General features: G+C 37.9%; 3 protein-coding genes and 1 pseudogene across 3 annotated transcripts; 2 read left to right on the top strand and 2 right to left on the bottom strand.

The window, feature by feature from the left end:
• Nucleotides 1-10360: 10360 nt before the first annotated feature.
• LOC113186460 (olfactory receptor 1468) lies at nt 10361-11305 on the bottom strand. The gene has a single exon (XM_026393924.2). It carries the CDS (start codon nt 11303-11305, stop codon nt 10361-10363), a length of 945 nt encoding a protein of 314 aa, XP_026249709.2.
• A 23847-nt stretch (nt 11306-35152) lies between these two features.
• Nucleotides 35153-36097, top strand: LOC144255839 (olfactory receptor 1-like). Its single transcript, XM_077800817.1, has one exon. The coding sequence runs from the start codon at nt 35153-35155 to the stop codon at nt 36095-36097; it is 945 nt and encodes a 314-aa protein (XP_077656943.1).
• Nucleotides 36098-53002: 16905 nt separating this feature from the next.
• LOC113178678 (olfactory receptor 1-like) lies at nt 53003-53947 on the top strand. The gene has a single exon (XM_026382890.2). The coding sequence runs from the start codon at nt 53003-53005 to the stop codon at nt 53945-53947; it is 945 nt and encodes a 314-aa protein (XP_026238675.2).
• Nucleotides 53948-59274: 5327 nt separating this feature from the next.
• Nucleotides 59275-63256, bottom strand: LOC113186480 (olfactory receptor 1468-like; annotated as a pseudogene).
• Between the last annotated feature and the right edge of the window lie 8833 nt (nt 63257-72089).

Raw genomic sequence — 72089 nt, 5'->3', positions numbered from 1 at the left:
GCTGTTGGGGGTGTTAGTGGGGGGAATCATGACTCCATGTGTGTTCTACAAAGCCACAGGACAATCATAGCACCGTAGGGTTCTTTTGGAGGGGGACACCAAAAATAAACATCAAGAAAGATGGCATTCCTTCACAGAGAGCACCCTGGTCCAGGAGCCCCAGAGAAGGGACCTTCCAGCCCCATCCTGGTCAGACCCTTCCCTTGAGCAGGTATCACCCTGGATACTGAGGAGCAAGCTCTTGGCCCAGAAGGGCCCCCAGGATTACCCTCCTGTAACCTTGACCAGGGGCCGCCCTCTGTCTCAGGCTTTGAAGCTTCGAGTAGTGGAATAAGAGTGGGGGAGGGTGTGGAGAGTGGCCTCGCATCTGTCCAGGGCCTTTGTCAGAGCCACTGACCAGCAGCGAGCATGCCCTGGCTTCCTACTCTATCCATCTCTACTATGTGTGAGCACTCGAGGCTGCAGCTGCAGAACCACAGTCATTACCAACATGGCCACTGAACACGTCTTGGCTTTGGTGGCTTTTCATCCCTGTGGCCTTTCCAGCAACATGAGTCCGCTCCTGGGGTCTGTGAGCATGAGCACAGCTGTGGGAGGCTTTCCCGGGGCTGCCACAGGGAGGGCAGCAGTGCTTCTATTCTGTCCTCCATGAGGCCACTGGAAGCCATGCTCCTGCTGGGCACCGGCCCCATCATCTGACTGCCATCTTGACACTGGAATTCGGGGGTGGGCGCTTGGGTCTTGATTTACATGTCAGTCTCAGAGCATTCCTTGTCTGTCACAGGTTGTCCTGTGGACACAGGGGTCATTGTCATGACCATAACTGCGGTTTGCCACCAGAGGGCAATGTGGCACCAGCTCTACTGGCCTTCATCCTGAGGGCCAGGCTCTGCAAAGACACAGTCACCGTGGAATTGAAGGACAAAAACACACGCGCACATACCATGCACACACACCTCCTTACATACCACACAACCCAACATACACACGTCTCTCTCTCTCTCACACACACACACTCAATACACAGTATGGCAACTCAAATGCCAAGAAGCACACCATCCTGTCCAAACTGTGCTGTACAAACAACATGGCATGCACAGCACCCAACTATCCAAACACAAACACAGCACACACACGACATGCACACTTCACACACACACACTTCACCCACACCACATGTGTACACATTTCACACTCACACCTTTCTTTGAATGCTATTGAAGTGTTTTTGTGGCTCATTATATCGTCAGTATATGGAAAGTTCTGTGCACATGTGTGGTATGAACTGAGGCTGCAGATCATGGTTCCTATGCCATGTGGGGTGGCCATGGGGGGCCTTGGGTCCTAGAGGAGGGCCTCCCACTCCCCTGGAGCTCATCCTCCTTGGCCCTGTTGACCCCCCTGCCATACCCCAGCTGCCTATGTGGATATACTGAGGGATCAGTGTCCAGCCCTCATACTGCCCATCAGCCCAGGACACACCTGGCTGCCCACAGGACAGCAGCCACACCACACAACTCAGGGTCCCCATACCCTAGAGCTGTGGGCTCCCTCCACCCCTCACCAACCTGGCCTTTCCTTCTGCTCACTCAGATACTGGAGGCTTCCCATTCAAAGACTTTCCACCAAGTCCTTCACATTTCTCCAGATGCTGCCTCCTGGAGTGCAGAACTGCGGAGGGGGATTAACCGTGGGGTAGGCCTCCAGGGTGGGACTCAGAGACCCTTCTCTCTGGACTTCTCTCTCCAGCCCTGACTGTGCCTTAGTGACCTTCCCAGGAGAGCTTGGTGTTATCTGGGCAGGAGGGGGCTTCATACCCTTAGGGGAACTTCCTGTGGGGGCATGGCATAAGGAGAAAAGGGAAGAAAGTTAGGGAGTCCAGGAGGGGACTGAGGAGACCCTGGAAGCTGGGACACCACAGGACCAGGATGCTCATGGCCATCAGCTGTGCAGGGAACATTGACGCATCTCAGTTGGGGCCCAGGTTCAGCAGGCTGTGGACCCTTGGGAGTCTCAGCAGGGGAGCAGGCATGGGGGAAGAGCTTTTCTATTCTTGGGGCCCAACAATCTGGAGTCTCTTCTGACTGTATCAGGGCGTTCACCAGCGTCAGAAATAAGAGAAGATTATGTAAGAAGGAAAAATGGATTTAATCCCAGTTTGGCCAAAATGGAGGAAGAAGCTGATCTGCCTCTTCTGTCCCACAGAAGCACTGCCATCTACAGGAACGAAGCTGGGAAATGCAGATGTGTAGATCCAGGGGACCCTGCTAGGCATTGTGGTGAGATCCATCCAGCCCTGAATTCCTTCCCGGGTCAGGGCTTCCATCCTGGGCATGGGACAGTTGCCTGAAGGGAGCTGGGACACTGGCAGAGAATGGCAGGGATTGAGAAAAAAGCAATTTGGAGCTTCTTTGAAATTTTCTGATTTTAATTGGGCCCCATCACAGCGCCCCCTATCCTGTCCATCCTGCAGTCCTGAGGGATGAGGGGCTTCGTGTTATCTGTCCTTTTATTGCAGGATTTGTGCTGAGATCCCCTCAAGGCCACCCTGAGCTGAGAGAAAAGAGCCAACCTGCAAAGATGTCCACTGGCTCCACCTAATGGAGGACTTGGGAACCCTGCTCCAAAGCCTGGGCAAGGCCTGCCTTGGGTAGGGTTGGCACCTGGCCATCTTTTATTCTGACAATGCCCCCATCTCTGAATAACTTTTTCTGAAGATATTACTGATTGTCTACCAAGTGCTCTGGGCCCATGTAGCCATGATGCACTTGTCCTTTCCTTTGGTCTGATCTGGTCTCTCATCAGAGGGTAAGTGACAGACTGTTAAGAGTCAGCATCAAAAGACCCTTTTTTAGGCAAATTTGAGCAACAAAACAGACTTAGAAAGAGTGGTTCCCAGGCTAAGCTTTTACCTGGATTCCTGAAGCACCTGCCTGGTGTCCTCCAGGTGCAGCATCAGGTGGGATTACAGTAGAGGAGGGGCCCTGGTCAGCATCTGCCCTCCTGCCCAGCCCCAGACTCCAGGTTCCCTGGACAGTCACTGTCCTGTCCAACTTCCCAGGACCCCCTTCACCTCATGGGGCTTCACTTCTCTACAGGGCTGAGTAGGTGTCTACCATGAAGGTCAATGGGGATATCTGTGAGGATATGGGGCTCATAGCAGGTGTTCAGACCTACCTCCCACCTCATTCCGCATCCTTCCAACTCTGTGTGCATGGAGAACTTTGCTATCTGAGCCCCCTATGCTCCCCTCATTCACCCTTGGGGTACAGGCACCTGGGTGCAGTCCCCAAACCCAGACCCTTTCTCTAATGGTAGAGCTCAGAGCTCCTGCATCTCCTCTGCCTCATCCTCCCCCTTCAAAAGTTCGGATCCTGCAGTTGTAGCAGGTAGTCCATCTGTGATCAGGGGCAGGCTCCCAGAGGCCCTAGCTGTGGGGTCAATGAGGTATCAGCACAGTGACCAGGTGACCCTGGCTGCTAATTCACACTCGGGGTCTCAGAAAACATTCTATCTGCAATTAAATTCTTTTTAAATTGAGGACAAAACAGCACACATCATTGTGGAAACCTTGGGGAAATGAGGAGCTACCCATGAACTTCATGGAGGGACACCCAAGACCTTAGCCCAGGACCTCGCTGGCATGTGGGCAGTCTAGGAGCAGGGAGCTGGAAACCAGTAGAAGCAGGGAAGTCTTGAGCATTCTGCTGCCGAAGCTGACCCAGAAGGCACTTGGTAGATGGCTCCACTCCACCTCTGACCAGGGCTGGATTCTCCCTCACCTCCTCTCCACCCAGCAGGGCTGGGAGAGGGCGTCATCACAGAAGGCTGGGGACATCTGTGGGTCTGGATTTTCCAAAAGACCCAATGCTGCCTTTGCACCTGGGGGAAGGCATATGTTTTTTTCTGCCTTTCACTACAACCACTTCTTCCCTTCAGGGCCAGAAGAGCCTCTCAGGTCAGTGTCATTCTTCAAACCTCATGGGGCAGGTCCTTGGGTTATGGTCCCCATCATTATGTCCCTTTCATCTATAAACTGAACCCATCATCTCAGGCCTGGTCAGGAGCACAATCTGCAGCCACATTCCCAGCCAAAGACAAAAACTACCCCAGCCCCCACTTCCCTCCAAAGACTCAGGAGACTCCCAGAACCTGCCAGAAGGTCACTCCAGAAGAGAGCTCAGAACTCACCCTACAGTGTGCATGAGCCCACTGAGTGTGGTCACTGGATTAAAACATCCATAGAGCTTGGTGCAGAGGCCACTCCTGCAATTCCAGCTACTGGGGAGGGGGGGCTGAGGCAGGAGGATCTCATGTTTGAGGCCAGCCTGGGCAGAGAATTCAGTGAGTTCTGAGGAGGAGAGTGTGGCACGCAACACTTACCTAAGAAGATTAGGACAGGTCCTCCCTGAGACAAGGCAAGAACAGTCCCCAAAGGCACTGAAGAGATGTAGGCTGGCCCTCCATCAGAGGCCTGGAGGACAGAGGAGCCCCCAGGAGGGACTGCTGCCAGGTCCCTTTCATGTGGCAGCTCCACCCCAACACTTCGTCCTCAGCTCTGCATGGAATGGCTGCCACCACTTGGACTGCAAGCTGTGAGGCCCAGGCAGAGATCCACTGTGGGCAAGGTCACCACAGAGCCCCACAAGCTGAGCTATGAGCTCAAGTAGAGCTCAACTCCCCAAACCACACTGGCATAAAATTCCAGCCTGGGATGGGACTGTTCATGACTTGGGCACAGAGCCACTGCAGAACACCCCCAGGGAACCGCCCAGGCACAGAGCACTAGGGGCAGGGCTGCTGCCTCTGCCACCCCTAAAAAGGGACACCCACACAGACCAAGTCTGGAAGGTGGGTCCATCCCTAAAGGCTTATGGGCGGAGCATCCAGTCAAAAAGTTGTGGAATTTTTGTTGGTTTGTTGTTATTCTTGCTGTGGTTCCTGGAGACTAAGTCCAAAGACAATTTGCCACTGAGCTACAACCCAGCCCTTTTCATGTTTTTGAGATGGGATCTCACTAAATTGCCAAGGCAGGCCTCTAAATTGCAATTCTCCTGCCTCAGCCTCCCAACTCCCTGGAATTGCAGTTGTGCTCCACCATGCCCAGCAAAAACGATGATTCTTGAGCCTTAAGCTTCTATGCTCTGTTGAGCTGTGGGCTTACTTGGAACATTACACCTTCTTGCTTTCCCATTTCTCCCTCTAGAAAGGAAATGGCTGCCTATGCCTGCCCTCCTCCATGGTTTTGGAAGCATACACCTTATGAGATCCTCCAGCCGCACAGCAAGAGCAGTTTGATTCAGGACAAATGGTGCCTGAGCCTCACCCTGCTGTGATGGACATGTTCACCTGAGACTTTGGACTTAGACATACCAAGTTGGACTTTGGGGGCTACTGGAAGGGAACAAATGTATTCTACATGTTCAGGAAGGATGTGTATTTTGGGAGCAACTGCATGGTGATCACCCCCCAAGTTTAATGTGGAAATCTATGGAGAATTGGAAAGGGGATTAGGTCAGGAGGGCAGAGGCCCCATGAGTGGCATTAGTGCTTTCCTAGAAGAGGCCCAAGAAGCATGGGCTTTGCCACATGAGCACGTGAGAGCACAGCCAGAGGTGATGTCTGCCAACCAGAAAGTGGCCCTCTCCAGACACCAAGTCTGCCAGTGCCATGGACTATGAGCCTGCAGAACTAAGCATGTGCATCAGCTTCGTGTTAATCTTGCATCACTGCAACATAATGCCTGAGGCAGATAACATTCTAAAGAGAAGAGGCTGATTTAGCTCATTTGGGGAGTTGCAAAATCATGGCATCTGCCTCAGCCCAGTTTTGGTGAGGGCTTCAGGATGATGGTGTCAGGGACCTCAACAGCAGGGGTGGGTTGGAGCAAGCATCACATCTCAAAGAGGGGCAGGCAATCCTCCCTGAGGACCACCCCAGAGTCCCCAAAGAACTACCTTCCTGGGGCTCGCTGCACTGACCCTGGGACTGCCGTAGGGTCACCTGGGAACATTGTTTGGGGCAGCTTGCTTTCAGCTTATTCTTTTATGTCTCCAGATTCCTGAGGCTGTCCACATGTCATCCCTCTCCAGGGCTCTAACTCTAGTCCTGTAGGCCAGCTCTGCTATTCTGTGCCTGTCACATCTGGCTCCCTGGGGATTACTTCCTGACAAGCAGCCATGAAAGAGCCTTCTGTCACCCCAGGGATTCCTCACCCCCAATCCCATTCTCACCTTCTTCCTCCTGGCACCCCAGGAGCACCCCTAGCACAAGACCACACTTTGGTGTAACTGGTCTGGCACTTCTGCCAGCAGGCAGGGACTGGACACAGCCCCTGAGTGTGCATCCCAGGGGCTGCTGCTTTCAGCCCAGAACCCCAAAACACAGGTCCAGGCAGCCTCTGGCCTCCAGCCTAGGGTAACCCCTTTGCATTGCCAGGTTCTGGTGAGGCTTCTGAAGCTGTGCCAGCATCCACCCAGCTTGCCCAAAGGCCTGGGCTTCCTACCTCTAGTGTCTTGGGCCCACAGGGGTCCTGCAGCCACTTGTGGGGCTCAACACCTTCTTTGTTCTAGCAGCACTGCCATCGACTCAGCTCCAAAGATTTCCCCTTTATTTATTTTAACTTAATTTTTTAAATTAATTCACTTATTAGTACTGAGGATTGAACCCAGGGGCACTTGACCGCTGAGTTACAGAGCTATTTTTATTTTATTTTGAGACAGGGTCTTGAAGTTGCTCAGGCTACCCTCAAACATGTGATCCTCCTGCCTCAGCCATCCAAGGCGTGGGGATTACAGGTCTGTGCCACTTTTCTGTTTTTAAAGAATCCTCAGCATCTTCTCCTGACTTCTAGCTAAAAGTTCTATCAAAAACGAAGGCCTCTTAAAATTCTCTTATTTTCCTTTTCAAATTACATTAACTAAATATTAGTAAAGATAAACCCACAACTTGCCTTGGCGTCACTGACCTGGACTGCAAGGTTTCCTTTTTGAACTGTTGGCTGCATGCAAGAGGTTTCTTTATTGAACCATTGCTGGTGCGCATGAGGTTTCCTTGTGAATCTACCCCCTTCCTTCCCCTCGGGAGGCAGAAGGGCTGTCTTGGGCACTGTGAAGGCTTCACAACAAGGCTGGGGTGCAAAAGGTCTGGTGCCCCCAGTAAGGGATGAAGACACCGCAGCTGACAGCTCCCTTCCCAGGGCTTTGGACTCAGCAGTGTGCTAGCTTGAGCACCTCTTCCTCCTGGCCATTGCCTCTGATCCCAGCCACCAGAAAGGATGGATCCACCAGGAGGATCTCAAGTTCTGGCCAACCTGTGCAACTTAAGGAGACCCTGTCTCGAAATAAAAAGAGCTGGGGATGCAACTTAGTTGTAAGGGCACCCCTCTAGGTGGATGCTCTCCATGCCTCGTGGTACACCCAGTTAGCCTATTTCCATCCAGTGGGCGGTTCACAGCGTTTGAGAATAACCAGCCCCCTCTGCCTCACTTTGCTTTTCCTTTATTTTCACCTCACCTTCACTTAAAATAAAGTTCTCTTGCATGAAGGCTCACTTTGCTTTTCCTTTATTTTCACCTCACCTTCACTTAAAATAAAGTTCTCTTGCATGACTTTTGGTGCCTGACTTTAAATTTTCTTTTGTCAGAACACAAGAACTGAGGTTTGGAACTAAGAACTTTTCAGATCTTTATGGCCATGGTGGTTCAGAAGATTCATGCTTATGTGTATGTGGAGTGTGGAGGTGGTGTTTTAGACTCTCCCAAACCAGTGCTGCTGTGATGTGCTGTACAGTGACGGGCTCTTCTGCAAAGTTTCCTTCTCCCAGCGTCCCACCCAACATGGAGGGCGAGCTCACTCTACCCTTCCTTGAGGACTCTATCCTCCCTGGAATTAGAGGACAAAGAGCAGGCACCCACACTCACATGGGAACTCTTGCTGTTGATACCCCTCTTGGAGATCTTTTTGGCAAAGGAAGCAAGTGGGGAGTCAGTACAGGGGGCTCATTGTATAGAATTATTCTCTTAATCTCATGTTCCCACAATTCTCATCTATGTGTCCCCTTAAATATTAATATTATGATTTTCCATTATTTTTGAAGTGATGGTCAGTGCAGTTAGAAAAGAATCAAGAGAACTAAATGCTTGAAAAGAATATGCACACTTACCAATATTTATATTAGCTCTCGCTGTATATCTCCAATACCCAAGATATTTTATTGAAAATTCTTCTTTAGAAATCACATAGAATTTAGTAAAAATCCATTGCAAAATTGTCATACAAAGCTATCAATAACTTCTCTATGTATATATATTACCTGTCAAAAACACAAAAATGATCCCCTCCAAAACTGTCAAATGTCTAGAAGTAAAAATAGAAAGTAATATACAAGGAAAAAGTTAAACGTCTATAAAATTCCACTAAGAAAACTTGAATAAATTGAAATACATTATTTATTTATAGTATATTAGATGACTGGAGAAATAGCCCTCTCTCTTTCTCTCTCTCTCTCTCTCTCTCTCTCTCTCTCTCTCTCGGAAAATGAAATGAAGTTAATATTGGCATTATTAGGGAGGTTTCTTTTGAAATGCGGGTTTTTTTGAAAGGTGGTATTACCTCAACAATCAAATGGAGAATAATAAAATATTGCAGAAAAATGACATTAAATGAAAAAGGCAAAATACAAATTATATACACACACATATACACATACAGACACACAGAAGTGTTGCTCGGGTAACTGAGAAGCAGGTGACATCATAAATCAAGATATGGGATAACGTACAAATAAAGGACTTAGGTGGAACATAAAGAGCTCAAGATTGTGTGTGCTGAGATTGAAGTACCCACCAAGGGGAGATGTTCACTAGGTAGTTAAGAATGGCTGAAAGCTCTGGAGATTGGTCTTGGCTTCAGATGGAGATGTCGGGGTCAGAAAAACATATAAGAGGATGCCAAGGATGGATCTGAGTGTCAGCAGTTACAGGAAACAATGAAGGAAACAAACAGACAAAGGATGAAAACCTAGTCCATTCCATAGTGTTGCTAAGAGTTTAAGAAAAATAACTGGGTACAATGTCTTGGGAGGCTGAGACAGGAGGGTGGCAAATTTGAGGCTAGCCTCAGCAACCTAGAGAAACCATACTCAAAATTAAAAATACAAAAGACCAGGGATCTAGGTCAGTGGTAAAGCACTCCATTAACAAAAAGAAGGGATGCAGGGAGGGAAGGAAGAAAGAAGAAAGAAAAAAGAAATGATGTTCATTTTTTTTTTTCAGAAATAGGAGAAGAATGAGAAGAAATGGAAATCAGATGGCCTGTGATCTTACACAGTTTCAACAACTAGCCCTCTTTGTAATGTGAGATGTTGAAGTTCAGTTTGAGCCTCTAAAACAACAAAACTATCTTTTCTATTCCCATTGAAGTGTCATGAAAGTAGGGGAAAAACATAAAATACATTCTCAAAGTTCAAAATACCAAACAGAAGAGAGGTGTTCTTACAAACTAAACTTTTTAACCAACCTCCAGTTACTCTTCCTATTACTGGGGACAAATAATAAAATTTCATATTAGGTAATCACCAGGATAAGAACAAAATGAAACATTATAGCAAAAGTATTAGAAATATCCACTTTAAAAAAGGAAAGATCCATTTAAGGTTAGGTCAAGTCAGAAAAATGAAAATAAATTGGGATGGGGGGGAAGAAGCCTTGAAGATAAAACAATGTGAAAATGTCTGCAGGAGAAAATGTCTGTAAGAAACATTGGGGGAGATTGATAGGTTGACATGTTTTGACCTTATTTAGTATTAACCTAAGATTATAGAGCACTACTTAAAAATGACACTAGAGACAAAGCAGAGTTCTGGATAAAATGATAAGATCCTGGGATAATAACTTAAGGATATAAGGCATGGACATCACATCAAAAAGTAATTCTTTTTTAATTTTTTTAATTTTTTTATTTGTTTTAATTAGTTACACATGACAGTACAATGACCTTGACATATCATACATTTGAATCACATGGGTTGCAGGTTGCAGAATCACATTGGTCATGCATTCACATATATACACACAGTAATAATAATGTCTGTTTCATTCTACTGTCAACAGTAATTCTTACACCTGGCTTTCCCAGGATCACTTGGGAAAGACAAAGAAAGGCAAAATCAGATCATCAAGACCCCCTTCCCTAGGTGAACTGCTCAGCTAAGCTTCCTCTCCTTTACATATTGAACCACTGTGTAGTGTGCTACATCAACAAAGGTTCCCAAGGTGAGGGGAAAACTCTGGAATAATATTCCAATATTAATATCCATATATTCACTGAAAAAAATGATATGAAAATCACAAGTGTTTCCATCAAACACAGAAGGACTTTTTCTTCTTACAAAGGACTCTTCTTAGAGCTCCCTTCATGTCTCTGTTCCTCAGGCTGTAGATGAAGGGGTTCAGCATGGGAGTCACCACCGTGTACATCAGAGCCATGATGGTCTCTTTCACAGTAGAATTATTAGCTGATGGACATAAATAGAGGCCAATAATTGTCCCAAAGAACAGCGACACCACGGAAATGTGGGAGCCACACGTGGAGAAGGCCTTGTGAATACCACGGGAAGAAGGGACCTTGAGGATGGAGGAGAAAATTCGTGCATAGGACACAATAATGAGTAGGAATGGGAAGACAACAATGGGTCCTCCTATGATAAATATCACCAACTCATTGACATGGGTGTCAGAGCAGGCCAGCTTCAGCACAGCAGACAAGTCACAGAAAAAGTGGGGGATCACGTTGTCCACACAAAAAGACACTCTTGCCATGAGCAGGGTGTGCAACAGGGCATGGAGCATGGTCAGCACCCAGGACAGCACCACCAGGGAGAGACAGAGCTTGAGACTCATGATGGTGGTGTAGTGCAGGGGGAAGCAGATGGCTACATAGCGGTCATAGGCCATGGCCACTAGAAGGAAGCTCTCCAGGTCTCCAAAAAACAGGAAGAAGTACATTTGAGTCAGGCAGCCTGCATAGGGGATGGAGGGAACTTGACTCTGCATGTTCTGTAACAGTTTGGGAATAGTGACAGAGGAAAAGCAGAGATCAGAGAAGGACAAGTTACTGAGAAACAAATACATGGGTGTGTGCAGATGGGAGTCCAGGCGAATGAGGATGATGATGAGGAGGTTCCCCAGGACGGTGGTAAGATACATGAAAAGGAACAGGGCATAGAAGAGGTTCTGGTGCTCTGGCTGGATGGGCAGGCCCAAGAGGAGGAACTCTGAGATGATAGATTGGTTCCTTCCTGTCATGCTCTGTCTCCAGTCTCTTAAAGAGAAAACAATAGAGTCCTTTAGAAATTCAAATAAAAATACATATTTTTAAGATACATGACCTGTTAGAGGGTCTGTCAAAAATATTTATTTCAAGAGCATGGGAGGATTAGATTAATTCTAGATAGGGAAGAGGGGTGGGAAGGAAAGGGCCCAGGGGCAGGAGATTAGCAAGGATGGTGGAATGTGATGGACATCATTATACAAAGTACATGTATGAAGACTTGAATTGGGTGCCAACATACTTTATATACAAGCAGACATATGAAAAACTGTGGTATATATGTGTATTAAGAATTGTAATGCAAAAAAACTCAAAGTACATGTATAAAGGCATAAATTGGCATGAACATACTTTATATACTCAGATATGAAAAATTGTGCTCTATATGTGTAATAATAATTGTAATGCATTGCACTGTTGTCATGTATTTAAAAATTATAATAATAAAATCAATAAAAAACAAGCCATAAAATATTTATTTTACTCTTTGTAATAATTATGATCTTATATCACAAATGTGTATAATTAGAATCTTAAAAATAAGATATATTTTCTTCACATCTTTTTAAAAAAATTTTTTTGTAGCTGTAGGTGGATAGAATGCCTTTATTATTTGTTTATTTTTATGTGGTGGGGAGGATCAAATCCAGTGTAAGTGCTCTGCCGCCTAGCTACAGCCCCAGCCCAACTTCTTTTTAACATGGTACAATATTGTATCATTTTATAAACATCCCTATTTATTTGTTTCTGAGACACAGAATGTATTGATTTTTTTTCTTTTCTGCCAGGCCAACAACCTTCAGTGATTATAACTGGGTCTTGCTTTTTCAGTTTTTGACGTGGTAATATTCTTTAGGAATTTTTCTAAACTTTGCAGCCTTCTAATTCAACGTATACTCCCAAGAAAAACTCATGCACTTCAAAGTTTCAAATATCATTTAAAACTCAGGTGTTGACCTCTTTCTATCCTACAGAACCCTATTTTAAGACTTAATGATTATCTTCCCTTGAATGTACCACAGGCATAGTAAGCAGAACAGATCCCAAGTGAAATTCATGATCTCTGCCTGCTCCTTTCCCAACCCTGTCCTCCTGTCTCTCATATTAAGTAAAAGGAATTCAGGCTCACACTCAGAAACCTGAGAGCTTTGTTTCACTCACTCATTTCTCTCACCATCCATATCCAATCCAGCAAGTCCTACAGAGTCTGCACTGCATTCTGAATTCATCCACTCTTTGTTCCAAACATCACTACCTTAGACAAGCTGACCTCCTATGTCACTTGAACTGTGCGAACTGCCTCTTAAATTCCTGCTTCTAAGCTTCAATACCCTTCTCCTCCAAATACTTTCTTTTGCACTGTGACATTATAAGATGAAATTCTCTTCTGGTTACATCCAGTGATGGATTCTCAGTGCTCTTAAGAAAAAGGCATAGTTCCCTTCAGGAGCATAAATGAGACTTCATTACCTGATCCTTTCCCACTTCCTCAGCCTCTCCTGGCTGCACGATGCCTCTTGCCTCCCCTGTCAGCAGTGCTGGGCTGAAGCCATCATTTCTAGGCTCCAGTGTTTCACATTTGCTGTTTGTCCTGCCTCCCACCTGCTTTCCTTGCCCCCTCTTCACCTGGCCTACCCCCTCATCTTTCAGGGGTATTATGTGGTGCTTGCTAAGCTAAACCTTCCTTGTATCATGCTACAGTTTCCAGAGCATCTTGGACTCATCTTATGGCACCCAGTTCCCTGATCCCTGGTTGACGGCTGACTTCTCATTGATTATGAACTCCATGAAGAAAAGTCATGTCTGCCTCATGACTGCAGCAGGGAAGCCCCTGGCCTGGAGCCTGACATGGTCAGTGTACCATAAATACTCACTGACTGCCTCTCAGGCTGAGGCACGCATTCCTTCACCTAAGGACAGCAAAACTCTATCAAGTTAAAAATACCACTACTGTCAATTGTTTCCAGAACAAGAACTCACTTCTTAACCATTTAGCTATGCATTTTGACACTCTGTTACAAACTTCATGGATGTAATTTTGCAAACATGGAAAACATCAGGGTACATCAGATCTACTGCTCATTTCACTACTTTGTATTGAGTTGGTCTAAAACTCCCTTTAAAAAAAAAGTTCCTAGGAACCTAGGAGGTTCCTACTCTTATTTTAGGTGTAAATGGACATAATACCTTCATTTTCTTGTTGTTGTTGTTTATTTTTATGTGGTGCTGAGAATCAAACCCAGGGCCTCACACATGCAAGGCCAGTGCTCTACCACTGAGCTACAACCACAGCACCTCGTCTAAAAATTTTTTATGCTTCATTTCACCTTATGTCATTGATATTGGTGTGGGGAAAATGAATATGAAGATAATTTTAGAAATTATGGGGGAAACAAAAATAATTCGACCTTCAAGCCCTTAACTGAGTTCTTCCTCCACTATCCACAGCCCATGTGATGGTTAGTTTCATTTCATTTCAACTCGGCTAGGCCCTGGTACCTAATGTGTAAGACTTGGTTAGATTTTCATCACTATGACCAAAATCCCTGACATAAGCAACTTAAAGGTGGAAAGTTTCTTTGGGTTCACAGTTTGGGGTTTCCGTCCATGGTTGCCTGGCTCTGTTGCTCTAGGCCTGAGGTGAGGCACATCAAAATGATGTAAGGGTGTGGGGGAGGAAAGCTGCTCAGATCATGGCAGCCAGGAAGCAGAAAGAGAGTAAGGAGGGAGGGAAGGGCCCAGAGATAAACCCCTTCCAGGGCTTGTCTCCAGTGACCTGTTTCCTCCATCTAGGTCCCACCTCCCTGCGATCCATTCCACCCTCAATGGATTAATCCACTGATGAAGTCAGAGGCCTTAGATCCAATCACTTCCCCAAAGCCCCACCTATGAACACATGAGAATGGTGGCCATTCCAGATCCAAACCACACCACCTTGTTTGGGTCAAACACCAATCTAGATGGTTCTGGGAAGGCATTGTAATATGACTAGCATTCAAATCAATAAAACAAATCACCCTTCATGGGAGGTGGGTTCATACATTAAGTGAAAGCCTTAAGAGGAAAGACTAAGTCTGCTGAAGAGAAAAGGGTTCTGCTCCAGTTTGCCTTCTTCAGACCCAAGATGGTAGCATCAACACTACTTGGCAGCCTCTCTGCTGACCTACACTGTGGATTTCAGACCTGCCAGTCCCATGATCATGCAAGTTAATTTCTTAAAACGAATCTCTTTCTCACTCTTTATCCCTGTTCTTCTCTATCCCTTCCTCTTTATCTACACATATTTATCTGGGTAAATGGTCTGGTTCTGGTTTCTGAATAATTCTGATTCTAATATAATCCTGTACCTTAAATCTGACAAATAAATCAGAGGAGGGGCATTAAGAGATGTAAGGAGCTCCTTAACTAAAAAGACATAATGGAAGCCAACCACTGGGATCTTCACCCTGCTAGTGGTGTTTAATTCTGCTGCATTAGCAGTTTTTACCCTTGAACATTATCTGCTGGCATTGCAATGGGAAGAAAATCTCTACTGCAAATCATATACCTGGTTTCTCAGAATTTTTCTCCCCTTGTAACTGAGGAAATTCCATCCCGGATGTCAAGAGTGTGTCTAGGAATCACAAACAAGAGGCATCAGTTTCAGCTTCTGTGCTAAGGATGGATTAACCTTCATGTCTCCCTGACCTATGAAATCAGGAATTCTCAGAGTGGGGTACACATAGGAATCAGTGAGAGATTTTAGTGTACATGCAACTCACTTGGGCATAATGTTAAAATACTTTTTCTGATTTCATGGTTTAGGTTTTATATTTTTCATAACACCTATAGAATGCCAATGCTTTGGTAGATGGACTGAACAGGAATAGGAAGGACAAACATTTTTTTAAAAAATACAGATTATTGGGTCTTCTCAGAAAAATCTAATCACAATTTCTGAAGGGGGCTGTCCAAAAATATGTTAAAGCTTCACAGATGATTTTAAAAGAAAGCAAGACTGTAGAACTACTGCATTACAGCCTACCTAGTTCACAGAGCTGTCATTAGGTTGAAATGATATAATCTTGTTGTTGTATCATAAGATGTACTGCACATTGATATTCACAAATGTTATTAACAACTAAACTGGCAAACATTAAAAAAGTACTTGTAGAATGTTGAGAAGATGTGAAAGAGAAGTATAGAACAGACAGGCCATCACATTTAAAAAAACTACCCTGGAAAACTTATAACCTGGAAAAACTATACCTTCAAATTGAAAAGTCATTACAGGTAAAATAAGTGGTGGAGCTTATTCTTAACTTACCTAGGATTTCTGAGAGTGACTCCAAGACCCTGACCTGAGATCCGTCTCCCCTCATTCATTATAGGCATGTGAAGTAAGAACCTCTATAGTCATAATCTGTGTCTACACCACCCCAGCTCATATCTCTCACTACTCATCGCTGCACCTAAGGGAACCGGCTCCCGATGGACTTCAGATCCTGGGAAAACTAATTATAAACAAAGTAATTACTCAGGACCTCACTAGGACAATTTTCTCAGAGTCTTGCTGCAGTGAGTGATTATAGCTATTGATCACACCTGACTATACTTTGGGGAACACTGAGGATGGAAACATGCTCAGGGATGGATGCTTAATCACTGGCTGCTTGGGGAATGGGCAGGAGTTCTGTGCTGGTGCAGCCTACTTGTTGGAGGATAAGAAGGATGGTTGGAAAATTAATCAGGGGCCATGCCATGAATGATTTAAAATACCTTAGGAGCTCAAAACTTTATACAAAAAGCAATCAGTGGCTTTAAGTAGATACCACCATGAAAGACGCATGCTTTAGATGGATCACATGGCAGTCTCTGACTATAACTCAACTTCCTGTAAACAGGCCCAAGGAAAAACATGCTGCTAATGAGGCTCAGACTTCTATTATCCAACTGTATATATGCCAATATAAGGAAAGGACAGAAATAAGAAAAAAGGTGGAAAGATGGATACCACGATGCTGAATTTGCAGAATCTGAGCAGCTTGTGCACCGGGTGGAGATTCTCAGTGAAGGAAATGAACTCCAATTCATCCAGTTGGCAATGACTTTGAGAATTTCCAGAAGAAATGGCAGAGAACAGACCATGAGCTGGGGAAATACAAGGATCTTTTGATGAAAGCAGAGACTGAGCATAGTGCTCTGGATGTTAAGCTAAAGCATGCATGAAATCAAGTGGATGTAGAGATTAAGCAGAGACAGCAAGCTGAAGATGACTGTGAAAAACTGGAACGACAGATTCAGCTGATTCGAGAGATGCTCATGTGACACATCTGGCAGCACTCAACTAAGCAAGGAACAAAAATCAGCTTTAGCTTTTCTCAACAGAGGTCAACCATCCAGTGGCAATGCTGGGAACAAAAGGCTGTCAACCATTGATGAATCTGGTTCCATTTTATCAGATATCAGCTTTGATAAGACTGATGAATCACCGGATTGGGATTCTTCTTTGGTGAAGAATTTCAAATTGAAGAAGAGAGAAAAGAGGCGCTCCAATAGCTGACAGTTTGTTGATGGACCCCCTGGTCCTATAAAGAAAACTCATTCCATTGGCTCCACAGTAGACCAGGGAAATGAATCCATAGTTGCAAAGACTACAGTAACTGTTCCCAATGATGGTGGGCCCATTGAAGCTGTGTCCACTATTGAAACTGTGCCATAGTTGACAAGGAGCCGATGGAAAACAGGTACTTTACAACCTTGGAACAGTGACTCCACCCTGAGCAGTAGACCTCTGGAGCCAAGAATCGAGAATGATAGTTCAGGCACACCACAGAGTAACGGAGGGATGCGCCTGAATGACTTTGTCTCTAAGACGGTTATTAAACCTGAATCCTGTGTTCCGTGTGGGAAACGGATAAAATTTGGCAAGCTGTCTCTTAGTTCAGCCACAGCTGCAGGAACCAGATGTACACTGGCTTCAAACAGCTTGAGTGGATGCAACTTGACATCACCTTCCTTCAATCCTTCTCTACCAGCTCCTTAATTTTTGTTCTGGGACTTTTTTTTTTTGTACAGGGGATTGAACTCAGGTGCACTCAATCCCTGGGCCACATCCCCAGCCCTTTTTCTTATGTCATTTAGAGACAGGGTCTCACTGAGTTGCTTAGTGCCTCACCAAGTTGCTGAGGCTGGCTTTGAACTCACCATCCTCCTGCCTCAGCCTTCCAAACTGCTGGGATTATAGGCATGCACCGTTGTGCCTGGCTCTGGGAATTTTCTGACTCCAGAGAAAAATGTCATGGGAGCTCTCCTCAAATTCATACAAATATTAAAGTCGAAGATACATTTTAAGTTAATTATTTTAGAGAATGAGAGGAATGAAGTGAGGGTTTTATTAGCCTAAGAAATCTGTTTTTTCCATCATCATTTGTTAGAAAGGCTATATTTATTGATTTGCCTTAGTTACAGTATTAAAATTCAATGTAGGATATAAGAGTGAATCTAGTTCTGCACTTTATGCTATTCTGACTCTCAATACTGATATATGTTTCTATCTTTAATATCACACTTCCTCAATTATTGTCACTTAATAGACTGGAAATAAGAGATGTGAAACTTCCTATTTTGCTCATCTCTTCCAAACCTGATTTTAATTTCTAGCTTCTTTGCCTTCACACATAAATTCTATAATGAAATCATCAATTTGTTCACAAAAAAATCTTGTTGGAATTATGATTGGAATTTTGCTAAATCTTGAGATACATTTTTGAAGAGTCAACATCTTAAGAATATTGAGTCTTCTAGTCCAGACCGTAGTATACATTTCCATTTCTTACATCTTTTGTCTCTTTAATCAGCGTTTTGTAGTTTTAAGACACAATCAGTAGTCCCACTTATCTGTATTCTCATTTTTTCCTGTTTTCAGTTACTTCCACTAAACCACAGTCCTACAATATTTAATGGAAAATTCCAGAAGTAAACGATTCACAAGTTTTCAACTACATGCCATTTGAGTAGCATGATGAACTCTTGTGCTGCCCTGCTCCATCCTGCTAGGGATCTGAATAATCCCTTTTCCAGCATATCTGGGCTGTTTGTGCTACCCATCTGCTAGTCTCTTATCATATCAACTATGATGATATTTCATTGAAATAAGTAACCTTGCATAATAAACCTAAGTAAAGCTCAATTAGATCTCCAAGTAGTCTAACACTACATCCCAATGTCTATGTCACTCACCTCACTCCATCTCACCATGCAGGCACTGTTAACAGCTCACATCATCACAAGCAGAAAGGTGAGATATTTTGAGGGAGACAGAGACACTCAGATAACTTTTATTACAACATTGGCATAGTTGTTCTGTTTAAATGGTTATTATAGTTAACAGTCAGGTGTGATCAGTGGCTAGAATCAGTCACCATAAAGGACTTTGAGAATTTGAAGAGGTCCTGGATAATTACTTTGTGCTTAATGTGCTTTATCTGGACTTCCCTGGGATGCAGAGCCTCTCTGGTCCATGGATGACTACAGAGGACGTTACTTCATATGCTTGTAATGAATAAAGGGGAGCAAGATCTTGGGTCAGGGCCCCAGAGTCACCCTCAGACACCCTGGGAAAGTTGTAAATATGCCAGATTGTATGATGTTCTACAAGGTAATTTTTCAGGTATGACATCTTCTCTCTTTTCCATCCAGGTGCCTTCCAAGACTTTGCCACAGTATAGATATATTTTGACTAAAGTTCATCACTTATAACACTTTTTATTAATAACACTGCTCATTAATGTCACTTACTGTGCAGTGAACCCTCAAAGGTCATAGCATTTTGACATACCAGGCCTGTAAGACAGGGTTCATGCTGTAATAGTTCTTAACCTTTCTTTATTTTACATTCACCTGAGGAACTTTAAAAAGCTTTGCACACGCGACTATCAGAGATTCCCATTAAATTATCTGAAGGTGCTCAGTAATCTGTGTTTGAAGGGAATGTGTGTGTTTGCTACTCAAGTGCAGTCCAGTTATGACAGGAAGAGAAAATCTAACACTTCTTCTGTGACAGAAGCAAACAGATAAGTATTTAGGAAAGAACAGGCTACTGAAACATGTTGAAAAGAAGATGAGAAAAAGTAATAAATGATCATAGAGATAAAAGACACTTGAAGGTTATACTTATTGTGATGGTGGTGAGATCCACTATTGTAGAACATGTAAACACTGTGTATGAGAAAAAAATGATCATTTTCACTTGGGTTTTTAAAGGGCCTTATTATTTCTCTTAAAGATATTGGAGACAGATAATAATGGGAAAAAACCAAACTCTCATCTCAGAGTTCCTCCTCCTGGGCCTGCCCATCCAGCCAGAGCACCAGATCCTCTTCTATGCCCTGTTCCTGGCCATGTATCTTACCACCTTCCCGGGGAACCTCCTCCTCATCACCCTCATCGCCTGGACTCCCATCTGCACACACCCATGTATTTGTTTCTCAGCAACTTGTCCTTCTCTGACCTCTGCTTTTCCTCTGTCACCATGCCCAAATTGCTACAGAACATGCAGAGTCAAGTCCCCTCCATCCCCTATGCAGGCTGCCTGACACAAATATACTTCTTCCTTTTTTTCTGGAGGCCTTAGAAACTTCATCCTTATGGCCACGGCCTATGTAGCCATCTGCTTCCCCCTGCATTACACCATCATGAGCCCCAAGCTCTGTCTCTCCCTGGTGGTGCTGTCCTGGGTGCTGACCACATTCTATTCCTTGTTGCATACCCTGCTCATTCCCAGATTATCCTTCTGTGCAGACAATGTGATCCCACACTCTTCTGTGAAATATCTCCCTTGCTCAAGCTGGCCTGCTCTGACACTCATGTTAATGAGTTGGTGCTGTTTAGTATAACAGGAACTGTTGTTTTCAACCCATTCCTACTCATTCTTGTGTCCTTTGCAAGCATTGTGTCCTCCATTCTCAAGGTGTCTTCTGTTTGAGATATCTATAAGGCCTTCTTCACCTGTGGCTCCCACTCTCTGTGGTGTCGCTGTTCTGTGGGACAGTCATTGGTCTGTACTTATGTCCATCAGCTAATAAATCCACTGTGAAAGATACTGTCATGGCTCTGATGTACACGGTGGTCACTCCCATGCTGAACCTCTTCATCAACAGCCTGAGGAACAGAGACATAAAGGGAGCCCTAGGAAGAGTCCTTTGTAAGAAGAATATTCCCTTCTCTGTGTAAAGGGGTTTTAACATAATTTTCACATTAATATTTTAATTGATATTAATATTGGAATCTTTTCCCAGATATTTCCCTCACCATGGGAACTTCATTTTAAGTAAAATACTACATACTTGTTCAATAGGCAAAAGAAAGTATGTTTAGCTGAGCAGTTAACTAGGAAAGGTGGCCCTGGGGACCTGGCTTTGTCTTCCTATTTATCTTTCCCAAGTGATGCTGGAAAAGCTATAAATATCATGAGTTTGAAGCCAGTATCAGCAACTTAGTGAGGCCCTAAGCAACTTAGTGACACCCTGTCTTTAAATAAAATTTTTAAAACGGCTGAGGATGTGCCTTAGAGGTTGAGCAACCCTGGGTTCAATCCCTAGTAACTCCCCTCCCCAAGAAAAAGACATACTTCTGATGAACTAAAGGAAATGGGAAAATTCTTAAGACACATACACCGTGAATTATGAAGAAATAAAAAACCTGAAGAGGCCAATAACAAGCAGCAAATTTTAATCTGTAATAAAAACCCTTCCAAGAAAGAAAATCTCAGGATCCCCATGACTTTATTGTCAAGTTGCACAAAACATTTAAGAATTCCTCATATTTTCCCAAAAAATTAAAATGGAAGAATTCTTGCAAACGTATTCTATGAGATCAGCATTACCTTGACCCCCAAACTGGAAAAAAAATACAAAAAAGAGAAAAGAATAGAAAGAAAGAGAAAGAAAGAAAGAAAGAAAGAAAACCTTAGGTCAATATTTTAGATGAACATTGCAATACTCCTTAGCTAAATACTAGAAAAATCAAATCCAACAGCACACTATAAAGATTGCCACCATGGATCAAGTGGGATATATCCCAGAGGTTCAAGGATGGTTCAACATATATAAATAAATAAACTTGATACATTATGTTATGATTTAGATATGTAGTGTCCTTCAAAAACTCATGTGTAAGGTAATGCAAGAAAGTTTAGAAGTCAAATGATTGCTTTATTAGAGCTTTAACTTAGTCAGTGCAGAAATCTCCTGATGGGGATTTACTGGATAGTAACTGTAGGCAGGTAGGGTGTGGCTGGAGGACATGGGTCTTGGAGGGCATGCCTTAGGGATATATATTTGTGGTCTTAGCTTACTGTCTCTCTCTCTCTCTCTCTCTCTCTCTCTCTCTCTCTCTCTCTCTCTCTCTCTCTCTCTCTCTCCACTTCTACCATGATGTTCAGCCCCACCTTGCATCCAGAGCAATGGAGTCAGTCATCCGTGGACTAAAACTTCTAAAATTGTGAGTGCCAAACAAAATTTTCCTCCTCTAAAATTGTTCTTTACAGGTCTTTTGTTCACAACAGTAAAAGAGCTGACTAAAATACACTTCATCAACAGAATGAAAGACAAAAACCATGCAGAAAATTCACTTGACAACATTTAACACTTTACAATAAAAATCTTCAATAATAAATATCTTGAACAAATCCTGCATAGAAGGTATGCAACTCAACTAAATAAAGACCATTTACAATAAGCCAACAGCTAATATTATACTGAATGAGGAGAAGCTGAAAGCATTTGCTCTAAGATCTGGAACAAGATAAGGATGCCCATTTTTGCAACTTTCATTCAACACATTTTAAAAGTATCAAACCCAGTACCTACCACTGAGCCACAACCCCAGCGCTTGTTGTGGTTTTGGTTTGCAATTCCTTGGTACTTTGTGATATTGAGTGTTTGTGTGTGTGTGTGTGTGTGTGTGTGTGTGTTGGACATTTTTATTCATTTTGTAAATCAGGTTATTTGTTACTTTTGGTTTTGGGTTTTGAAGTTTATTATATATTGTGTGTGTTGACATCTTGCCAGATGTATAGTTTGAGAATATATCCTCCTATTCTTTAGGCTGTCTCTTCATTCTGTTGTTTCCTTTGCTATACAAAAGTTTTTTAGTTTGATGTAATCTCATTTGTCTATTTTTTATTTTGTTTCCTGTGCTTGTGTGGTTTTGTGTCAAAAATCCTTACCAATTCCAATGTTCTGATCTTCCCCTATATTTTCTCCTAGTAATTTCATAGTTCCAGGTCTTGTATTTATTTCATTAATTTCTTTTGAGAGTATTATTATAAATGGTGAGAGATAGAGATCTAGGTTCATTCTTCTGCATGTGGCTATCCAATTTCCCCAGCACCATTTATAGAGACTCGGATCCTTTCTCAAATGTGTTTTCTTAACACTTTTGTCAAAAGTTAGTTGGCTGCAGATACATAAATTTACTTCCAGACTCTCTATTCTGTTTCAATGGTCTATGTGTCTCTTTTTGTGCTAATGCCATGCAGTTTTGATTACTCCAGCTCCATAGAATGGTTTGAAATCAGGTAGCACAGCACCTAATGCTTTGTTCTTTTGTTCAACATGACTTTGACTCTTCAGTTTTTTTGCCATTTCATATAAAATTTAGAATTGTATTTTATACTTATGTAAAGAATGTCACAGGTATTTTGGTAGGGATTGAAGGAAAGTAGAATTTCTAAGAGCTATTGAAAACTGGAAATATAAGGTATAAGGAAACCTAGGTTCCATGTCTACCAGATTTCAATATGTATTTTTAAATCTCTGTAAGTAAAACAGTGTTTATGTAGACTCAAATAACAAAAATAAAAAGATCAAGAAACTAGGAAGTATTTGAAGAAATGGTCATATATGGGAACTTTTTATGATGAATACATTATTTAAAATCAATGTCATAAAATGCAGTACTCAAAAGCACTGGATAATTGACATGGTAAATCAATTTCTTACTGAGAATGCTGTCTTTTATATGGCTTAAAAACCTAAATATAAACTGTAATTTATAAAAAAATTTTACTACAAGTAAATACTTAAACTCAGAAGCTATGTTTGCACATATAAGACCACATTTTTAAAATAGAAGCTTTTCTAAGACAAATGATAACAAGTTTAATAGAGAAGTAATAGACTGCAATGAGTCTAATAGATACACAATTAAAATCCAGAACATGTGTGTGTGTATTACCTTCAAATATTCTAGTAAGAATAAAACATACAGAATATAGAAATGTACAAAGAATATGGACAGAATTCATAAACAGTGTGAAAAAATGTTTAACTTTAGTGTTAATCAGAAAAAAGCAATACTTGATCATCAAGTAAAGTATGCAAATTACTTTAACTGATTAACCTGTGATAATAACAAAGAAGAGGGCACTTTTCAATTTTCTTGAAGTACAATTTGCATACAAGGAAATACAACCAGTTTAAGCATCCAGTTCAAGGAGTTTTGAATGTAACCTCCACCCAGTCCAAATCAAGCAGATACTTCAAAATTCTCTGTAAACCCTTGAACCACTTTCCTACCTCCTGCCACCAATCTGATTTCTGTCTATGAGCTTTCTTTCACTACAAATTACATTTATCGGTATAGATTTGCCTGCTTTGAACTTCATATATACAGAATCACTTAGTATATACACTTTTGTGTCTGACCTCTTCAGCTCTACCTAATATTTTATAGATTCAAACATGTAATTTTGTGTATCAGTAGGTTGTTTCTTTTTGATTTCTGAACAGCATTCCAGTGCATATACATATATTATTTTTTTTCAATCATTCACTGTTTGATAGGTTTGGGGATGTACCCATTTTTGAAGGTCAGAAAATTATTAAAAATGCTATCCTTCTCCCTAACAGAATTATCCAGGTAACTTAGAAAAAAAGTCAAATGAGATTCCATTTTGTTCATTGATTGACCTACAAGTATCCTGAGCCTATGGATTTTGAATTCTTAATCCTGAAAATGTTATGTGTTATATTTATTAATTTGTACATGTTGAACATCCTTGTATTCTAGGGATAAATTCCACTTGGTCATGGAGAATGACCCTTTTAATGTGCTTTTGAATACAATTTTCCACTAGATTTTTTTGAGAATTTTTTCATTCATATATTCATCGGGGATATGGACCTGTAATTTCATTTTCTTGTAATATCCTTATGAGACTTTTCTATCAGGGTAAAGTGAATTTAGAATACTCCATCCTCTTACTTTCTGGAAAAGTTTGAGAAATGCTTGTGTTAGTTCTCTAAGTATTTGGTAGAATTCAATATTGAAGGCATCATATCTGGAATTTTTCCTGAAGGAAGACGTCAACACTGATTCAATTTTCGTCCGTGTCATTGGTCTATTTGGAATATGTACTTCTGCCAGGCATGGTGGCACATGCCTATAATACTAGCCCCTCAGGAGGATTGAGATTTCCAAGCCAGCCTCAGCAACTTAGTAAGGCCCTAAGCAACTTAGCAAGACCCTGACTGTAAATAAAATTTTTAAAAGGGCCGGGGATGTATCTCAGTAGCTGAATGACACTGGGTTCATTCCAAAATATATACATATATATTTATATACATTTATATATAAATAATATTTATACAATTATATATAGCTATATATAGTTTTTAAATTTTAATTAATTAATTAATTCTAATTAGGTATATATGATAGCAGAATGCATTTTGATTCATTGTAACAATTGTACACAATTGTAGCACAACTTTTTATTTCTCTGGTTGTACCCGATGTAGTGTCACATAATATGTGCATACATGTACCTAGGGTAATGATCAATATCTCATTCCAACAACTTTCCTGCTCCCATGCCCCCGCCCCTCCCCTTCTTCCCCTTTGCCCAATCACATTTCCTCCATTTTTCCCATGCCCCCACCCCCCACCATGGGTCAGCATCCACTTATCAGAGAGAACATTCATCCTTTGGTATTTGGGATTGGCTTACTTTTCTTAGCATAATATTCTGTAACTCCATCCATTTACCTGCAAATGCCATAATTTTATTCTCTTTTAATGCTGAGTAATATCCCATTGTGTATATATTCCATAGTTTCTTATTCATTCATCTATTGAAGGGCATCTAGGTTGGTTCCACACTTTAGCTATTATGAATTGAGCTGCTAAAAACATTGATGTGGCTGTGTTACTATAGTATGCTGATTTTTAGGTCCTTTGGATATAGACGGAGGAGTGGGATAGCTCAGTCAAATGGTTGTTCCTTTCCAAGTTTTCTGAGGAATCTCCATACTGCTTTCCATGGTGGTTGCACCAATTTGCAGTCCCACCAGCAATGTATGAGTGTGCCCTTTCCCCCACACTCTCACCAACATTTATTGTTGTTTATTCTTGATAACATGCCTTTCTGACTAGCATGAGATGATATCTTAGTGTATAAGATCATGAGGTAGAGTAGAGTAGATCATTAGAGTAGTTTTGGTTTGCATTTCTCTAATTACTAGAGATGTTGAACACTTTTTCATATATTTGTTGATTGATTGTATATATTCTTTGGAGAAGTATCTGTTCAGCTCCTTAGCCCATTTATTTATTAGGTTTGTTGTTGTTGTTAAGTTTTTTAAGTTCTTTATATATACTGGAGATTAGTGCTATATCTGACATGCATGTGGCAAAAATTTGCTCCCAAAATGTAGGCTCTCTCCTCATCTCATTGATTGTTTCTTTGGCTGAGAAGAAGCTTTTTAGTTTGAATCCATCCAATTTATTGATTCTTGATTTTATTTCTTGCACCTTAGGAGTCTTGTTAAGAAATTCAGGGCCTAATCTGATGTGATAAAGATTGGACCTGCTTTTTCCTCTATTAGGCACAGGGTCTCTGGTCTAATTAGACCATAGGTCTCTGGTCTAATTTCTAGGTCCTTGATCCACTTTGAATTGAGTCTTTTGTGCATGGTAAGGGTAGAGAGATAGGGGTTTAGTTTTATTTTGCTGCATATGGATTTCCAGTTTTCCCAACACCATTTGTTGAAGAGTCTATCTTTTCTCCAATGTATATTTTTGGCACCTTTGTCTAGTATGAGATAACCATATCCATATCTATGTGAGTTTGTCTCTGTGTCTTCTATTCTGTACCATTGGTCTATTTTGGCGCCAATACCATGCTATTTTTGTTACTATAACTTTGTAGTATTGTTTAAGGTCTGGTATTGTGATGCCTCCTGCTTAACTCTACTGGCTAAGGATTGCTTTGGCTATTCTAGGTTTCTTATTTTTCCAAGTTAATTTCATGATTGCTTTTTCTATTTCTATAAGGAATGACATTGAGATTTTACTTGGAATTGCATTGAATCTATACAGTGATTTGGGTAGTTAGGCCATTTTGACAATATTAATTTTGCCTATCCAAGAGCATGGGAGATGTTTCCATCTTCCAAGGTCTTCTTCATTTTCTTTCTTTAGTGTTCTGTAGTTTTCATTATAAAAGTCTTTTACCTCTTCTGTTAAATTGATTCCCAAGTATTTTTTTGAGGCTATTATGAATGGGTAGTTTTCCTAATTTCTCTTTCATAACATATATAAAGTTTTTAAGTTGATCTAGCTAATATTTCTCAGTTGTATCCATCCATTTGAAAAATAAAATATTATTTTGATATTTTCTAAGATATTTATAGTCTCTATTTCATTTATTTCCCATCTGATTCAAACACTTTCTTCTTTCTACTGCCTTTTGATTTGCTTTTTGTTTTTCTTATTTCTGAAGTATAAATTTTAGATTATTTATTTTTTCATGTTTAATGTGTGTATTGATTGCTGTAAACTTTAGCTTTAGAGTAAATCTTAAAATTGGGTGGTGTTATTCATTAGTGTTGTTCTTCTTCAATATGTTCACTATTCTGTGTCTCTTGTCTCTCCATATAAGTGTGGAATAAATTTATTTATATCCATAAAATAACATGCTTCAATTTTTATTAGGCTCTGTGGAATCTATAAATCAACTTGAAAGAACTAACATATTAACAATGTTTTCTATTCAGTGAATATAAACTCTCTCTCCATATATTTAGTTTTCCTTTATATCTTTCATCATAATTTTGTAGCTTTCCTTATGTACATTTTTTGTATAATTTTAAATTTATAAAGTACTATGCAAATGTAAATGGTACTTGTAGTAATATTGAATTCCACATGATCACTGTTGGTATAGTAAATAAATTGGTTTTTGAATATTAACATTGCATCATACAACCTGGAAACAACCATTTATTAGCTACTGTTGTTTTTGCGGACTTTTTGGATTTACCACTTAGAGGATCATGTCATCTTTTACACAGGGACAGCTTTACTTCTTCTTTCCAAGTATCTGGACTGTTTACCTATTTTTCTTCTCTCATCACATTGCTAGAACTTCTAATGTATGCTGAAAAGTGGTGGTGATAAACAATATGCTTACTTTGTTTATGTTTTTGGTGAGAATATTTCAATTTTTCTCACCTTTAACTGGGATACTAGCTGCATATTTTTGGTAGCTACTCTTTATGAAGTTGAGGAAGTTCATATATATACCTATCTTACTGAGAGTTGTTTCAGGAGAGGGTATTGAATGTTTGTCCAGTAATCTTTTCTGTATGTGTCGATTTGCTAATGTGTTTTTTGTCATTACCCTGTGATGTGATAGATTACATTATGAATTTTTAAAAATATATTTTTAGTTGTAGATGGACACAATATCTTCATTTTATTTATTTTTATGTGGTGCTGAGGATCGAACCCAGTGCCTCATGCATGCAAGGCAAGCACTCTACCACTGAGCCACAAACCCAGCTCTATATTATGGACTTTTGAATGTTGTATGACTCTTGTACAGTGGGGATAAATCTCACTCATCATGGTATATAGTACTTTTTAAATGTTTTTTTTAAAGAGAGAGTGAGAGAGGGGAGAGAGAGAGAGAGAGAATTTTTAATATTTATTTTTTAGTTTTTGGCGGACACAACATCTTTGTTTGTATGTGGTGCTGAGGATCGAACTCGGGCCGCACGCATGCCAGGCGAGCGCGCTACCGCTTGAGCCACATCCCCAGCCCCTTTTGATATGTTATATATGGTTGCATTCCACTTGCTTGCATGTTGTTGAGAATTTTTGCATCTTCATTCATGATAGATATTGAACTGTACTTGGAATATGTAATTCTGTTCTCAGATTAATTAGGAAGTATTCCTTCTGTATTTTTTTAATTTTGATAGAGTTTGCAGAGAATTTTGTAATTTCCTCCTTAAATGTTGATAGAAAATACCATGAACCTACTTGGACCTGGTGCTTTTTGCTTTGGTAGGTAAGTTAATACTCATTGGCTCAATTTTCTTCTTGGGAGCCTTTAGAAAGGTTTTGTCTTTCAAGGAATTGGTCCCTTTTATCTGGATTATCAAATTTATGGGAATAGAATTGCTCACAGGATCCTTGTATTACCCATTCACTCTTTATGGTATCTGTGGTGATATGTCTTATTTCCTTCCTGATCTTAGTAATTTATGTTCTCTCTCCTTTTTTCTTAGCCTGTATAAAAGCTTATCAGTTTTATGTTAAAGAACCAGACTTTGTTTTCTTTGATTTTCTCAACTGATTTCCTGTTTTCAATCTCATTGATTTCTACTGTAATTTGTATTCTTTTATTTCTTCTGCATACTTTGAATTTAATTCACTCTTCTTTCTTTTGTTTTCTAAACTGTGAGTGTGAATGACTGACTTTAGAGCTATCTTCTCCTCCAATATAAGTATTCAGTGGTATAATTTTATCACTAAATATTTTGCTTTTACTGCATTCTAAAATTTTAAATAAGTTTTCTGTTCCTTTTTATTGGGCTCAGAAAATTTTAAGAAATAGTATGTATTCTTGGAAAATTTACCCCTTTTATTATTAGTGATAAATAGCAAGAAAAAAGGACTAAAATATACATATATAATTAACTACACTATTAAACCACATCTCTTCATAGATAACATGATTGTTTATGCAGAATCCCCCCAAAATCTAAGAAAAGGCATAGAACTAATAAGTGATTGTTAGTGACATCACAGATTGCAATGCCAACATATTAAAAAGTAATAAAAATTACTTTAATACTTAAAATAAAACCAAATCACTAAATAACTAGTTATAAATTTTACAAAATATGTGTCCCCTTATTCAGGGAAATTTTCAGTACCCCAGTGTACACATGAAACCAGAGATGGTAATGACCACTACATATACTACTTTTTTTCATATATGTGCTGACCTATGACAAAAGTTAATTTACAAATTAGGCACAAGAAAGGATTAACAACCATAACTAATAATAAAATAGAACAATTATAGCAATGTAGTATAATATATTGCTCTTCTCCCTCCCTCTCTCTCTTTCTATATGTGTGTGTGTGTATGTGTGTGTGTCTGTGTATAATATATATTCATTTTTCTTCTTCCTGTTATGCTGTGTCACGATAAATGCCTACAAGATGACATGATGTGAGGTGAATGACACACTTTGTATTGTATCATTCAGCTATGATGTAATGTTTAACTGATATGTAAGACTTATTCTGTGAGGTTTACTTATTGCACTGCATGCTACAAAACTCAATGTGACACATGAGATGACCAAAAGGTAATTGACAGCTGCATAGCACATACAGCACGGACATGATGGACAAAGGAATTATGAAAATCCCTAGAATGATGGAGGAGAATGGTGCAAGATTTCATCATGTTGCTCAGAATAATCAAGAAAGTGTGATATTAGAGAAAAGATAGGGTAAAAAACATCTGAATTGAAAATACAGAATAGCATAAAGAGTGCACAAAAAAGATCCACTTACACATTATACACTGATTTTTAACACAGATGCAAAGGCAACTCAGTGGAATAATTCTTTCCAAAAAATGGCACTGGAAAAACCACATTTCTGGGATGGGGTTGTAGCGCTTGCCTCACATGCTTGAGGCCCTGGGTTCAATCCTCAACACCACATAAAAATAAATAAACAAAAATAAAGATATTATGTCCATCTACAACTAAAAAATATATTTTTAAAATTCTTATAAAAACAGCCACATTTCCATATGCAAAAAATCCTCAATCCATTCCTCTCACTCTCTAAAATAATTAACTCAAAATGGATCATAGACCCAAATATTTGTTTGAGTGCTGAGTAGAGTCCTCACAATGTATTTTCTCTGGAGTCAGAGAAGTCCCAGAGCAAGAATCAAGGAGCAGGTGGAGCAGGATTGAAGTGAGGTGATCCTGAGTTGCATCTATGAGAGCTGGATGAAGTCAGTGCAGAGTGGTTCCTGCAGCTGTGACAGAAATGAAAGATGAGTCTGATAGAACCTCAAATGGTGTGTTAAAGTATGTAGTTCTCAAAGTGTGTGCCCTTCTGCCAGGGGATGTCTGCCACACAGCTGTTTATTTTGGTTCTTAATGTAAAACAATGTACAGACGAGAGGTGTTGTTCTACCTTGGGTGATTGACCCTGAAATCAAGGGAACACTGCTCTACACACATGGAAAACAGAGGTCTGTGTCTGAAATCCTGGGAAATGCCTTGAGTACCATGTTTCTATGTCCAAAAATAAATATGAATATAAACCATAACAATCCAATAAAGGCAAGAACAACAAGGACAGAGATTCTCTAGGAATGAAAGTTTACCTTATGTTGCTAGGTACGTCAACTCACCCAGCTGACGACTGCCTAGTTAAGGGAACAGGAATGATAAAAAATAAAACAGCTATGGCCCTGTGATCAATTAGGGAGAGAACATTAGGCCTTAGGAGGTCATTGGATATACATGGAGAGTGGTTGAGATGATGGGTGCTAACAGTCTTCTCCTGGAGAGGTAACAAGGTAGAAGTAAGTGAATGGGGTGAGAATCTAGGCTCATTTTTCTACTTTGACCAGAAAAAGAATTGAACATGATCTGAAGGCGCTCATCCTTTCTCTTATCCCCGTCATTTCCTTATATAGGCATATAAATAAGGTTGGATAATAGAATTCTGATGCTTGTTAGCAGCATTTACCTCTCCTAGGTCCTATTTAGGTAGAGTTGTGTCATGGCCACTTTGCTATTTTTTCCCAAAGAACATGATCTCCATGGTGGTGCTCTTCCTATGTAAGCTTTATATGCCTAAGACATTTGAAATCACCCTCAGTCAGGTCCTTGATTACTTTCATGAATTTTCCAAACTTCCCATCTCAAAGAAGTAGGGTCCACCAGCACAGGACTCCTGTCCATTCCCTAATGGGCAGTAATTAAGCATCTGTCCCTGAGCTGTCCATCCCCACCTTTTCCCAAAGTATAGACACTTCTGATCAGTGGCTATAATCAGTCACCATATAGGACTCTGAGGGAATTTGTCCTGGATTGTCCTGAGTAATTACTTTGGCTTAATGAGCTTTACCAGAATCTGGACTCCTGGGAAACACACCCTCTTAGGACTAAGGATGGCAGAAAGAAGATACAGTAGAAAGGTTGGTGTAGTTAGGTTATAACTACAGAGGCTGTTATTTTCTCTAGCTATAATGAATAAAGGGGCTATGTTCTTGGGTCAGGGCCCTGGAGTCACCCTCAGACAGCCTGGGTAAGTTGGCAAGTGGGAGAATGAGCTGGTGCCTTTCCAACCCTGATTCCCTGGTTGAATGATGTTCTGCAACATAATTTTTTAGGCTTGATAACGTTCCTTTTTCCACTTATGTGCCTCCAAAGACATTGTCACATTACAGGAACATTTTGATTAATGTTCATCACTGATAATCCTTTTCTTAATATAATGTTCATTAATGTTAAAGTATAATGTATTCTCAAAGGTTAGAACATTTCGACATAATAATATCTATGCAAGGCAGGAGTCATCTGAAGAGCTTTAAAAAGTTTTGCAAAGCCTACCTTCAGAGATTATGATTAAATTAATTTGAAATGGTTCAGTGCTCTGTATTTTTTTGTGGGAACATACATACTTGGTTAGTCAACTGCAGACCATTGACCACAGAATTGATGTCACCAGGGTATTCTTTAAAATGTACAGTCTGAGCTACAGAAACAGAATTAGTGTTTTAACAAAATTTACACATTATTTGCATGTATATTGAACTTTAGAAACACTGCCTCAGATGATTCTTATATGAGTATAGGTAAGAACAATGGATTTCACAGCAAAAGAAGAGAGGAATCTCATTGGGTCATTACTGACAACATCAGCAGGTGATGTTTCTAATTTGTGATCCATGAATGTACTCTTGACACAAGAGATAGTCCTGCTCACTCACAAGAGATTGCAAAATTCTGAGAAACCAGGTGCATGATTTTCCTACATGTTTCTTCCCTTTTTAATGACACTACATAATTTCCAAGAGTATACACTGTTAATGCAGCTGTGTTGAACACCATCAGCAGTGTGAAGTTCACAGAACTTCGATTAATTAATTTTATTTTAGTGAAGACAATTCCCAAATCTCTTAATGCTCCTCCTCTGCATACTTTGACAACTTTGAGATATACTGAGGTTTATGAATCATAGTTTTACAAAAGAAAAAATAAGAGAGTGTGTATGTGTACATGTGTGTGTGATTTACTTTAAAGATAAAGTCCACACTGTACTGGGGACTGACAAATCTTGATATCTGCAGAGAAGGACAGTACACTGGAGTCCTGGAAAGAGGGTATGTTACAATCTTGAGCCCAGAGCATTTGCAGGTAGAATTCTTCTTCTTCTTGAGAGTAAATTATTTTGTCTTAAGTCCTGCTAGTTATGGTATAAGTCTCATCATACTGTGGAGATTAATCTACTTTACTCAAAGTCTACTAACTTAAATGTTAACACATTATAAAATACCTTCCTAGCAACATCTAGAATTGTTCCAGAAAAATGTGCCATCAGGGTCTAACTAAATTGTCATATAAAATTAATCATTTCATACAGTGCGGGCATCAGAAGAAGAATTCAAATGAGGACTCAAAAAAATTGTGCCTTCCCCATATTTTATAAAATGCTCAGTATATTTATTTTCTTATGTAAATGATAATGGGAGTCATCAGTATTACTCAAAAGAGTAAGACATGTGACATAGCCTAATATTTTCCATAAGTACAAATTGCATTTGTGAAGTGTGGCTAAATGGTTAGGTCCAGTAAATTTAAATGTTGGGAGAATTTAATAACAGGATTTTTTTTTTTTACGTAATGAGAACTCGCTGTCTTTAAAGTTGAAGGAATCTGTCCCAACCTGAATGACTGCCAACAAATATTACTGAAGCATTGGCCACATCAGGCACCATGCCAGGGGCTGCTCTGCTGCAGACATGGAGCAGAAGGAGTTTCCTGCATGGAGTTCACAATTTGGTGCGAAGTCAGCTATCCACCAGTGATCAGCACATAGAGTGGTGCGACATGAGTGTAGAATGCTGTGGAACCTGCAGCAGGACTCACCTGGTCTGGGGTCACAGGGAAGGTTTGTGTTAGCAAGTGCCTAAGGATAGGCCAAGTGAAGAAGAGGCAGAGGGGAGAGAATGATAGGCTACAGGAGGAACACCAAGTAAGAAATGCTAGAGGCAATAATTTATGACCGTAGGTCCAGCATTGCTGGAGAGTGCAACACAAGTGTCACTGTGGGGCCACTGGAGTCCATGGTCACAGATCAGGTAATGAAGCATCATTGTGCCCCTGAAAGGAAGGTTGCCTTCATCTGACGAGCAATCCCATAAGGCACTCATCAGAACAGGCATGACCAGATTTCAATCTTGGAATGCCACAGTGCGGATGAAGCATATTAAAAGAGAAGGGTATTGAGGCATGGAAAAGAGGGACATGAGTTGAGAGATGGCTTCCACAGTTCAGGAGAGATCATATGTCATCCTGTTCCAGAAATATGGTCTTGAGATAAGAATGGATGAAACAGCAGAATGAAGAGTGAAATCTCTAGGATATGTTAGATTGGAGTTGATGTTAAAAGAAAGGGAAGGAGTGAAATAAAATTCACAGACTTGTGATTTGATTCTGAATTCCTTTTACTTTTAAGAATGTAGAAGAGGAGGAGGTTGGGAGAGAATTAAATGAGATCATGAGTTTCATTAAGGACATATTGTGCTAAGGATGCCTGAATACATCCAAGAGAAGATAATCATTAAGAAATGGGATGCAGAGTTCTGTGGGTGAAAGACATCTATGCTTCAGTTTTTTTCTTTGGAATATTTGTAGAATTATAAAATAATTGGGTTTAGAAAGATACTTAAATAACATCAATATAAAAGATAGTGATGGAATCAGGAATGGTGTCATCCCAGCAACTCAGGAGACTGAGGCAAGAGGATTACAAGTTGGAAGCCAACATCAGTAACTTACCAAGGTCCAAAACAACTTGGAGACAACTTGTCTCAAAATTTAAAAAAAATAAAAGTGCTGGGGATGTGGCTCAGTAGTAAAGTGTCCTTGGGTTCAATCCCCAGGAACGACACACATTAAAAAGATACTGATAAAACAAGAACCTAATACAGTTGCCTAGGATAACCAGTCAAGCAGGTAAGAGAAAGATTAATGTATTTTTATCCCAGAGGAAAATAGATAAGTGTTGAGGGAAGGAGGAAACATGTTAAGAAGAATTCATTAAAAATCACCAATGCTTATAGGGTCTTAAGACATTTGTAGTTTAGAGGTTATAATTAATGTGGTGATAATGTGACTATCAACTGCACAATGAAAAATGGACCAAGAACATAGAAATACATTCATCTTACTTGAATTTAAAGAGATCCTATTATTTTCTCTTAAAGGTACTGGAGACAGAGCATGAAAGGAAAGAACCAAACTATCATCTCAGAGTTCCTCCTCCTGGGCCTATCCATCCAGCCACAGCACCAAAACCTGTTCTTTGACCTCTTCCTAAGCATATATCTTGTCACTGTCCTAGGGAATCTCCTTATCATCATCCTCATTGGCCTGGACTCCCATCTGCACACTCCCATGTATTTGTTTCTTAGCAACTTGTCCTTCTCTGACCTCTGCTTTTCCTCTGTTACCATGCCCAAATTGCTACAGAACATGCAGAGTCAAGTTCCATCCATCCCCTATGCAGGCTGCCTGACCCAGATTTACTTCTTTCTGTTTTTTGGAGACCTTGACAACTTCATCCTTGTGGCCATGGCCTATGACCGCTATGTGGCCATCTGTTTTCCCCTGCACTACACCACTATCATGAGCCCCAAGCTCTGTCTCTCCCTGGTGGTGCTGTCCTGGGTGCTGACCACGTTCCATGCCCTGTTGCACACCCTGCTCATGACAAGACTGTCTTTTTGTGTGGACAATACAATCCCCTACTTTTTCTGTGACATGTCTGCTCTAGTGAAACTGGCCTGCTCTGACACTCATGTTAATTATTTGGTGATATATATCATGGGAGGACTGGTTGTTGTCCTCCCATTCCTACTCATTATCTTATCCTATGCACGAATTGTCTCTTCCATCCTCAGGGTTCCTTCTGCTCAGGGTATCCATAAAGCCTTCTCCACCTGTGGCTCCCACATTTCTGTGGTGTCACTGTTCTATGGGCCAGTCATAATTCTATACTTATGCCCATCAGCTAATAATTCTACTGTGAAAGATACTGTCATGTCTCTGATGTACACGGTGGTGACTCCCATGCTGAACCCCTTCATCTACAGCCTGAGGAACAGAGACATGAAGGGAGCCCTAGGAAGAGTCTTTTGTCTGAAGAAAACTCCCACCTATGTATGATGGAAATGATTGGATTTTTTTAATATCATTTAATCTAGTAAATTTGTTGATATTAATATTGGAATATTATTCTAGATTGTTTCCCACATCATGGTAACTTCTGACGAAGTAGCATATCACATAATTGTTCAACAGGTAAAAGAGAGAAAGTTTAGCTAATTAGTTGGAAGGGGGTCTTTTAACCTGGCTATGCCTTCCTGTTTCTCTTTTCTTGGTGATCCTGGGAAAGCACAGGGTAAGGGCTACTGTTTTATGAGACCTCCATTATTTACATTCTTAAGTTGCCCTCATATTTTGTTATTTTATCTCAAACATGCTTTGACCATGGCAGAATTTTTAAATAGTGCTCCATAATCTTATGTTGTTACTCAACAACATCTAAATATCTCCACCTCCCAACCTCCTTCAAATATCTCCTTCACAATATTCCTGCACAAATTTTGGCATCATTCTCTCTCTTAATTTTCCTACATCCTTAATTTATTTTCATGTCTACATTAATTTTTCTGCCTTTTCCTGACCCTAAATACATTTTCTAACCCTTTATGTAATGCAATCATTGCACAATTGTGTCTTTACCTGTTGTTGACTAAGGCAAGGACCCTATAAATTATTTCTCCAGGCCTGGGCAAGGAAGCCCTGAGGTTGGTTAAAAAGTTTAGTTTTAAAGGACACCTTTTTGTTTGAATTTTGACTTTGCAAAAGTTCCTGATATCTATGCCTTGATTACACACACATTATAATTCAAAGGAAGTAGAAAAGATACTCTCACTGTTTGTAACTACAAAATATGTAGTTCATTGACTTTCCTTGTCATTCAGAAAATCCGTTGTTCAGCTGGTGCAAGACCAGAGACTATCTGACTCTGAGTTTTCTTTTCATTTTCTCCCACATCCAAAAGAAGGGAGTAGCCATTCTTTTTAAAACTCAGCTCCTCTATAGCATGGGCTGTTTCCATCTTGGTTTATTTTTTTCCCTATTTGTACCTTGTAGGTGATGGTATTCAAACCCATTTCTTTCCTCCTTTCATAGTCTGCTGACTCCACAACTGTCTAAATGCCAGAACTTCCTCAAAATTTCCCATCAATTCATTTCACTTCCTAGCTGTTCTTTTCATTCTTAACAATTTAGAATTGCTTTATCTACTAATGTGAAAGATGTCATGGGTATTTTGGTAGGAATCTCATGATGGAACATATTGGTATTTTGATTGGGACTGCACCGAATCCATATATCACTTTGGGTATTATGCACATATTTTTTAAATATTTTAGAAAAATGTATATGTTGTAATCACAAACTGTATGAACATCTTAACAACATTTTAATCCATGAATATGAGACGCTTTTCCCTTTTTTTGTTGTCTTTCAGTTTCTTTCAACAAGGTTTTATAATTTTCACAGTAGAGATTTTTTTTTCCTCTTTGGTTAAAGTTACTCGTAAGTATTTTAGTTAAAGTTTTAGCTACTGTAATTTGGATTGTCTTCTTGATTTCTAATTCATATAGTTCACTTTTGGTATATAGCATTGCTACTGTATGCTGATTTTGTACCTTGAAAAATTGCTGAATTTGTTTGTTACTTTTAATAGTTTTTGATGAAGTTTTGAAGGTTTCTAGATATAAGATCATGTTGTGCTAACAGAAACAATTTGTCTTCTTCTTTTCATCTTAGATGTTCTTTATTTCCTTTCTCTTGCCTTATTGCTCTGGATAAGATTTCCAGTACTATGTTCAATAAAATTTGTGCAAAGTGGACATCCTCTTCTTCCAGATCTTAGAAGAAAAGATTTCAGCTTCACCCCATACAGTATAATTTTAGCTTATTGTAATGACCTTTATTATGTTGAGGTACATTCCTTCTATGAAAGATTTCTTGATGATTTTTAAAGGGTGCTAAATTTTATCAAATACATTTTCCACATCTACTGAGATAATCATGGTTTTTTACTTTCATTCTATTGATGTAGTGTATCATGTTTATTGATTTGTATTTTGAACCATTCTTGCATCTCAGGGATTAAACCCACTTGATTATGATGAAAATCATTATAATGTTGTGGATTCAGCAGAGTAGTATTTTACTGAGAAGTTTTGCATATATGATCATTAAAAATATTAGCTTGAAATTTTCTTTTCTTTCTTTTTTTATTTTTACCTCTCTGGTTTGGTATCTGGGTAATGTTGGTCTCATACTATGTGTTTGGAAGAATTAAGTCCTCTGGATTCTAAGTTTTTCTTTGATGGGATGCTTTTTATTATTGATTCAAATTTGCTACTTGCTTTTGATAAGTTCTGGTTTTTATTTCTTCATGATTCAATAGTAGTAAGGTATATGTGTCTAGAAATTTGTCTTCAGAAGAATACTCATTTTAAACAGCTTTTGCAGATGAATTTTTATATAATAAAACTAATCAGTTCAAAATTCAAAAATTTACAACACTTGCCTAGCATACATGAAACCCTGGGTTTCATAACCAGTACCATAAAAAATAATCTACAATTCAATGAGATATGGCTTATTCCAGTAGGAATATTTGATGATGATTATTATATCATCATCAATATGAGATATTATCAATATTATAATATGAGATATTATCATATTATATTATATAGTATAATATATAATATATTATATTATATATAATATATTATAATATATATTAATATAATAATATATATTATATATAATATATAATACAATATATATTAAATATCATATTATAATATTTAATATAGAATATAATATTATCATATTATAATATAATATATTATATTATAATATTATCAATATTATAATATTGATAATATTATATTGATCTGGTTGATCTGGGTTTGGTGATGGTATGAGATATGGCTTAGTAGTTGAGCACCCCTGGGTTCAATCCCTAGTAACTTCCTTCCCCAAGAAAAAAACATACCTCTGATGAACTAAAGGGATTGGGAAAATTCTTAAGACACCTACACCTTGAATTATGAAGAAATAAAAAACCTGAAGAGACCAATAACAAGCAGCAAATTTTAATCTATAATAAAAACCCTTCCATCAAAGAAAAGCTCAGGACCCCCATGATTTCATTGTCAAGTTGCACAAAACATTTAAGAATTCCTCATATTTTCCCCAAAAATTAAAATGGAAGAATTCTTGCAAACATATTCTATGAGGCCAGCATTACCTTGACCCCCAAACTGGAAAAAAATACAAAAAAAAAAAGAAAAGAAAATAATAGAAAGAAAGAAAGAAAGAAAACCTTAGGTCAATATTCTAGACAAACATTGCAATACTCCTTAACTAAATACTAGAAGATCAAATCCAACAGCACACTATAAAGATTGCCACCATGGATCAAGTAGGATGTATCCCAGAGGTTCAAGGATAGTTCAACATACATAAATAAATAAAATTCATACATTATGTTATGATTTAGATATGTAGTGTCCTTCAAAAACTCACGTGTAAGGTAATGCAAGAAAGTTTAGAAGTCAAATGATTGCTTTATTAGAGCTTTAACCTAGTCAGTGCAGAAATCTCCTGATCCGGATTTACTGGGTAGTAACTGTAGGCAGGTAGCATGTGGCTGGAGGACATGGGTCTTGGATAGCATGCCTTAGGGATCTCTCTCTCTCTCTCTCTCTCTCTCTCTCTCTCTCTCTCTCTCTCTCTCTCTCTCTCTCCACTTCTATCATGATGTTCAGCCCCATCTTGCATCCAGAGCAATGGAGTCAGTCAACCGTGGACTAAAACTTCTAAAATTGTGAGTGCCAAACAAAATTTTCCTCCTCTAAAATTGTTCTTTACAGGTCTTTTGTTCACAACAGTAAAAGAGCTGACTAAAATATACTTCATCAACAGAATGAAAGACAAAAACCATGCAGAAAATTCACTTGACAACATTTAACACTTTACAATAAAAATCTTCAATAATAAATATCTTGAACAAATCCTGCATAGAAGGTATGCAACTCAACTAAATAAAGACCATTTACAATAAGCCAACAGCTAATATTATACTGAATGAGGAGAAGCTGAAAGCATTTGCTCTAAGATCTGGAACAAGACAAGGATGCCCATTTTTGCAACTTTCATTCAACACATTTTAAAAGTATCAAACCCAGTACCTACCACTGAGCCACAACCCCAGCGCTTGTTGTGGTTTTGGTTTGCAATTCCTTGGTACTTTGTGATATTGAGTGTTTGTGTGTGTGTGTGTGTGTGTGTGTGTGTGTGTGTGTGTGTTGGACATTTTTATTCATTTTGTAAATCAGGTTATTTGTTTCTTTTGGTTTTGGGTTTTGAAGTTTATTATATATTGTGTGTGTTGACATCTTGCCAGATGTATAGTTTGAGAATATATCCTCCTATTCTTTAGGCTGTCTCTTCATTCTGTTGTTTCCTTTGCTATACAAAAGTTTTTTAGTTTGATGTAATCTCATTTGTCTATTTTTTATTTTGTTTCCTTGCATAGTTTTGTGTCAAAAATCCTTACCAATTCCAATGTTCTGATCTTCCCCTATATTTTCTTCTAGTAATTTCATAGTTCCAGGTCTTGTATTTATTTCATTAATTTCTTTTGAGAGTATTATTATAAATGGTGAGAGATAGAGAACTAGTTCCATTCTTCTGAATGTGGCTATCCAATTTCCCCAGCACCATTTATAGAGACTCGGATCCTTTCTCAAATGTGTTTTCTTAACACCGTTGTCAAAAGTTAGTTGGCTGCAGATACATAAATTTACTTCCAGGCTCTCTATTCTGTTTCAATGGTCTATGTGTCTCTTTTTGTGCTAATGCCATGCAGTTTTGATTACTCCAGCTCCTTAGTATGGTTTGAAGTCCGGTAGCACAACACCTAATGCTTTGTTCTTTTGTTCAACATGACTTTGACTCTTCAGGTTTTTTGCCATTCATTTCATATAAAATTTAGAATTGTATTTTCTAGTTATGTAAAGAATATCACAGGTATTTTGGTAGGGATTGAAGGAAAGTAGAATTTCTAAGAGCTATTTGAAAAACTGGAAATATAAGGTATAAGGAAACATAAGTTCCATATCTACCAGATTTCAATATGTATTTTTAAATCTCTGTGAATAGAACAGTGTTTATGTAGACACAAATAACAAAAATAAAAAGATCAAGAAACTAGGAAGGATTTGAAGAAATGGTCATATATGGGAACTTTTTATGATGAACATATTTTTTAAAATCAATGTCATAAAATGCAGTACTCAAAAGCACTGGATAATTGATATGGTAAATCAATTTCTTACTGAGAATGTTGTCTTTTATATGGCTTTAAAAAGCTAAATATAAACTATAATTTATGAAAAAAATTTACTACAAGTAAATACTTAAACTCATGCAAAATTCAGAATAATAATAATAATAATAAGAAGAAGAAGAAGAAGAAGAAGACACATATAAGACCACATTTTTTAAATAGAAACTTTTCTAAGACAAATAATAACAAGTTTGATAGAGAAGTAATAGCTGCAATGAGTCTAATGATTAAAATCCAGAATATGTGTGTGTGTTACCTTCAAATATTCTAGTAAGAATAAAACATACAGAATATAGAAATGTACAAAGAATATGGACAGAATTCATAAACAGTGTGAAAAAATGTTTAACGTTAATGTTAATCAGGAAAAACAATACTTGATCATCAAGTAAAGTATGCAAATTCATAACTGATTAACCTGTGATAACATCGAGGACAAGGGCACTTTTAAATTTTCTTGAAGTACAATTTGCATAGAAGGCAACCAGTTTAAGCATCCAGTTCAAGGAGTTTTAAGTGTAACCTCCACCCAGTCCAAATCAAGCAGATACCTCAAAATTCTCTGTAAACCCTTGAACCACATTCCTACCTTCTGCCACCAATCTGATTTTTGTCTATGGGCTTTCTTTCACTACAGTGTAGATTTGCCTGTTTTGAACTTCATATATACGGAATCACTTAGTATATACACTTTTATGTCTGGCCTCTTCAGCTCTACCTAATATTTTATAGATTCAAACATTTAATTTTGTGTATCAGTAGTTTTTTTTCTTTGATTTCTGAACAGCACTCCAGTGCATAAATATGTATGAATTTTTCAATCATTCACCGTTTGATAGGTTTGGGGATGTACCCATTTGTGAAGGTCATAAAATCATTAAAAATGCTATCCTTCTCCCTAATGGAATTATCCAGGTAACTTAGCAAAAACTCAAATGAGATTCCATTTTGTTCATTGATCTACAAGTATCCTGATCCTATAGATTTTGAATCCTTAATCCTGTAAATTTTATGTGTTATATTTATTGATTTGTGCATGTTGAATCATCCTTGTATTCTAGGGATAAATTCCACTTGGTCATGGAAAATGATCCTTTTAATGTGCTGTTGAATACAATTTTCCACTAGATTTTTTGAGAAATTTTTCATTCATATATTCATCAGGGATATGGGCCTGTAATTTCATTTTCTTGTAGTATCCTTATAAGACTTTTCTATCAGGGTAAAGTGAATTTAGAATACTCCATCCTCTTACTTTCTGGAAAAGTTTGAGAAATGCTTGTGTTAGTTCTCTAAGTATTTGGTAGAATTCAATATTGAAGGCATCATATCTGGGAATTTTCCTGAAGGAAGACATCAATACTGGTTCAATTTTCTTCCTAGTCATTGATCTATTTAGAATATATACTTATGCCAGGCATGGTGGCACATGCCTATAATCCTAGCCACTCAGGAGGATTGAGATTTCCAAGCCAGCCTCAGCAACTTAGTAAGGCCCTAAACAACTTAGCAAGACCCTGACTATAAATAAAATTTTTAAAAGGACTGGGGATGTATCTCAGTAGCTGAGTAACCTGGGTTCAACCAAAAAAAATTATATATATATATATATATATATATATATAGAGAGAGAGAGAGAGAGAGAGAGAGAGAGAGAAATTAATTAATAATTTGTTCTAATTAGGTATATATGATAGCAGAATGCATTTTGATTCACTGTAACAATTGTACACAATTGCAGCACAACTTTTTATTTCTCTGGTTGTACATGATGTAGTGTCACATAATATGTGCAGTCATACATGTACCCAGGGTAATGATGTCCATCTCATTCCAACAACTTTCTTGCCCCCATGCCCCCTCCCCTCCCCTTCCTCCCCTTTGCCCAATCACATTTCCTCCATTTTTCCCATGCCCACCCCCGCCCTGGGTCAGCATCCACTTATCAGAGAGCACATTTGGCCTTTGGTATTTGGGATTGGCTTACTTTTCTTAGCATAATATTCTCTAACTCCATCCATTTACCTGCAAATGCAATAATTTTATTCTCTTTTAATGCTGAGTAATATTCCATTGTGTGTATATACCATAGTTTCTTATTCATTCATCTATTGAAGGGCATCTAGGTTGGTTCCACACTTTAGCTATTATGAATTGAGCTGCTATAAACATTGATGTGTCTGTGTTACTATAGTATGATGATTTTAGGTTCTTTGGGTATAGACGGAGGAGTGGGATAGCTCAGTCAAATGGTTGTTCCTTTCCAAGTTTTCTGAGGAATCTCCATACTGCTTTCCATAGTGGTTGCACCAATTTGCAGTCCCACCAGCAATGTATGAGTGTGCCCTTTCCCCCACACTCTCACCAACATTTATTGTTGTTTATTCTTGATAACATGCCTTTCTGACTAGCATGAGATGATATCTTAGTGTATAAGATCATGAGGTAGAGTAGATCATTAGAGTAGTTTTGGTTTGCATTTCTCTAATTACTAGAGATGTTGAACACTTTTTCATATATTTGTTGATTGATTGTATATCTTCTTCAGAGAAGTATCTGTTAAACTCCTTAGCCCATTTATTTATTGGGTTTTTGTTGTTGTGGTGGTGGTGGTTGTTAAGTTCTTTAAGTTCTTTATTAATGCTATATCTGACATGCATGTGGCAAAAATTTGCTCCCAAAATGTAGGCTCTCTCCTCATCTCATTGATTGTTTCTTTGGCTGAGAAGAAGCTTTTTAGTCTGAATCCATCCAATTTATTGATTCTTGATTTTATTTCTTGCACCTTAGGAGTCTTGTTAAGAAAGTCAGGGCCTAAACCGATGTGATAAAGATTGGACTGCTTTTTCCTCTATTAGGCACAGGGTCTCTGGTCTAATTAGACCATAGGTCTCTGGTCTAATTCCTAGGTCCTTGATCCACTTTGAATTGAGTTTTGTGCATGGTAAGGGTAGAGAGATAGGGGTTTAGTTTTATTTTGCTGCATAGGATTTCTAGTTTTCCCAGTACCACTTGTTGAAGAGTCTATCTTTTCCCCAATGTATATTTTTGGCACCTTTGTCTAGTATGATACAACCATATCCATATCTATGTGGGTTTGTCTCTGTGTCTATTTTGGTGCCGATACCATGCTATTTTTGTTACTATAACTTTGTAGTATTGTTTAGGGTCTGGTATTGTGATGCCTCCTGCTTCATTCTACTAGCTAAGGATTGCTTTGACTAGTCTAGGTTTCTTATTTTTCCAAATTAATTTCATGATTGCTTTTTCTACTTCTATAAGGAATGACATTGAGATTTGAATTGGATTGCATTGAATCTGTATAGTGATTTGAGTAGTATAGCCATTTTGACAATATTAATTTTGCCTATCCAAGAGCATGGGAGATGTTTCCATCTTCCAAGGTCTTCTCTTCATTTTCTTTCTTTAGTGTTCTGTAGTTTTCATTATAGAAGTCTCTTAACTCTTCTGTTAAATTGATTCCCAAGTATTTTTTTGTGAGGCTATTATGAATGGATAGTTTTCCTAATTTCTCTTTCAGAGTATGGTTTTGTGTATGGTAAGGGTAGAGAGATAGGGGTTTAGTTTTATCTTGTTTTGAAGTTGATCTAGTTAAGATTTCTCAGTTGTATTCATCCATTTGAAAAATAAAATATTATTTTGATATTTTCTATCATAGTTACAGTCTCTGTTTCATTTATTTCCCATCTGATCCAAACACTTTCTACTGCCTTTTGATTTGCTTTTTGTTTTTCTTATTTCTGAAGTATAAATTTTAGATTATTTATGTGACTTTCATGTTTTAAAGTGTGTATTGATTGCTGTAAACTTTAGCTTTAGAGTAAATCTTAAAATTGGGTGGTGTTATTCATTACTGTTATTCTTCTACAATATCGTGTTCACTATTCTATGTCTCTTGCCTCTCCATATAAGTGTGAAATAAATTTATTTAAATCCATGAAATAACATGCTGCAATTTTTATTAGGCTCATGTAGAACCTATAAATCAACTTGAAAGAACTGACATATTAACAATGTTTTCTATTCAATGAATATAAACTATCTCTCCATATATTTAGTTTTCCTTTATATCTTTCATCATAATTTTGTAGCTTTCCTCATGTACATTTTATGTATAATTTTAGATTTATAAAGTACTATATTTTGGAGAAATGCAAATGTAAATGGTACTTGTAGTAATGTTGAATTTCACATGATCATTGTTGGTATAGTAAATAAATTGGTTTTTGAACATTAACATTGCATCATACAACCTGGAAACAATCATTTATTAGCTACTGTTGTTTTTGTTGAATTTTTGGATTTACCACTTAGAGAATCATATCCTCTTTACACAGGGACAGCTTTACTTCTTCTTTCCCAGTATCTGGACTGTTTACCTATTTTTCTTCTCTCATCACATTGCTAGAACTTCTAGTGTATGCTGAAAAGTAGTGGTGATAAACAATATGCTTACTTTGTTTATGTTTTTGGTGAGAATATTTCAATTTTCTCACCATTAACTGGGATATTAGCTACATATTTTTGGTAGCTACTCTTTATGAAGTTGAGGAAGTTCATATATATACCTATCTTACTGAGAGTTGTTTCAGGAGAGGGTATTGAATGTTTGTCCAGTGATGTTTTCTGTATGTGTTGATTTGCTCATGTGTTTTTTGTCATTACCCTTTGACATGATAGATTACATTATGGACTTTTAAATATATATTTTTAGTTGTAGCTGGGGACAATATCTTCATTTTATTTATTTATTTTTATGTGGTGCTAAGGATCGAACCCAGTGCCTCATGCATGCAAGGCAAGTGCTCTACCACTGAGCCACAACCCAGCTCTATTTTATGGACTTTTGAATGTTGTATGACTCTTGTACAGTGGGGATAAATCTCACTCATTATGGTATATAGTACTTTTGATATGTTATATATGGTTGCATTCCACTTGCTTGCATGTTGTTGAGAATTTTTGCATCTTCATTCATGATAGATATTAAACTGTACTTGGAATATCTGGTATTATGGTAATTCTGTTCTCAGAATGAATTAGGAAGTATTCCCTCTGTATTTTTTTTTTATTTTGATAGAGGTTGCAGAGAATTTTGTAATTTCCTCCTTAAATGTTGATAGAAAATACCATGAACCTACTTGGACCTGGTGCTTTCTGTTTGGGTAGGTAAGTTAGTACTCATTGGCTCAATTTTCTTCTTGGGAGCCTTTAGAAAGGTTTTGTCTTTCAAGGAATTGGTCTCTTTTATCTGGATTACCAAATCTGTGGGCATAGAATTGCTCACAGGACCCTTGTATTAACCATTCACTCTTTTTGGTATCTGTGGTGAGATGTCTATTTCCTTCCTGGTCTTAGTACTTTATGTTCTCTCTCCTTTTTTTCTTAGTCAGCCTGTATAAAAGCTTGTCAGTTTTATGTTAAAGAACCAGACTTTGTTTTCTCTGATTTTCTCAACTGATTTCCTATTTTCAATCTCATTGATTTCTACTATAATTTGTATTCTTTTATTTCTTCTGCATACTTTGAGTTTCATTCACTCTTCTTTCTTTAGTTTCCTAGGCTGTAAGTGTGAATGATTGACTTTAGAGCTATCTTCTCCTCCAATATAAGTATTCAGTGATATAAGTTTATCACTAAATATTTTGCTTTTACTGCATTCTAAAATTTTAAATAAGTTTTATGTTACCTTTTATTTGGCTTAGAAAATTTTAAGAAATAATATGTATTCTTGGAAAATTTACCCCTTTATTATAAGTGATAAGTAGCAAGCAAAAGGACTAAAATATACATATATAATTAACTACAATATTTAACCACATCTCTTCATAGATAACATGATTGTTTATGGAGAATCCCCCCAAAATCTAAGAAAAGGCATAGAACTAATAAGTGATTGCTAATGACATCATAGATTGCAATGCCAACATATTAAAAAGTAGTGAAAATGTAGAGAATACTTAAAATAAAACCAAATCATTAAATAACTAGTTATAAATTTTACAAAATATAAGTGTCCCCTTATTCAGGGAATACATTTCAGTAACCCCAGTGCATGCATGAAATCAGAGATAGTAATAATCACTACATATACTACTTTTTTTCATATATGTGCTGACCTATGACAAAAGTTAATTTACAAATTAGGCACAAGAAAAGATTAACAACCATAACTAATAATAAAACAGAACAATTATAGCATTGTATTGTAATATATTGCTCTTCTCCCTCTCTCTCTCTCTCTCTCTCTCTCTCTATATATATATATATATATATATATATGTGTGTGTGTGTGTGTGTGTGTGTGTGTAATGTATCATTCGGCTATGATGTAATGTTGAACTAATATGTAAGACTTATTCTATGAGGTTTACTTATTGCACTGCATGCTACAACACCAATGTGACACATGAGATGACCAAAAGGTAATTAACAGCTGCATAGCACATACAGCATGGACATGATGGACAAAGGAATATGAAAATCCCTAGAATGATGGAGGAGAATGGTACAAGATTTTATCATGTTGCTCAGAATAATCAAGAAAGTATGATATTAGAGAAAAGATATAGAAAAATCTGCATGGAGAATACAGAATAGCATAAAGAGTACACAAAAAGATCCACTTATACATTATACACTGATTTTTAACACAGTTGCAAAGGCAATTCAGTGGAATAATTCTTTCCAAAAAATGGTACTAGAAGAACCACATTTCTGGGCTGGGGTTGTAGCCCAGTGGTAAAGTGCTTGCCTCACATGCTTGAGGCCCTTGGTTCAATCCTCAACACCACATAAAAATAAACAAACAAAAATAAAGATTTTGTGTCCATCTACAACTAAAAAATATATTTTAAAAATTCTTATAAAAAAGAGCCACATTTTCATATGCAAAAAAATCCTCAATCCATTCCTCTCTCTAAAACAATTAACTCAAAATGGATCATAGAATAGACCCTAATATTTGTTTGAGTGCTGAGTAGAGTCCCCATAATGTGTTTCTCTGGAGTCAGAGAAGTCCCAGAGCAAGAATCAGGGAGCAGATGGAGCAGGATTGAAGTTAGGTGATCCTGAGTTGCATCTATGAGAGCTGAATGAGGTCAGTGCAGAGTGGTTCCTGCAGCTGTGACAGAAATGAAAGACGAGTCTGATAGAACCTAAAATGGTGTGTTAAAGTATGTAGTTCTCAAAGTGTGTGCCCTTCTGCCAGGGGATGTCTGCCACACAGCTGTTTATTTTGGTTCTTAATGTAAACCAATGTACAGACGAGAGGTGTTGTTCTACCTTGGGTGATTGACCCTGAAATCAAGGGAACACTGCTCTGCACACATAGAAAACAGAAGTCTATGTCTGAAATCCTGGGAAATGCCTTGAGTACCATGTTTTTATGTCCAAAAATAAATGTGAATATAAACCATAACAATCCAATAAAGGCAAGAACAACAAGGACAGAGATTCTCTAGGAATGAAAGTTTACCTTATATTGCCAGGTACATCAACTCACCCAGCTAACAACTGCCTAGTTAAAGGAACAGGAATGATAAAAAATAAAACAGCTATGGCCCTGTGATCAATTGCAGGGAGAGAACATTAGGCCTTAGGAGGTCATTGGATATACATGGAGAGTGGTTGAGATGATGGGTGCTAACAGTCTTCTCCTGGAGAGGTAACAAGGTAGAAGTAAGTGAATAGGGTGAGAATCTAGGCTCATTTTTCTACCTTGACCAGAAAAAGAATTGAACATGATCTGGAGGAGCTCATCCTTTCTCTTATCCCCGTCATTTCCTTATATAGGCATATAAATAAGATTGGATAATAGAATTCTGATGCTTGTTAGCAGCATTTACCTCTCCTAGGTCCTATTTAGGTAAAGTTGTGTCATGGCCACTTTGCTATTTTTTCCCAAAGAACATGATTTCCATGGTGGTGTTCTTCCTCTGTAAGCTTTATATGCCTAAGACATTTGAAATCACTCTCAGTGATTACTTTCATGAATTTTCCAAACTTCCCATCTCAAAGAAGTAGGGTCCACCAGCACAGGACTCCTGTCCATTCCCTAATGGGCAGTAATTAAGCATCTGTCCCTGAGTTGTCCATCCCCACCTTTTCCCAAAGTATAGACACTTCTGATCAGTGGCTATAATCAGTCACCATATAGGACTCTGAGGGAATTTGTCCTGGATTGTCCTGAGTAATTACTTTGGCTTAATGAGCTTTACCAGAATCTGGACTCCTGGGAAACACAGCCTCTTAGGACTAAGGATGGCAGAAAGAAGATACAATAGAAAGGTTGGTGTAGTTAGGTTATAACTACAGAGGCTGTTATTTTCTCTAGCTATAATGAATAAAGGGGCTATGTTCTTGGGTCAGGGCCCTGGAGTCACCCTCAGACAGCCTGGGTAAGTTGGCAAGAGGGAGAATGAGCTGGTGCCTTTCCAACCCTGATTCCCTGGTTGAATGATGTTCTGCAACATAAATTTTTAGGCTTGATAACGCTCCCTTTTTCCACTTATGTGCCTCCAAAGACATTGTCACATTACAGGAACATTTTGATTAATGTTCATCACTGATAATCCTTTTCTTAATATAATGTTCATTAATGTTAAAGTATAATGTATTCTCAAAGGTTAGAACATTTCGACATAATAATATCTATGCAAGGCAGGAGTCATCTGAAGAGCTTTAAAAAGTTTTGCAAAGCCTACCTTCAGAGATTATGATTAAATTAATTTGAAATGGTTCAGTGCTCTGTATTTTTTTGTGGGAACATACATACTTGGTTAGTCAACTGCAGACCATTGACCACAGAATTGATGTCACCAGGGTATTCTTTAAAATGTACAGTCTGAGCTACAGAAACAGAATTAGTGTTTTAACAAAATTTACACATTATTTGCATGTATATTGAACTTTAGAAACACTGCCTCAGATGATTCTTATATGAGTATAGGTAAGAACAATGGATTTCACAGCAAAAGAAGAGAGGAATCTCATTGGGTCATTACTGACAACATCAGCAGGTGATGTTTCTAATTTGTGATCCATGAATGTACTCTTGACACAAGAGATAGTCCTGCTCACTCACAAGAGATTGCAAAATTCTGAGAAACCAGGTGCATGATTTTCCCACATGTTTCTTCCCTTTTTAATGACACTACATAATTTCCAAGAGTATACACTGTTAATGCAGCTGTGTTGAACACCATCAGCAGTGTGAAGTTCACAGAACTTCGATTAATTAATTTTATTTTAGTGAAGACAATTCCCAAATCTCTTAATGCTCCTCCTCTGCATACTTTGACAACTTTGAGATATACTGAGGTTTATGAATCATAGTTTTACAAAAGAAAAAATAAGAGAGTGTGTATGTGTACATGTGTGTGTGATTTACTTTAAAGATAAAGTCCACACTGTACTGGGGACTGACATATCTTGATATCTGCAGAGAAGGACAGTACACTGGAGTCCTGGAAAGAGGGTATGTTACAATCTTGAGCCCAGAGCATTTGCAGGTAGAATTCTTCTTCTTCTTGAGAGTAAATTATTTTGTCTTAAGTCCTGCTACTTATGGTATAAGTCTCATCATACTGTGGAGATTAATCTACTTTACTCAAAGTCTACTAACTGAAATGTTAACACATTATAAAATACCTTCCTAGCAACATCTAGAATTGTTCCAGAAAAATGTGCCATCAGGGTCTAACTAAATTGTCATATAAAATTAATCATTTCATACAGTGCGGGCATCAGAAGAAGAATTCAAATGAGGACTCAAAAAAATTGTGCCTTCCCCATATTTTATAAAATGCTCAGTATATTTATTTTCTTATGTAAATGATAATGGGAGTCATCAGTATTACTCAAAAGAGTAAGACATGTGACATAGCCTAATATTTTCCATAAGTACAAATTGCATTTGTGAAGTGTGGCTAAATGGTTAGGTCCAGTAAATTTAAATGTTGGGAGAATTTAATAACAGGATTTTTTTTTTTTTACGTAATGAGAACTCGCTGTCTTTAAAGTTGAAGGAATCTGTCCCAACCTGAATGACTGCCAACAAATATTACTGAAGCATTGGCCACATCAGGCACCATGCCAGGGGCTGCTCTGCTGCAGACATGGAGCAGAAGGAGTTTCCTGCATGGAGTTCACAATTTGGTGCGAAGTCAGCTATCCACCAGTGATCAGCACATAGAGTGGTGCGACATGAGTGTAGAATGCTGTGGAACCTGCAGCAGGACTCACCTGGTCTGGGGTCACAGGGAAGGTTTGTGTTAGCAAGTGCCTAAGGATAGGCCAAGTGAAGAAGAGGCAGAGGGGAGAGAATGATAGGCTACAGGAGGAACACCAAGTAAGAAATGCTAGAGGCAATAATTTATGACCGTAGGTCCAGCATTGCTGGAGAGTGCAACACAAGTGTCACTGTGGGGCCACTGGAGTCCATGGTCACAGATCAGGTAATGAAGCATCATTGTGCCCCTGAAAGGAAGGTTGCCTTCATCTGACGAGCAATCCCATAAGGCACTCATCAGAACAGGCATGACCAGATTTCAATCTTGGAATGCCACAGTGCGGATGAAGCATATTAAAAGAGAAGGGTATTGAGGCATGGAAAAGAGGGACATGAGTTGAGAGATGGCTTCCACAGTTCAGGAGAGATCATATGTCATCCTGTTCCAGAAATATGGTCTTGGGATAAGAATGGATGAAACAGCAGAATGAAGAGTGAATCTCTAGGATATGTTAGATTGGAGTTGATGTTAAAAGAAAGGGAATGAGTGAAATAAAATTCACAGACTTGTGATTTGATTCTGAATTCCTTTTACTTTTAAGAATGTAGAAGAGGAGGAGGTTGGGAGAGAATCAAGTGAGATCATGAGTTTCACTAAGGACATATTGTGCTAAGGATGCCTGAATACATCCAAGAGAAGATAATCATTAAGAAATGGGATGCAGAGTTCTGTGGGTGAAAGACATCTATGCCTGAGTTTTTTCCCTTTGGAATATTTGTAGAATTATAAAATAATGGGGTTTAGAAAGATACTTAAATAACATCAATATAAAAGATAGTGATGGAACCAGGAGTGGTGTCATCCCAGCAACTCAGGAGACTGAGGCAAGAGGATTACAAGTTGGAAGCTAACATCAGTAACTTACTAAGGTCTTAAAAAAGTTGGAGAGAACTTGTCTCAAAATTTTTTAAAAAATAAAAGGGCTGGGGATGTGGCTCAGTAGTAAAGTGTCCTTGGGTTCAATCCCCAGGAACGACACACATTAAAAAGATACTGATAAAACAAGAACCTAATACAGTTGCCTAGGATAACCAGTCAAGCAGGTAAGAGAAAGATCAATGTATTTTTATCCCAGAGGAAAAATAGATAAGTGTTGAGGGAAGGAGGAAACATGTTAAGAAGAATTCATTAAAAATCACCAATGCTTATAGGGTCTTAAGACATTTGTAGTTTAGAGGTTATAATTAATGTGGTGATAATGTGACTATCAACTGCACAATGAAAAATGGACCAAGAACATAGAAATACATTCATCTTACTTGAATTTAAAGAGATCCTATTATTTTCTCTTAAAGGTACTGGAGACAGAGCATGAAAGGAAAGAACCAAACTATCATCTCAGAGTTCCTCCTCCTGGGCCTATCCATCCAGCCACAGCACCAAAACCTGTTCTTTGACCTCTTCCTAAGCATATATCTTGTCACTGTCCTAGGGAATCTCCTTATCATCATCCTCATTGGCCTGGACTCCCATCTGCACACTCCCATGTATTTGTTTCTCAGCAACTTGTCCTTCTCTGACCTCTGCTTTTCCTCTGTTACCATGCCCAAATTGCTACAGAACATGCAGAGTCAAGTTCCATCCATCCCCTATGCAGGCTGCCTGACCCAGATTTACTTCTTTCTGTTTTTTGGAGACCTTGACAACTTCATCCTTGTGGCCATGGCCTATGACCGCTATGTGGCCATCTGTTTTCCCCTGCACTACACCACTATCATGAGCCCCAAGCTCTGTCTCTCCCTGGTGGTGCTGTCCTGGGTGCTGACCACGTTCCATGCCCTGTTGCACACCCTGCTCATGACAAGACTGTCTTTTTGTGTGGACAATACAATCCCCTACTTTTTCTGTGACATGTCTGCTCTAGTGAAACTGGCCTGCTCTGACACTCATGTTAATTATTTGGTGATATATATCATGGGAGGACTGGTTGTTGTCCTCCCATTCCTACTCATTATCTTATCCTATGCACGAATTGTCTCTTCCATCCTCAGGGTTCCTTCTGCTCAGGGTATCCATAAAGCCTTCTCCACCTGTGGCTCCCACATTTCTGTGGTGTCACTGTTCTATGGGCCAGTCATAATTCTATACTTATGCCCATCAGCTAATAATTCTACTGTGAAAGATACTGTCATGTCTCTGATGTACACGGTGGTGACTCCCATGCTGAACCCCTTCATCTACAGCCTGAGGAACAGAGACATGAAGGGAGCCCTAGGAAGAGTCTTTTGTCTGAAGAAAACTCCCACCTATGTATGATGGAAATGATTGGATTTTTTTAATATCATTTAATCTAGTAAATTTGTTGATATTAATATTGGAATATTATTCTAGATTGTTTCCCACATCATGGTAACTTCTGACGAAGTAGCATATCACATAATTGTTCAACAGGTAAAAGAGAGAAAGTTTAGCTAATTAGTTGGAAGGGGGTCTTTTAACCTGGCTATGCCTTCCTGTTTCTCTTTTCTTGGTGATCCTGGGAAAGCACAGGGTAAGGGCTACTGTTTTATGAGACCTCCATTATTTACATTCTTAAGTTGCCCTCATATTTTGTTATTTTATCTCAAACATGCTTTGACCATGGCAGAATTTTTAAATAGTGCTCCATAATCTTATGTTGTTACTCAACAACATCTAAATATCTCCACCTCCCAACCTCCTTCAAATATCTCCTTCACAATATTCCTGCACAAATTTTGGCATCATTCTCTCTCTTAATTTTCCTACATCCTTAATTTATTTTCATGTCTACATTAATTTTTCTGCCTTTTCCTGACCCTAAATACATTTTCTAACCCTTTATGTAATGCTGTCATTGCACAATTCTGTCTTTACCTATCGTTAACTAAGGCAAGGACCCTATAAATTATTTCTCCAGGCCTGGGCAAGGAAGCACTGAGGTTGGTTAAAAAGTTTAGTTTTAAAGGACACCTTCTTGTTTGGTATTTTGAATTTGCAAAAGTTCCTGATATCTATGCCTTGGTTACACACACATTATAATTCAAAGGAAGTAGAAAAGATACTCTCACTATTTTTAACTACAAAATATGAAGTTCATTGACTTTCCTTGTCATTCAGAAAATCCATTGTTCAGCTGGTGCAAGACCAGAGACTATCTGACTCTGAGGTTTCTTTTCATTTTCTCCCACATCCAAAAGAAGGGAGTAGCCATTCTTTTTAAAACTCAGCTCCTCTATAGCATGGGCTGTTTCCATCTTGGTTTATTTGTTTCCCTATTTGTACCTTGTGGGTGATGATATTCAAACCCATTTCTTTCCTCCTTTCATAGTCTGCTGACCCCACAACTGTCTAAATGCCAGAACTTCCTCAAATTTTCCCATCAATTCATTTCACTTCCTAGCTGTTCTTTTTATTCTAAACAATTTAGAATTGTTTTATCTACTAATGTGAAAAATGTCATGGGCATTTTGGTAGGAATCTCATGATGGAACATATTGGTATTTTGATTGGGAGTTCACTGAATTCATATATCACTTTGGGTATTATGGACATATTTTAAAATATATTTTAGAAAAATGTATATGTTGTAATCACAAACTGTATGAACATCTTAACAATATTTCAATCCATGAATATGAGATGCTTTTCCTTTTTTATTGTTGTCCTTCAGTTTCTTTCAACAATGTTTTATAATTTTCATAGTAAAGATATTGTTTCCTCTTTGGTTAAACTTATTCATAAGTATTTTAGTTAAAGTTTTAGCTACTGTAGTTTGGATTGTCTTCTTGATTTCTAATTCATATAGTTCACTTTTGGTATATAACATTGCTACTGTATGCTGATTTTTTACCTTGAAAAAATTGCTGAATTTGTTTGTTACTTTTAATAGTTTTTGATGAAGTTTTGAGGGTTTCTAGATATAAGATCATGTCGTGCTAACAGAAACAAGTTAACTTCTTCTTTTCATTTTGGATGTTCTTTGTTTCTTTCTCTTGCCTTATTGCTCTGGGTAGGATTTCCAGCACTATGTTCAAAAAATGTGTGCAAAGTGGACATCATTTTCTTCTAGATCTCAGAACAAAATATTTCAGCTTCACTCCATTCAGTATAATTTTAGCTTATTGTAAATGACCTTTATTATGTTGAGGTACATTCCCTCTGTGAAAGATTCCTTGATGATTTTTAAAGGGTGCTAAATTTTATCAAATACATTTTCCATATCTATTGAGATAATCATGGTTTTTGTCTTTCATTCTATTGATGTAGTGTATCATGTTTATTGATTTGTATTTTGAACCATTCTTTCATCTCAGGGGTTAAACCCACTTGATTATGATGAAAATCTTTATAATGTTGTGGATTCAGCAGAGTAGTACTTTACTGAGAAGGTTTGCATATATGATCATTGAAAATATTAGCTTGAAATTTTCTTTTCTTTCTTTTTTTATTTTTACCTTTCTGGTTTGGTATCAGGGTAATGTTGGCCTCATACAATGTGTCTGGAAGAATTAAGGCCACCGGATTCTAGGTTTTTCTTTGATAGGATGCTTTTTATTATTGATTCAAATTTGCTACTTGTTTTTGGTAAGTTCTGGTTTTTATTTCCTCATGATTCAATAGTAGTAAGGTATATGTGTCTAGAAATTTGTCTTCAGAAGAATACTCATCTTAAACAGCTTTTGCAGATGAATTTTTATATAATAAAACTAATCAGTTCAAAATTCAACAATTTACAACACTTGCCTAGCATACATGAAACCCTGGGTTTCATAACAAGTACCATAAAATAATCTACAATTCAATGAGATTTTAAATCATGATATTTGAACGACTTCAATTCTCCTCAAAGACACTTGATGAAATCCATGCCAAATTCCAACTGGAATTATTTTTATGGAAACAAATAAGCTTATTCTTAGATTTACTTGAAAGAGAAAATAAGTAAAATTTCTAAGAACTATTTGAAAACCTAGAAATGTAAGTTGATTCCATGCCTAACAAAACCAGGATGTATCTTAAGAAAAAAACTCTGTAAGCAAAACAGTATACACTTGTATAGTAACTGACAAAGAGATCAAAAAATGAGGAAAGATTTGAAGAAATAGTCCTGTGGGGGGAATTTTTATGATGAATATGGTATTTAAGTTAAATGTGGTGAAGAATGCAGTACTTAAAGAATGGTACTGGGATGATTGGCATGGTAAAATACTAAATGAATTCCTTACACTCTTAATGAAAGTGCATTTTAGATGGCTTAAAGCACTAAATAAAAACTACAATTTATAAAACTATTTAATACAAGAAAATATTTAAATTCATGCACAATTCTGAAACTACACTTTTTAAGTTTCACACATTTGATCATGTAAAAATAAGAATTTTTAAAAATTAGTTTATTAAACAAGCATACTTACTTGGTTTCCTTTTCAAAACTTGCATATTACCATAATGAAAGCATATTTTTAATTAAAATTAGCAAATAGTACATTAATCCAAGATTTACTTTTTCCTAGGATTAAAAGTAAAGATAATTATAAAGTGAAAAATTATAAAGTTAGCTTTGAATATAATTTTAAAATATCTCAAGAATACTTAAGAGATTTGTGAAGATGACATTGATTGGGAATTAATTCATTTATCCCCATTACCTGATCACTCCTGAAATTAGGAACTAAGATGTAAGAAGTCAAGAGGACCCAAAATTACCCTGAAACTTTGAAAATCATTCATCAGTATGCTGGAATATTCTACTTGTTCAAAGCCACAGGGTAAAATATGTGCTGATTGGCATCTATTTCTCTTGAAAAGAATGGAGAGAAAATGGCAGACACACAGAGCCTTATTGGTGTCCCCCTAAATGTTAAGGAGTAAGGACTGGAGGAAATAGTAAGCCACGAGCCAAATTCAGAACACTATTACCTTGTCAACAGCATTTGAAAATGATATTTTCAAAAGGCTAAATGTAATGTGACAGTGCTAGTCTAAGGAAACAGCAGTAACCACATTGCTCTCTTTCGGCAATCCCCCTATCCTGTAACTTAGTACAGGGTGTAAGGTGAGGGTCCAATGGGATTCTTTTCCATGTGGCTGAGAATAATCCTTTTTGTGAACATATACCCAAAATACACAAACATACACAGTTTATTAGGTAACTATTTGGAAGATAGTGTGAATCAAGAAATAGAATGTAGGACAAAGAGCATATGTGGGTAAATAATAAAGAGTTCAACTTTGTGTGGTTAGAAAGCATCAAGTGAAGATGTCCATTGAAAAATGAGGATAACAACTATGACATGGGCTGCAGAGATGTGGAGGTCAGTGCTATTTAAAAGAAGTTGAGGGCTGGGCATGTGGCTCAAGCCATAGTGTGCTCGCCTGGCATGCGTGCGGCCCGGGTTCGATCCTCAGCACCACATACAAACAAAGATGTTGTGTCCACCAAAAACTAAATATATATATATAATATATATATATATTATATATATAATATATTATATATATTATATATATAATATATATATTATATATATAATATATTATATATATAATATATATATATTTAAAAATTCTCTCTCTCTCTCTCTCTCTCTCTCTCTCTCTCCTCTCTCTCTCCCCCTCTCTTTAAAAAAATAATAAAAATAAAAGAAGTTGAAATAACAGATTTGGTTGCCATCACTTGCAGGGGACAAAGAAACTAATGACCAAGAATGGAAACCTAGACAATTATACATACTGAGGTGGGGAGAGGTAAGACGAACCTCCACAATATAATAGTCTGCAGTCTTAAACAGGTTTAGTACTGACGCATAGTGGAGCATTGGCGTGTTCAAATTCCACGTTCTTCAATCTTTGACACATAATAAGATTCCCTTTCCTTCATGGAACTATAACAGGAATTAAATAAGATCATGGATGTAAAGTTTATTGATAACTTCAAAAACCAAGGAGAAAAAGGTGATCCTTAAAGAGTGAGGTTGAAAAGCAGACTCTGGACTCCTTGACCATTCTTGAGGCAACAGCACTTAGGGCCCCAAGAGGACTTTCTTTCCAGCAAATACAAACTAAATTGCTATAAGAAATCAAATATAATGTGTAGTTAAATACATATCAAGTAAAAAGGAAGGAATATGCATACATGAGGAAAAAGAGAAGTAAAAAAAGATTAACAGAATGATGTGAACACTTGCTCAGAAAGAGATTTCTATTTAGGAATGAAAAGTTCAATTTTCAAGAGCAACTGTTGACCTGAGTTGTTTGAATATTAGTACTGACCTAGGCAAACAGACTATCATTTAAAGCTGAGTTATGGTTTTCAAAGAACAACACATGATAAATTAGTGTTTTAATAACTTCAGACAGAAATTTGAATTAAATGATTTAAATTATGCCTTCCAAGGTCAGCTGGAATTGACAAACAAGAAACCTTCCCAGCAGGTCACTGAGAACATCTTTTACATCAACTGCACATCCCCATTTCAGTTTTTATTTATTGGAAAATTATTCCACTTGAACAGAAACATGGAAAGAAAGGTCTACAGTAATATTCAAATATCAAGCTCAGTACTTATACTGGACAATACTGTGTACAAATTTCAAGTGTTACCATGATGCAGAGGATAGAACTATATTCTAACAAAAGACTCTCTCAGGGCTCCCTTCATGTGTCTGTTCCTCAGGCTGTAGATAAAGGGGTTCATCATGGGAGTGACCACCATATACATCAGAGCCATAATAGAATCTTTCACACTAGAATTGCTAGCTGATTGACATAAGAAGAGACCAATAATGGCCCCATAGAACAGTGAGAACACAGAACACAGGTGGAAAAGGCCTTGTGGATCCCACAAAAGGAAAAAAACTTGAATAGGGAGGAGAAAATTCATGCATAGGACACAATGATCAGTAGGAATGGGATGACAATAACAAGTCCTCCCATGATAAATATCATTAACTCATCTACATGACTGTCAGAGCAGGCAAGCTTCAGCAGAGCAGATATGTCACAGAAAAAGTGTGAGATCAGGTTGTCTGAATAGAAAGACAGTCTTGCCATGAGCAGAGTGTGCAACATGGAATGGGGCATGGTCAGCACCCGGGACAGCACCACCAGGGAGAGACAGCTCAGGGCTCACCACAGCAGTGTAGTACAAGAAGGAGATGGCTGCATAGGGGTCATAGGCCATAGCAACAAGGAGATAGCTCTCGAGGTTTCCGAAAATCAGGAAAAAGTACATTTGAATCAGGCAGGCTGCAAAGGGAATGGATGGAACTTGACTCTGCGTGTTCTGCAATAGTTTAGGAATGGTCACATAGGAAAAGCAGAGATCAGAGAAAGACAAGTTGCTGAGAAACAAATACATGGGTTTGTGGAGATGGGAATCAAGCAAATGGGAATGATGATGATGAGGTTCCCCAGGATGATGGTAAAACACATGGAAAGGAATAGGGCATAGAACAAGTTCTGGTGCCCTGGCTGGATGGGCAGGCCCAGGAGGAGGAACTCTGATAGTTTGGTTCCTTCCTCTCATGTTCTGTCTCCAGTATATTTTACAGAAAATAATAGAATCCCTTAACAATCCAAATAAATAAACATTGTTCTATTATCATACATTGTCTGATACTCATCATATAATAATTTCATTTTCTTTAATAATCAAAATCTTTACTGCCCAAATGTCTATTTTCTGCATAATCATTGATGTCTTTTTCTTAACTTCTCTGTAACGTGTTTGAATATTTAATCCTTTCCTAAACACTGTTATCAATTTGCTTCTGAGACAAAATGCATTGTTATTTTTCATACCTTCCTGGCTGATAATCCTCGGGAAACATAATTGGTTCCTGTTCCATCTGTATCTTATATGTTGATGTTCCTCCGGGATTTTTTATTTTTAACTGTTTTAATTAGTTATACATGACAGTAGAATGCATTTACACACTTTGATACATCATACATAGATGGGATATAATTTCTCATTTTTCTGAGTATACATGTTGCAGAATCATGTTGGTCATGCAGTCACACATATACATACAGGAATAACGTCTGTTTTATTCTACTATATTTCCTATCCCCTCATCCCCACACAACCATGTTTATGTGGGTTTGTCCCTATGTCCTCTACTATGTGCCATTGGTCTACAAGTCTGTTTTGGTGCCAATATCATGCCATTTTATGACTATAGCTCTGTAGTATAGTTTAAGGTCTAGTATTGTGATGCCTCCTGCTTCACTTGTCTTGCTAAAGGTTACTTTAGCTATTCTGGTTCTCTTAATTTTCCAAATAAATTTTGTGATTGCCTGTTCTTTGCTATGAAGAATGTCATTGGGGTTGTAATAGTAATTGCATTAAAACTGAATAATGCTTTTGGTAGTATGGCCATTTTGACTATATTAATTCTGCCTATCCAGGAGCATGGGAGATCTTTCCATCTTCTGAGGTTTTCTTCAATTTCTTTCTTTAGTGTTCTGAGTTTTCATTGTAGAGGTTTCACCTCTTTGGTTAGATTGATTCCCAGGGTTTTTGTTTTTTGGGGAATTTTGTTTGTTTGTTTGTTTGAGGCTATTGTGAATGGAGTAGTTTTTCTAATTTCTCTTTCAGTGGATTCATCACGGATGTATAGGAATGCATGTGATTTATGGATGTTGATTTTATATCCTGCTACTTTGCTGAGTTCATTTATTATGTTTCTGGTGGAATTTTTGGATCTTCTAGATATAGAATCATGTCATCAGCAAATAGTGATAGTTTGAGTTCTTCTTTACCTATTTGTATCCCTTTAATTTTTTTCTTTTGTCTAACTGCTCTGGCTAAAGTTTTAAGGATGATGCTGAATAGAAGTAGTGAAAGAGGACATCCTCGTCTCATTCTTGTTTTTAGCAGGAATGCTTTCAATTTTTCTCCATTTAGAATGATGCTGGCCTCGGGTTTACCATATATAGCTTTTACAATGTTGAGGTATGTTCTTACTATTCCTAGTTTTTCTAATGTTTTGAACATGAAGGTGTGCTGTATTTTGTCAAATGCTTTTTCTGCATCTATTGAAATGATCATATAATTCTAATTTTAAGTCTATTAATATGATTAATTACATTTATTGATTTCTGTATATTGAACCAACCCAGCATCCCTGGGATGAATCCCACTTGATAGAGGTGCACTATCTTTTAAATATGTTTTTGTATGTGATTTGCCAGAATTTTATTGGGAATTTTTGCATCGATGTTCATCAGGGATATTAGTCTGAAGTTTTCTTTCCTTGATGTGTCTTTGTCTGGTTTTTGTATCAGGTGATTTTAGCCTCATAGAATGAGTTTGGAAGGGTTCCCCCTTTTCTATTTCATGGAATACTTTGAGAAGTATTGGTGTTAATTCTTTGAAAGTCTTATAGAACTTGGTTGAGAATCCATCTGGTTCTGGGCTTTTCTTGGTTGGTAGGCTTTTGATGATGTTTTCTATTTCATTACTTATAATTGATCTGTTTAAATCATGTATGACCTCCTCATTCAGTTTGGGTAGGTCATATGTCTCTAGAAATTTGTTGATGTCTTCAATATTTTCTATTTAATTAGAGTATAAATTTTCAAAATATTTTCTAGTTATCTTCTGTATTTCAGATGTGTCCATTGTGATATTTCCTTCTTCACCTTATATTTTAGTAATTTGAGTTTTCTCTTTTTTTCTCTTCATTAGCATGGCCAGGAGATTATCTATTTTATTTATTTTTAAAAAAAAAAAAAACTTTGTGTCTTGTCGATTTTTTTCAATTGTTTCTTTTGTTTAAATTTCAGCTCTGATATTAATTATTTCCTGTCTTCTACTGCTTTTGGTGTTGTTCTTTTCCTAGGGCTTTGAGATGTAGTGTTAAGTTATTTATTGACTTTATTTTTTTAATGAATGCACTCATTGCAATAAACTTTCCTCTTAGTACTGCCTTCATAGTGTCCCAGAGATTTAGATATGTTGTATCAGTGTTCTCATTTACCTCTAAGAATATTTTATTTCATCCTTGATTTCTTCTACTATAAAAAATAAAATAAAATAAATCTTGCTGGAAAGTCGAACTGTCTCTAACAGTGTTCAGCAGTTTCTCAGCCCTGTCTCTGACATCTCTTGGGATCACCAAACCCAGATCAACCATCACAAACCCTGTCTCTATCACACCAATGGGGGCTTCAGGTACCTCAGGATCATCCAGGCGGCAGTCCCAAGATCTCAATTCTGCTCATATTTGCAGAGAGACCACCTGGGATATACTCATGTAAAGGAGCAACCCCAAGATGCACCAGCAAGACAATGGTCACCAGCACTCTCAGCAGGAAGACCCCAGGCTCCTCCAAACCCACAGGCACCCCCACACTGAACCTGAAGGTCCCAGCTCGAGTCCCCAGACAGTGACTCTTATGGTAGTAAACCTGCTGGCACCCAGTCCCCAGCCATGGCTGGTGTCCCAAAATGGGTGCAACCACATGCAACCAAACTTGGAGTCTCCCCTGAAGCCATCCTCCAGGCTATGGTAGCAGTGGTAGTGGCAGTGGTTGTTGGCAGCAGGCAGTGGGTCAGCATTAGTGGTGGCTGCAGCAGCAGCTACAACTTCAGCCATGGGGACATTGTCTCTAGGCGATCTCCAGGGGTCACAGCAGTGCTGGCTTCAGTTGCATCCAGGGCAGTGGTTTCTTCTGTGGCAGTAGCACACAGAAAGAAGGCCTCCAGGTGATCTCACGCTGGCAGCAGTGAATGAGAGGCTGCAATGGCGGTAGCAGTGCCGGCTGCAGTTGATTGACAGGAGATTTCCAGTTCAGCAGCAACCACCACCGAAGTAGCAAAGAAATTCACCTCTGAGGTAATGGAGGCCTTGCCCAGAGAAGAGTCCTCCGAGCATGGCAGTGTCTTCTGTGGCAGCCCAGAAAGAAGACCTCCAGAAGATCTCAGGCTAGCAGCGGTCTCAAGTATTTTTAAAATGCTATACTATTTTTTAATGAATGCACTCAATGCAATAAACATTGCGCCCAGGAAAACTAATCTACTCCAATATCTTAGATCACTTATAAAATTCAGATGTAGGGGCTAGGGATGTAGCACAGTGATGGTGTGCTTTTCTAGTATACTCAATATTCTGGGTTTGATCCCCAGCACTCCAAAAATAAATTAAAACATAAAATAAAATCAGTAAGTAACCTATAAATCTCTGTGCCCCATAACATTATCTGTCTGGAGCCACTCTGGACAGGAGCTATGTACACACCTTTAACTCCTGAGTAAAGAGGTACTGAATAGATATTGCACCCCACAATTCAATTTGTACTTTACCTCTGCTCAATTAAGGGGTACAGCTTCAAGAGTGGGTGCCACCCAATGGGGTTGTATTACACTCAACTTGTTTGTTATAACCCTACCCCTTGCCTCATTTGAATGGCTTCTCCCCAATAAAACCCAGGTTCGAGGTGTGCTCCCTCTCTTTCTTGCCTGCCTTGCCCCCCTTGTGGGAGCTGTGGCTGAAGAGTAGACACTCAACCCAAAGAAAAGGTATTTTCTGTGTCTGTGTCTTTATGTAGTCTGCCAAAATTCACTTGGAGTGACCCTAACCAATTTCATTGTGTGTCCCATAACCATTATCTTCCCTTCAGTGTATCATAGGCACCTTAAGCTGAAGATGTCCCTAATGACTCTCATCAGATTGCACTGCCTCTGTACCATCCTCCTATTCATCTACTCTCTCATATTTCAAAAAAGAAATGCAGCATCAGATCTGAAGTCTGTGAGCTGTTTCGTTCATCCTTTTCTTTTACTCCAACATACCACATCACAAATATTCCACTTCTGATCACAAGGCCACTCCTAGTCCACAATGTCATCTTATCTCACCTGGAATATTTAAGCAGTCTCTCAAGTCATGTCCCTGTTTCTATGCCTCAGTACCCTTCCCTTCAATATTCCTCAACTACACAGTAGCATTCTAAGTAGAAGTCTGATCAACTCTCTCCTTATTAGTACTTCAGAGGATTGGCATTGCTCTTAAGATAATGTTCCCTTTTAAGGCACAAATGTTGCTTTATTACCTGACCTTCATATACCTCCACTGTCTCACCTGCCCCACAGTGACACTTGCAATTCACTCTGCAGCAAGGCTGAACTTAATAGCATTTTGAACTCACTGTTCCTCCTGCCTATCACTTTGTCCCTCTGCTCTCTCTTCACCTGGCTTACTCACACTTACTTTCAGGCATATTACATGACACTTGCTAAGCTAAAACTCCCTTGTGTCCACATGCTAGGGGAGTCCTGCAGCACTTTCCACAATATCCTCTTCTCGTGTCATACCACTTGTGTCTGGATCACAGGTTGATAGCTGACTTCCCACCAGGTTGTGAACTCTACACAGAAAAGGCCATGTCTGCCTCACACCATAGATAAACCAGGAGGGCATTAGGCTAAGCGACATAAACTTGATACAGAAAGACAAATACAGTATATTGCATAACCTCACTTATATATGGATCCCAAAATGTTACATTTATAGAAGGAGAGAGTAATATAGTCAAGTGCAGTTCAATGACAACAGTATTAACATCACTTTGGTGTCATTTAAAATGTAGAAATGGAGCTACAGAATCAGTTTAGGCTTTTAACAGAATCCCCAGGTGACTTGCATATATATAAAATTTTAGAGACACTGCCCTAGGTGATTCTTATCAGGTTGAGAACTATGGATTTAACAGCTGTAGAAGTTCATTGGGCATTAGTGACAACATCAACAGATGATGTCTGTGGTTTGTGATCCCTGTACATACTCCGGACATCTGAGATCATTCCACTCACTCACCAGGGAATTCAAAATTCTGAAAGACCAGATGCATGATCTACATGTTTCTTCCCACTGTAATGCCTGATGTGGCCAATGCTTCATCTATATTTGTTGGCTGTCCTTCAGGATGAGACATGTTCCTTCAACTTTAAGGAAGTCAACTCTCCTTAAGTAGAATAATCACTACTTTCGTCCTCCCAGAACACAAACTCTATAGACTTCACCACCTAGCACTATACTTTGTCACTGCATTACCAACTTCTCAAATGTAACTTTGTATTCATGGAAAATATTATATCAAATGCCCTGCCCATTTCAGCAATACTGATGTGAATGAAACATTCTTAAGCTTTAATACACAGGATGCCATCAAATTGATGTGAATAAAATAAATATGAGATCATTATATAAATTAATGTAAAATAGGAAAGAAACATAATTTTTAAAGCTCTCCCTTGAGTTCCTCCTCAGAGGAATTAGCCATGTGTGATGGCTAATTTTATGTGTCAACTTTGGTAGGTTCTGAGGCCAAGTTTACATTACATATGACTTTTATGTTGCCATGAAGATGTTTTATAATGTGATTAACATTTAAGTCAGTAGACTTTAACAAAAGCAGATTGCTGTCTATGTGATGACACAGTTGAAAAACTTAGGGGGAAAAAGACTTTATTCTCCTGATCAAGGATTCTGCCCCAAAAAAACTTTCTTCTCCCTAAGGAAGAATTCTGCCTCCAGAATGCTCTGGATTTAAAAGTGTAATATCCACTCTTCTCTGCTCTACAGTCTTCTGTCTTTCACTGCAGACTGTGAACATAGAAATATTCAATATCATAGGGACTGTGTTCTTAAAATAAATTTGCAAATTAACATGGACATGCACATCATATTAATTTTTTTTCTTCTACTTGGCCCTGATGAATAAACACCAGTATGTCACAAAGCTGTCCGAAAAAGCAGAGGAGGAACTTCAACAGATGTGGGAAGCTCATTTTGCTGATAAACTTCAACCCGCTGATGGTGTTTTAACACTGCCTCATTAACAGTATGTATCCTGGGCTGGGGATGTGGCTCGGGAGGTAGCGCGCTCGCCTGGCATGCGTGCTGCCCGGGTTCGATCCTCAGCACCACGTACAGGCAAGGATGTTGTGTCCGCCAAAAACTAAAAAATAAATGTTAAAAATCCTCTCTCTCTCTCTCTCTCTCTCTCAAAAAAAAAAAAAAACACAGTATGTATCCTGGAGTATTAGATGTTAGCATTACAGTGGGAAGAAACATGTAGATCATGCATCTGGTCTTTCAGAATTTTGAATTCCCTGGTGAGTGAGTGGAATGATCTCAGATGTCCGGAGTATGTACAGGGATCACAAACCACAGACATCATCTGTTGATGTTGTCACTAATGCCCAATGAACTTCTACAGCTGTTAAATCCATAGTTCTCAACCTGATAAGAATCACCTAGGGCAGTGTCTCTAAAATTTTATATATATGCAAGTCACCTGGGGATTCTGTTAAAAGCCTAAACTGATTCTGTAGCTCCATTTCTACATTTTAAATGACACCAAAGTGATGTTAATACTGTTGTCATTGAACTGCACTTGACTATATTACTCTCTCCTTCTATAAATGTAACATTTTGGGATCCATATATAAGTGAGGTTATGCAATATACTGTATTTGTCTTTCTGTATCAAGTTTATGTCGCTTAGCCTAATGTCCTCCTGGTTTATCTATGTTGTTGCTAATGTTTTACTTTCTTTTTTATAAAGAGTATCTCCACATTTTCTTTATCCATTCGTCCATTGTTGGGAGCTTAGTTTGCTTCCATATCCTCACTATTATGTGTAATGCTGCCATGAATGGAGGAATGTTGATATCCCTTTAGCATACTGATTTCCTATCCTTTGGGTATATACACAAAGGTGATATTGATAGATAACATAGTAGTTCCCCTTTTATATTTTTGAGGAGCCTCCACATTTGTTTCTATAATATCTGTACTAATATACATTCCCACCAATAGTGTGCAGATGTTCCCTCTTCTTCATGACCTCAACGACACTTATCTTTCTTAAGTATGGTGATAACTATCCTAACAAATATGGGGCAAAATTTTATTGTGGTCTTACTGTGCATCAATGTCAGGTTTTACCTTCTGATTAGTGATGTTTAACATTTTTTTCATATGCCTATTGTCCAGGTCTACATCTCTTTTAAGAAATGTCTATTGAAGTCATTTGCCTAGTTTTAAATCAGGTTTACTAGTCTTTTTCTTGTTGAAATATTTGAGCTCGTTATGAATTTTTAATATTAACCCTTTATTGCGTGTGTGTTTTATATTTTCTCCCATTTGTTATGTCTTCTCTTCACTTTGTTATTCATTTCTGTGGCTCTGTAGATGGTTTTAAGTTTGACGCAATCCCACTTGTTTAGTTTTGGGGTTTGTTTTTTTTTTAGGGGGGGAGGTTGGTTGTTTGTTTCCTATGCTTTTAGACTCATATCCAAGAAGTCATTGCCCATATTAATCATGGAGCATTGATTGACACAGTATTTTCTTCTAGTACTTTTACAGTTTCAATTGAAACATTTAAGTCTTTAATCTAATTTAAGTTGAATTTTGTACATGGTGTGAAATAAGGTCAATTTAACTCTTTTGCATGTGAATGTCCAAATTTCCCAACACCATTTATTGAAGATATTGTACTTTTCACATTGTGTGTCCTTGTAAACTTCCATGAAAATCAATTGATCATGAATAAGTGTTTTCATTTACAGATTCTGTATTCTTTTTCATTTAATGCTATTTTTTATGCCAGGTTTGATTACCCTGACTTCGTAATATATGTTGAAATCTAGGAGTTCAATACTTCTAAAATTTTATTTGTCTATGGGAGGTGGTTCAAGATTGCCTTGGTTATTTGAAGACTTTTGTGATTCCATATGAATTTGAAGATTTTTTTTCTATTCCTATGGAAAATGATATTGGAGTTTTGATAATGGTTGCTTTGTATGTACAGAACAATTTGGGTAGCATGGACATTTTAATAATATTATTCCTCCAATCCATGATAATGAGATATCTTTCCCTTTATTTGTGTCATATTTAATTTCAGTCATTAGTGTTTTATACTTTATAATGTACAGATCTTATTTTTGGTCAAACTTATTTTTAAATATTTTTGTTACTACAGTAAATGGGGTTATTTTATTGCTTTGTTTTTTTGTGTGTGGGGGATACTTTGTTCTTAGTGTATAGAAACTCCGCTGAATTTTGTTGATTTTGTACCATGCAAGTTTAATGAATTAGTTTTCAGTCCTAACAGCTGTTCGTTGGAGTCCTTGGTTTTCCTAGAAGATTAATTCACCATAAAACAGGGGCTATTGCACTCGTTCTTACTGAATTGGATGACTTTTATTCCTTTCTCTTGTATAATTGCTCCAGCTAGCATTCCCAATGCTTTGGTAAATAGTAGAGGTAGGAATGGGAGTTCTGGCCATGTTTCTGATCTTAAGGGGAAATAATTTAGAGTTTTAGGTTTTCACTGTTGAGTATGATGCTATTTGCGTGCTTGTTATATGTGGTGTGTGTGTGTGTGTGTGTGTGTGTGTGAACAGTGTGTTGTTAAGTTACTTCAATCTATGGCTAGTTTGTTGAGAGATTTTTTATCATAAAATATTGAATTTTGTCATTGTTTTCTACATCTATTGAGCTGATAATATGGGTTCCCTTAGTTTTATAGATATGATTTATTATATTTATTGATTTGTGAATATTGAATCATCCTTGTACTTCAGGTATAAATCCCACTTGGACATGGTGGATGATCCTTTTAACGTACTATAAAATTCAGTGGGTTTTTTAAAAAATAATTTTTGCATTAATGTTCATCAGAAATATTAATCTGTAATTTCATCTCCTTTTAATGTCTTTGTTGGGCTTTGGTGTCAAGGTAATTTTTGCCTAATAAAATTACTTTAGAAATCTTCATTACACTTTGATTGGAAAAGTTTAAGAAGGATTTGTGCTATTTCTTCTTTAAATGTTTGATAGAATTCAGTAATAAAGGCAATATGGTTCCATGTTCTTAGTTTTTATTAATCTATTAAGAAAATCTACTTCTTGTCAGTCTTTGTAGGTTATGTATTTCAAAGAATTATCTATTTCTCCTAGTTTTTCTAATTTGTTAATATATAGTAGTTACTGCGATGTGTTATGATCCTTTTATTTCTGTAGCATCAGTTGTAGTGTGTCTTCTTTCATTTCTGGTTTTATTTATTTGTGTCATCTCCCTATTTTGGTTTAGTTAAGTTTGTATTTATTATTTTTTCAAAAATGAACTCTTAACTTTTTTCAATGTCTTCTATGATCTCTATTTCATTTTTTTCCTGATCCAATCTAAGCACTTCCTTCTTTCTACTACCTTTTCACTTACTTTATTATTTTTCTGATGTTTTAAGATACATCGTTAGATACTTTCTTTGTGACTCTCAAGTTCTAATGTGGACATTTATTGCTATATACTGCAGGTTTTAATAAATCTTGAAATTGGATGCTGTCATTCCTCTAGTGTGGTTCTCATGCAATACTGTGTTCACCATTCTGTGTCTCTTTTTCTGTATAAACTTTATATTCAGTTTGTTAATATATATGAAATAACATGCTGGTATTTTGACTAAGATTGCATCAAATCTACAAATCAAGCTCAAAGAACAGACATATTGATAATACTGAGTTTTCTAATCATGAATGTAGAACATTTCTCCATAAATTTAGTTTTCCTTTACATCTTTCAGCAGTAGTTGGGACTTTTCTTCATGTATATTTTTGATGTATTTTTAAAGATGTATACCAAACATTTATATATTGGGAAAATTCAAAAGTAAATGGTATTGTGTTATTAATATTAAATTCCACATGTTCATTGTTGCTACATAGTAAATAAATTGACTTTTAAATGTTAACAGTGCATCATACAATCTGGCAATAATCATTTGTTGGTTACTGGAGATTTTATGGACTTTTTGTATTTACCACTTAGAGGATAGTGTTTTATTTCTTTCTTCCCAATATGAAGAATGTTTATTTATTTTTCTTCTCTCATTGAATTGGCTAGAACTTCCAGTATATACTGAAAGTGGTGGTAATAAACAACACTCTTATCTTGTTCATGATTTTGGTAAGAATGCTTCAAGTTTCTCAACATTAAGTATATATTGTAGCCATTCTTTATGAAGTTTAAGAAGTCCTGGTCTATATAAAATTAATTTAGAATTTTTTCATAAAAGGGCATTGGATTTTTTCAAGTGACTTTTTTCTGCAGATACAACACCTGAGATAGCCAAAAAGTCATTAACAAGTGTGTAGCATGGACATGATGAACACAGGGATTATCCAGATCCCTAGAATGATGGAGAAAAGTACAATATTTCATCATGCTGCTCAGAATGGTGTTAAATTTAAAATTATCGATTATTTATTTTGGGGATATTCCCCACTTAATATTTTGGAATGCAGTTGAGTTGAAAGAAACCACAGAAAGCAAATACACAGGCAGGTACTACAGGGTGTATATGAGCTTTATCCTTTCAAAACCACAAAACAGTGACTAAAGAAATCTAAGACTTAAGAAATTAGTAGATATACTATTTTTCTAGACTATAAAGTTCTATTCTTAAGATGCATACTCTTCAAAAACTACTTATGACAAGTTATGTGCATGTACAAACGTCATAATTAATACAATTATCATGTAAAATTATAATGTACTAATAAAAGCCATTTAAAAAAAAACATGTTGAGATTCCATCTCATCTGGTCAGAAAGTGACTGAACAATTCATAATAGCTAAGCTATGGAGACAAACTTGATGCCCACCAATAGATGAATGGATAAAAATTTGGTTTATATACACAATGGAACATTAATCAGCCATAAAAAATGACTTCATGCTATTTGCCAGTTAATGAATGGATCTGAAGACTATCATGCAAAATGAAATAAGCCAACCCCCCAAAAACAAGGGGCAAATGTTTTCTTTGATATGTAGAAGATAATCCACAGTAAATGGGATGGGGGTGGAGAATGGAAGTTCAGAGGATTAGACAAAGGGGAATAAAAGGAAGGAAGGAGGGACAGGAATCGGAAAGACAGTGGAAAGAATTGGACATAACTTTCCTGTGTACATATATGAATATACTACAGTGAATCCCACCACCATGGACATCTACAAGACTGGGGCCCTAATCAGAATAAGATATACTCCATGAATGTATAATTTTATCAAAATGGACTCTACTGTCATGTATAACTGAAAAGAATCAATAAAAAATACAAATATTAATAAGTGTTGGCAAAAATGTAGGGGAAAGGGGACTTTGACACACCATTGATGAGAATGTAAGTTAGTGTAGCCACTATGGAAGTTAATATGGAGGTTCCTTAAAAATCTAAAAATAGATCTACCATATGATCCACTTATACCACTCCTCAGTATATATCTAAAGGAATTAAAATCAGCACACTATAGAGATACTTGATACCCATGTGTTGAGAGCCGAAGGGGTCCCAGCAAACTTTCAGACTGCCAGCTGATGACTGGCTCACAGCGGCCCCAGCAACATCTAGCTGA

The sequence above is a fragment of the Urocitellus parryii genome, chromosome 7 (assembly GCF_045843805.1).
Source record: "Urocitellus parryii isolate mUroPar1 chromosome 7, mUroPar1.hap1, whole genome shotgun sequence".
In the NCBI taxonomy this organism is placed as follows: domain Eukaryota; kingdom Metazoa; phylum Chordata; class Mammalia; order Rodentia; family Sciuridae; genus Urocitellus; species Urocitellus parryii.
The sequence above is the reverse complement of the archived record's forward strand: the minus strand, read 5'-3'. Positions and strand labels throughout refer to the sequence as shown.

What these genes read in the sequence shown, in the direction of transcription:
- LOC144255839 (XM_077800817.1), top strand. Translation starts at nt 35,153, where the DNA reads ATGAAAGGAAAGAACCAAACTATCATCTCAGAGTTCCTCCTCCTGGGC.
- LOC113178678 (XM_026382890.2), top strand. Translation starts at nt 53,003, where the DNA reads ATGAAAGGAAAGAACCAAACTATCATCTCAGAGTTCCTCCTCCTGGGC.
- LOC113186460 (XM_026393924.2), bottom strand. Translation starts at nt 11,305, where the DNA reads ATGACAGGAAGGAACCAATCTATCATCTCAGAGTTCCTCCTCTTGGGC.